Source organism: Cyprinodon tularosa, unplaced genomic scaffold (genome assembly GCF_016077235.1).
Source record: "Cyprinodon tularosa strain WSP-4 unplaced genomic scaffold, ASM1607723v1 ctg796, whole genome shotgun sequence".
Taxonomy (NCBI): Eukaryota; Metazoa; Chordata; class Actinopteri; order Cyprinodontiformes; family Cyprinodontidae; genus Cyprinodon; species Cyprinodon tularosa.
Genome location: NW_024039558.1, coordinates 338,717 through 410,805, shown reverse-complemented (window position 1 = coordinate 410,805; position 72,089 = coordinate 338,717). Strand labels below are relative to the sequence as shown.

Sequence of the window (72,089 nt, the reverse complement as noted above, 5' to 3'; positions counted from 1 at the left end):
CCTGGACTCTCTCTCTGCGGTCCCAGGTCAGTCTTCCAGGATAGAAGTAAAGTTTTATTTTAGAAATAAGGACTCACCCACTCTGGGTTTTAAGTAACTGTTGTTTTTATACTATTTAAAGTTGTAGGGAAAACATATTTAAATGTCAAAATTGTATATAAATTAGGAAATGTCTACTTAAAAAGAAATCGTGTCTTAAAATCTGTGTTTTTTCCCCGTTATCTTCTGCAGGCCGGTTAGTTCTACGTCAGCCTGAACACCTAAATTCAGCCAATCATTTATCAACGGTCATCTGTCAATCACATGTTTCCGGTCATAGCATCTTGATTCATATGTCGCAGCTAATTTACGCAACGGTTGAAATCAGAATCCTTTCCTTTCCCATTGAGTTGCGTCCCAGTGTTCACGGGGATGGACGTCTGTGTCTTCGGCAGGCGTAGAGCTAACAGAGCTGGCAGCGTTGCGAGGCAAGGGCTCAAACATGGACGGCTGGAAGCCTTCTACACCAAACCAAGCTTCTGCCGCCCTGGCGTCCTCTTCCACAACATCTTCGTCCCCGCTTTCCTCCTCTAAATAAAAAATGGATGACGGAGGAGACTCATCCACGACCTCTGACACTAAACTCTCCTCCTCTTGCATGTTTCCGCTGTCCATAGCGTTCCTTGACAGCGTCGTTTCTAAGTCACCAATTTAGTGCTACTTGGTCCCAATGGAATTTCCCATTGGGAACCTGCTAGCACTAAGTTGCTAACTGGTTAGCAAGATGCTTCCCACAAACCGGCTACAACCAAACTGGCTTGCGAACCCTCCACCACAACAATCCCGCCCCCTTGATAAACGACCAATCACATTCACTTTATTCACTCGTGTAAAGTCGGGCATCACTCAGGAGAATTCGTAACCGTTGGAACGGCCGCTTCCCTACGACTTTAATTAAATGCACATGATTAATATTGAACCTGTAGAACTGAGGTCCAAACTCTGCAGGATCTCCAGAAGCAGACAACTTGAGGTCTGCAGCTGAAACTTTTTACCATTCTGGTTTCTGCTGCGTCTCCAGCTGACTCGTTTCTCTGCTTTTAACAGTCAGCCATGTTCAGTCTTTCTTCTGTTTGTCCTGAATTTTTCCTTGAATTGGTTTAATTATCACAGCAGGTTAGTGTCCGACATGTTTCTGTTCGCCTTCATGCTGGAGCAGGTAGAGATTCATCCTGTAACTGGTGGGTTGCTGGTTCAACCCTCTCTCTTGCCCTTTAGCAGGGCTTTTACCCGCTTGCCTGCTGTTGGTGGTCAGAGGAACCGGTGACACTATTTTCCAGCATTCCTGGTGCAGCTGTGGCTACAATGTAGCTCACTGCCATCAGTGTATGAGTGCAGTGTGAAGCACTTTGGGGTTCTTTTTAGACGACTTACTGATTATTTTCAAACACCTGTTGTACCTCTAGGTCAAAGTTGCTCAATTTGTGTCACTGTTTCCTTAGAAACTGCGTGAGGCTGGAATCGAGATACCAGAGGCCGGGAAGAAAGGAGCAGGACTGCAGGAGGAGAACAAGACTCTGAAAGAGGAACTAAAGACGCTGAAGGAGCAGCTGCAGGACACCAAGAAAGGTACGGTGGAGCAGAGCGGAAGGCAGATCAGAACTAATGAAGCTCTGAGAAGTTTTGATCCGATTTGTGACTTTGATCTTCTGATGCAGCTCTACAGAAGTCTGACAGTGACGTGAGTGCAATGAAGAAACAGGCGGAGAACCTGACGGTGGAGTACGACAGACTGCTGGAGGAGCACAGCAAGCTGCTGGTAAAATAGTTCAACCCAATTCGTTAAATCAGTGGCAAACATGAATAGCACCTTAAATCGATTAAAACACGCAGCAAACATGAATACCACCTTAAATCAATTAAAACACACAGCAAACATGAATACCACCTTAAATCAATTAAAACACACAGTAAACATGAATACCACCTTAAATCAATTAAAACACACAGTAAACATGAATACCACCTTAAATCAATTAAAACACACAGTAAACATGAATACCACCTTAAATCAATTAAAACATGCAGCAAACATGAATACCACCTTAAATCAATTAAAACATGCAGCAAACATGACTAGCACCTTAAATCAGTTAAAACACACAACAAACATGAATACCACCTTAAATCAATTAAAACACACAGTAAACATGAATACCACCTTAAATCAATTAAAACACACAGTAAACATGAATACCACCTTTAATCAATTAAAACATGCAGCAAACATGACTAGCACCTTAAATCAGTTAAAACACACAACAAACATGAATACCACCTTAAATCAATTAAAACACACAGTAAACATGAATACCACCTTAAATCAAATAAAACAATTCCCCAAAATCAATTTAAATCAATTTCCCTGATACCCTATTCTTTGACTGCAGGCTGTTTCCCTGATACCCTGTTCTTTGTCTGCAGGCAAGCGGTGACAAGAAATCAGACTGAGAAAGATGAAGCTTGCTTCCAGCTTGTATCGCCATCATCACCGCTCTCTGAAGTTTCAGCTTCATCATCCTGCCCAGTTATCTGATGTCAGCTCACACGCTGTGCTGTGATTGGATGATCAGACTGTAGGAACATTTGTTCTGTCTGTTTACATCAAGATTTCCTTGTTTTCTCTGATTTTTATTTTATTTCTTTAGGTTTGTTTGTGGTGTTTATTTTGGATTATCTGTGTAACTCCAGGACAGGCAATCATCACCTGCATTCTGTCCTTTAAGGAGGAAAGTGACGCCAGCTTTTGTTTCCTGCAGGAAATGAACTTATTCCAAAATTAAAACCCTGCATGTTCAGCTTTAAGATGAACTGAAAAAACGGTCTAAAAATGTTGTTTCTTTGGATGGTTCTGTGACGACTGTTTGTTCTCTGGATCGCTAACGGGACCAAAATCGTCTCGGTTCGGACTTTGAATGTGATTTAAAGACGGGAATTTTGTTTCCGATGGTAAAATATAATAAAATTGTTGATGCTAAAGACCACATGTGTCGTGTTTGATTCTGAGAGTCCAATCTTTGGTTCTGGTTCTGGAATGCTCCTTCATATAACCTACAGAAGGCATCGGTTCCTCATGATAAATTATCAGTTTTTCTTCCACTGGTTTCTTTCTGATCCAGAACATTTTACTATAAGGTTTGATTTTTATTTTTTTCCAATTCTTTTCAAAACTTTCCCCCCAAACTTAAATAAACCAATTAATTCTATTCAGTTTATTTCTATAGCTCCAATTCACATCATGTCATCTCAGGTCACTTTCCAGTTCACCAGATCATCCAGTCAGATTGATTCAAAGTTTTCTATCTAAGGAAAACCAGCTGATTGCATCGACTCATTGACTCTTCAGCAATCCCTCACACTAAGCATGCTTGTAGCGACAGTGGAGAGGAAAAACTCCCTTTTAAAGTTAAAGACTACAGGAGGATAAAATACTTTGGAAGGTGCTAAAGACGAGTCTCCAGGTCTGCCCCAGTGTCTAACTCAGGGTTTGAATGGTCCAGTCTGCTGTCATCCTCTCATCCAAAGATACGTTACAATACGTTTTCACCAGGTTATGAAGCGAATCTTTGGATCATTGTTTGTTTACAGATCTTCCCACACTAGAATAAACCCAACATTCAGCATCTTGGATGAAGCAGAAAAGCTTCAGTTAGAATTTCTCCAGTTGGAAGCGAATCTCACCTGAAGTCTGCTTTTAGGTTTTGATAAAGTTGAAGTATGAAGTGTTTTTAGAATAAACATTTGGTTTTTGATTAAAGCTTTAATTTGCATTTAGAAGTATTTGCATTTTCAGTAAATAATCTTTATGGTGTGTTTAATTATGCAACTAAATGCTGTATTTAATCAAATAACTTTTAAACCGTTTTACCAGGATTTAAGTTTGAATCCTATTTTCTTTGTTCCGACATGCAGCCAGTTTGGATTCTTTTAACAGATGATTTGACAATTATCCAATAAAAAAAGTCACATCAGCATTTAATCGCACAGTAATTTCTGCTGCAGTGCATCGCGGCCCATCTTCCTCCTCCTCTTCCTCCGTGGAGCAGCTGTCGGTGTAGACGTCAGGCTGAAACCGGTTTGAGCTGCTCTGCTGAGCCTCTGCAGCAGCTCGGCTTTCACAACCAACCCGAAAGCCTCGCCTGTGAACCCGCTGACAGGACGACCACAGCCCAGGGGGGGGGAACTCTGAGCTCTGAAGCATTTCAGTCCACAGCTCCTCCAGGTTAACACTACGTACCTTTAACCACCAATTCTGTTAAGAACAGAGGAACCTTTGAAATGCATCGACCTCACATTCAATTCTATTCAGTTTATTTCTATAGCTCCAATTCACATCATGTCATCTCAGGTCACTTTCCAGTTCACCAGATCATCCAGTCAGATTGATTCAAAGTTTTCTATCTAAGGAAAACCAGCTGATTGCATCGACTCATTGACTCTTCAGCAATCCCTCACACTAAGCATGCTTGTAGCGACAGTGGAGAGGAAAAGGTTCAAGGAGACAGAAGCAGACATAGAAGAAGAAGCATAGATACAAAAGGCAACTGTCAACCAGCTCCACAGGCGGCCCCGTCCAGGAAACACACAGCCAGGCAGACGAGCTCCGAGCCAGCTCCCATGTCAGAGGACGAAGAGAGCACATCCAGTTAGTCACAGTCAGAGAAACAGGACTACACTGGAAAACAGGCCAAGCTCCAACATCTAGAAACAAAGGTGTTGATGGCAGCAGCACAGCTGATATTTCTCTCCAGGATGGAGTCACAGCCAAACAGGAACAGACCAGATGAAGCTACTATGAGAAAAAGCAGAGAGAGCAGAACGTTAGAGATTGAACTAACAGATTCTGCAGAGTGGGAGAATAGAGATAGAATGAAGCAGAATGATGAAAAAGGGGTCCCTATGTCCTCCAGCAGTCTAAGCCTATAGCAGCAGAACTATAGAGATAGCTCAGGATAACCTGAGCCACTCTAACTAGAAGCTTTATCAAAAAGGAAAGTTTTAAGCCTAGCCTTAAAAGTAGACAGGGTGTCTGCCTCACGGACTAAAACTGGTAGTTGGTTCCACAGGAGAGGAGCCTGAGAACTAAAAGATCTGCCTCCCATTCTACTTTTAGAAATTCTAGGAACCACTAGTAAACCTGCAGATTGGTGACATTTTTGGATAAATGTGCCAAAATGGCCTCTCTGCCTAAGAAATTTCTCACTAATACCATTCTAAAATAAATATGATTCATCTGATTGAGTCCAGATTTGGTATATTTTTACACAACATTTAGATTTAAAAGTCTGTACTACTTTTTTGTGCTATAAATAATATTTTGGTAGTGTTTTGCAATGTTTATTTCAAAGAAAATTTTGGCGAGGTTCAAAAAATGCAAAATATTTTGTATTTTGTCCCTAATATTTCAGGCAGGGTCAAAGCTACAATGGTGCTGACACCAGAAAACCATTCTATGACATCTTACCTTTACAGACGTACCAAAAGTTTCTTCTTACATCTAATGGCTGTGAGGCTATAAGTGATTTACTTTAGTGTGTTTTTGTCAGGCAGAAATTTATTTATACCCCCTGAGGGTGTAAGAGTTTAATGTGTCGTCAGTCGACTCTCAGCAGATAGAACAGCTTGGAGTCTTCTGGGAAAGCTGTCCACCTGGATTAGGAATATTTATTGGACTTTCTGACCGTTCAGAAGCGCATTTGTGAGATCACACACTGATGTTGGACCAGAAGGCCTGGGTCCCAGTCTGCGCTCTAATCCAGCATAAAGTAAAAAATTATCTAGTTATTAATTTCATTGATTTAATTAATTAATTAATAAAGTCGTAGGGAAAACTGATAGAGTTGAGTCTAAGTCTAAAGGTGAACCATCAGGTTGAGGTGAGGAACTCTGTGAAGGCCAGTCAGGTTCATCCACACCAGGTTCTGTCACCTATGTGTTCTGTGCTCTGGTCATGTTGGAAGAGGAGCAGTTCTGATTCAAACTGTTTCCATAAAGTTGGGATCATGGAATCGTCCAAAAGTTCCTTTCACTGGAGCTAAGGGGGAAACCCAGCTCCTGAAAACAGGCCCGCACCATAATCCCGCCTCCACCATCTTACACTCGGCACGATGCATTCAGAGCCGTCCTCTTGGCCAAACCCAGACTGGTCCATCAGATTTCCAGAGAACGCGCCGTCATCACACTGGACTCCATTTGAGTGTAATGGTGATCTCTACGGTCACTAGTTTGTCCGCTCTGCGCTGCTGTCGTGCAAAGATGTCTGCCTTCATGATACGAGACCCACACTTATGTAATTATATATTTCTAATGCCATAAAAACTTAGGCTTTCATTTGTTGCAGAGCAAAGGATTAGGGCCACTGGAAAATATAAAAAAGTAAATTATTTTTTATTTAAGTTTAATATTCTTTAATCTCAGAATTCTGGCATTTTTCTCAGAATTCAGCCTTTTTTCACTCAAACTTCTGACTTTAATCTCAGAATTTGGAGATTTTTTTTCAGATTTCTTACATTTTTTCTCAGAATTTACTATTTTTCCCCTCAGAATCCTGACTTTAATCTCAGAATTTGGACATTTTTTCTCAGAATTTACATTTTTTCCCTCCGAATCCTGACTTTAATCTCAGAATCCTGATTTAATCTCAGAATTTGGAGATTTTTTCTCAGATTTCTGACATTTTTTCTCAGAATTTACTTTTTTTCCCTCCGAATCCTGACTTTAATCTCAGAATCTTGACTTTAATCTCAGAATTTGGAGATTTTTTCTCAGATTTCAGACATTTTTTTTCTCAGAATTTACTTTTCCCCCCTCAGAATCCTGACTTTAATCTCAGAATTTAGAGATTTTTTCTCAGATTTCGGACATCTTTTCCCTCAGAATCCTAACTTTAATCTCAAAATTCAAAAAAAAAAATTTCTCAGAATCCCTTTTCTCAGAATTTTATAAAAATTTGGACATTGTTTTTCCTTCTGGCTTTAGTCTCAGAACTCTGAGATCGAATTCTTTTTTTTTTCCCATATTAAACTCAAATACTCAAGACTCAGTTAACTTTATTTTTTTCCAGTGGCCCTTATCCTCTTCCATATATAGATGAGAATAATATACTAATGTATAAGAAAACAACATTTCTGTTAGAAAATCACTATAATTAATACAAACTGTAGGTTTAACATCTGATCATTGGTCAGCTAGCTAAGCTATTTCAGTTAGATTAACGTATTTGAAGCTAACTTTTTTAGTTAGCCGTCCCCGGCGGTAATCTGCGTTTCCCCTCCAAACAGCAGCATTTTTTAGTCATTCCTCTCCAAAAACACACAAACACTCCAGTTGTTGTATCACATTAGTTTTATTGCCTCAGTTTTAATCAAACACTTTTTACAAGAAGACCCTCTGGTGGGGGGGTCAACATGGATGGCATCATCAGGGCTAACTTAATTAGTCTTATGTTAATGTTTGGCTGGTGACTCATTAATAGACAGTTTTGCTACATTACAGCTAAAGCTTAAGCTACTTAACCAATGATCTACGCAGCTATGACGACATGAAGCAGGACTCGGGCCGCCGCTCTTTCAGCATCACAGAGACAGTCTCCCTTTAAATATGTGTTACGCTGAATTTGCTAAATTCATACTGACTGCGGTTTACATTACAACCAGGAAGAAGTTATACCTCCAACTTCCTGATTGCTCTTCCTACTGAGGAATGGAAGCACGAGGAACAGGAAGACCTAATAACACATCTGAATATATACTTAGTATTTTCTTAAGATTATTCTGTTTAAAGCACATGAATGAAATGATCATAATTTTAGTTTTAATGTTTTGTCAATTTCGCAACAACAGCAGATGATCTTAAAGTCTGTGTTCAGACTTGAGAGATTTAAGTCTCCAAGATAATATTAAAATGTAATCGCGTTTATTTATCCTTACAGTTTTTTCTGTATTAAGACACAGAGCATTTTTGGCCTAAAATCATCAGCATTAGAAATATGCCGTTAAATCTGCTCAGATATCAGCAGAGAAGCTTCTGGAATCTGGACTCAGAGGCTTGTTGACAGAATCTGTCATTAAAACCCAAAGAGGGCGATTGAACAATGCTTCATTCCCAGTCAGAACCATTTGGCATCCCTTCCTCTTTTGTTTGGATCTGTGTCTTTTTTTTCTTCTTCCAGACTCTCTACTGGATAATAAGGTCCAGCTCAGTTCAGCACCGACCGGATCAGATTCTTTGTTTTGAAATCCAAATGGTTCCTCAGACGGATCAATTAATGGGATTTTTTAACCCCTAAAAAACGTACAAACTGAGATTAGGCCCTTTACATTTCATCAGTCTGACATCATGTGACCTTTGAGATGATTGGCAGGTGCTGGAGGCAGATCAACTTTAGATCTGATTTCAGACGTCAAATAAATATTTGGCTGAATTCGAATTCATGGGATGCGTCCGAAGGCCGATTACATCATAGCGTGGCGCCGAGGTCTGGTCGCATTCGCAGACTCCGCATTATGCGACCTATAAATGCGTCCTTCTTTTTACCCTTTTTGAAGGACGGGTCTAATGTATCCTATGTAGCGTTTGGTATCCCATGATTCATTGCGAGTCGAAGCAAGCCGGCTGCTCATGCTCAGAGGAAAAAGGAAAATGTCGCCAAACAGTGGTGAATATTGGAAGTTCAGTTTAAAATAATCCAAGTATTTTAATAGTTCCGACTGAAGTTAATGCTAATAGTTGTTTTAATGGTTATTGACTCAGATATGTGACGGTAATGTTGGGTTTATCTAAATATTTGTATCTGTTACTGTATAAATGGGTTTGGCTGTAATTTAAGGACAGATTCTAGTATATCTGCTATTTTGCAGAATTTTCTTAAAGTCGTAGGGAAGCGGCTGTTCCAACCATCGCATTTCCGAATTCTCCCGAGTGGTGCCCGACTTTACATGAGTGAATAAAGTGAATGTGATTGGTCGTTTATCAAGGGGGCGGGATTGTTGTGGTGGAGGGTTCGCAAGCAAGTTTGGTTGTGGTCTGTTTGTCGGAAGCATCTTGCAAACCAGTTAGCCACTTAGTGCTAGCAGGTTCCCAATGGGAAATTCCATTGGGACCAAGTAGCACTAAATTGGTGACTTAGAAACGACGCTGTCAAGGAACGCTATGGACAGCGGAAACATGCAAGAGGAGGAGAGTTTAGTGTCGGAGGTCGTGGATGAGTCTCCTCCGTCATCCATTTTTTATTTAGAGGAGGAAAGCGGGGACGAAGATGTTGTGGAAGAGGACGCCAGGGCGGCAGAAGCTTGGTTTGGTGTAGAAGGCTTCCAGCCGTACATGTTTGAGCCCTTGCCTCGCAACGCTGCCAGTTCTGTTAGCTCTACGCCTGCTGAAGACACAGACGTCCATCCCCGTGAACACTGGGACGCAACTCAATGGGAAAGGAAAGGATTCTGATTTCAACCGTTGCGTATATTAGCTGCGACATATGAATCAAGATGCTATGACCGAAAACATTTGATTGACAGATGACCGTTGATATATGATTGGCCGAATTTAGGTGTTCAGGCTGACGTAGAACTAACTGGCCTGCAGAAGATAACAATGAAAACATAGATTTTAAGACAGGATTTAAAAAATATATTTTAATTTTCTAAGTTTTGGACAATATTGTCTGATAAAGAGTACATTTATATAAATGTTTAAGCCAGAATAATTTGACATTCTAAAATGACTTCCCTACGACTTTAAGTATTTTTTCTTGTTGAAAATTTTGCAGATATATATTTTTTTACATACATTCTTTGTATCATTAGATTTACTTTTATTTGTTCCTGCTCCGGGTGATTTTTACCTTTATTTCACTCTCTATTCTCCGGAGTGGAGTCTCTGATCACATTGCAAAAAAAAAAAAAAAAAGATTGAAAAGAAACCGTTTTTAAAGTTCGGTATTCATTCTTTTCCTGCTTTTTGCGTCAACTCTTACTGTTGCTAGGCGACAGAGTGTACAGCGATAAAAGCCGCGAAAGGCTGGACCTGTTTGAATTCACATCCAGAACTCTTCTGGTTTCCTTATTTTCACAGACTTGGAAGATGCAGCCCATAAATAGGAATTCAGCCAATGAGTTTCCAGGAACTTTCCAAAGTTCCTCTAATTTGAAAAAGTTTGTGCGAAATGATTTACAAAATAAAAGTCCAGAGTCTGTCTCCATAACCAGTAGCTTCATTTGATGCCGACCCATTTTTTTTTTTAGCGGTTTGAGCCTCCAGAGACTTTGAATCCCAGCCGATGACGTCCTCTAAGGTCTCCATGACAGATTCTGTCACCTGTTTTTATTTATTTATTTTTTTTTATAACAGAGGACCAAGAAGATAGAAAGACATCGAACATCTACATGTATGAGGAACATTTTCCTCTTTAGTTCAACACGGCTGAAGATTTAAAGTCTTCTAGGCTCACGTCTGGAGAAACAAGCAGAGGAAAAATTAAACAGAATCGACTTTAAACATCTAAATGTTTAAATTTATAACCGACAGTTAAAAAACACACATTACTGTGCAGCAGGTTAGTCGGATCAGTGAAGTATCTCCTGTTCATCTGGGTTTTAATCTGGATCTACATCGAGGCACGAACCGACGCTATAAAAAAAAAAAAATACTACTATTTAAAACTACCAACTTAAACCTTTTCCTCTTGTTGCTATTTTAAGGCTTAATTTGTTTATATTAATTTATGGTTTAAAGATAGCTGAACTCTCAGACGTTCAGAAAACGATCACTGTACTGGATAAAGATACGTCTTTAAAAATATTTTTGCAGTAATTCCTTGGAGGTTTATTCTGGAGGAAACCCTAAAAAATATTGATCCTATTTGAATGTTGAAGAAAAAAATCTGTGTAAATTTGAATTTATTCAGTTCCAAAATAGGTTTTCTATGTTTCTGTGCAGACGACGTCCTACTTTACATGAAAAACAAAGATGAAAATCATTTTTATCCTGAATCACTGAACTAATCTGATTTATGTTTCCTTCAAGCATCAGTGCTGGAAAGGAAAGTGAATTTATGCAGAGACTCGTAGATGTTAGTGGCCGTCCTTAAGAATTCACTAGGGATGCACGATATTGGGATTTTGGCCGATATCAGATATGCCGATATTTTAAAACTCATGTAGCCGATAACCGATATCGATACCGATGTTAAAGCTGGACAAAAATAAGTAGTCATTGAAAATAGCAGTTTTGTTATCCATTTCTGACACTTTGAAAAATAATATACTCAAATATATTTTCATATACTGATATCAAATAGATTTTTAAAAACGCGGTATCGATCTATTTTACTTTCAAAATCTTGTGAAATTTATCGTTCTGTTACAAACTCTCGTGATATTTTGCAAATTCTTGTGAGATTTTGTCAGTAAAATAGATCGATACCGCGTCAATATATCAACATATAAAAATATGGCAACATTTGGTGAAGTTTCGGGGGATTTCGTAGCATAACGATGACATATAGCAATATTTCATTAGTGAAAGAGATTGATATGGTGTTTTTAAATGGCAATATATCAGCATATGAAGATATTGGGATATTTTAATGTATCAATATTTTTTCCCTCGTCTTTAGAAGTTTTTAAGTCTGTAAAAAATAAGTTTTTGAGGAAGAAGAAGAAGTAGTATTTTTTTTTTTTTTAGACTTTAGAAACTCAGAAGCTGAACAAATATCGGGTTAAATATCGGTGGGGTGGCCGATGTCCGATATTCAGTTTTAAGGCTGATACCGATAGGGGGCCGATTATATCGTGCATCCCTAGAATTCACCCTTGATTTAATAATTTTTCTTCTTTTTAAAAAGTACACATCATTTAGAATTTGAATTATAAATGTACTGCCTCAGATCATCTCTGATCTCTCAGGATTTTATCAAATATATTCACATTAAAATAATCTCAATCAGAATTTCCAATCATGTTTACAATGAAAGTATTATTTGGTTGAAGATCAACCATGCTGGAAGCCAAACATCTCCACGTTTCAGTTTATTATTTTGTAATGACTACTTTTAGTAGGATCAGTAAAAACGATGGTTTAATAAACTGATAATCAATTAGTTCACTAATGTTTTTGTCTTCGAAGTAGAGGTCTGTGCTTCATCCATAAACTTTTGTCTTTTTAACTTTGAACAACCATCCAACTTGCATCCAATCTACACTTAAGTATCTCGATGAAGCCAGATTTGGCTTTGGACCGATTATTTTAATTCTTTTACTGCTCCAGGTATCATTCAGAGGAGTTTGAGCCACTTTAAGCAGCTCTGTTAGACTGTTTCTGTCTCTGACTAAATTCTTCCACAAAGTGAAAACTAACGCTGGTGAAGATTCTCAGTCATCCAGGTCATAGTCATTGCAAAAAGGTTGCAAAAATAAAGCCTTGTTTTGGCTTTGCAAACATGTAAATTGAACCGAAAGAACAGCTGGATAAAACCTGGAACTCAATGCTATTTCTGACAATTTGAATTGAAAAATCTTCCTGGATGGAAGAGAAACGTCTTCAAACTTGGAAACAAAGTCCAGTGGATTGTTTTTTAACTTTCTTGGAGTGAAAACTAACCCAACATCATTTTAAGAAGGTGAGCCTTGGGAAGTCGGAGGGAGAAAACACAGAAAATCTTTTGGAAGCTAAAACTCTTAAAAACACTTTAGCACTTGGAACATTCAAATAAAAGGACAAACTGTTTCCCCAAACTTGCATTGCAGCGAACCCGCCAGAATAAAAGCACTGGCCTTTACGATTTGCTCACGCCAGTCGATCGGACAGCGACCAGAAGGCGGGGCAGCATCGGATTAAAGAAATCTGTCAGAACAGAAAAACTGATCCGACAGCTGCCGATAGCGTTTATTATAAAAAGAGATTTGGGGTGTTTTATTTTGAAAATCCAAATGGGAAATGAGGTAGGCCTGAAAGGGTTGGATGAAGCATTGCTGGTGTTTTGCCAAATGAAAGTGAGCAAACATCATCATCATCATCATCATTATCATCACTCCAGTAAAATACTGCATCAAATATAGCTTACCAAAGGTAACCAATATATAGATTTTTTTTATATCTATTAGCAAAATAAAAGCCTGTAGAAAATAAATAAAAAAAAGGATTTCTTCTATTAATTCTTTTGAAAGTGCGAGCGAGATTTTTTCACAGCAATGTGCAAACGGATGTGGTTTCCCTACATTCTAACCCATGTTTTTCCCACTGATGGCGGGATGCTAAGTGGTTGCTAGGAGACAGAGTTGTAGACAGGCTGCCGACTTTGCACAGGACGTCCCGTAGGGTGCTCAGACTTTGGCTAGACGATGGTTTCGGCTCTGAGAGGTTAAGACAGCGACTTAAGGCAACACTTGGCGGCGCATCGAGTCTTCCGGCTCTCATCGGATGTCCCCGCCCATCCGGCTGCAGCTCAGCAACGTTCGGACCTAAACGGTTCTTATTCTGGGGCTGCAGAGGACCTCTGCCTGAAAAGCAGAGAATCGTCATATGAAACGTTTCTGGTTCTGATGAACAGAACCGTTCTCGAAAGGGAACAAAACCTGAGCGGAACCGACAGAGGCGGGGTCGAGGAGAGGACCGGAGGGTCGATGAGGCAGAGTCCGAAAGGATCATTGGCAGCCTGCAACCCTGTTCTCAGATCAGGACGGACATCAACCTTTTGGCACTCCAAATAAACGAGGATAGGCAGTAATACAGTAGAACATCTGACCCGATCGGATCCCAGACCAGAACCTGCTGAGATGATGAATTTCATGCATAATCAACATATTTTTTATGTTTCCTTCAGTCTGTAATTTTCTTTCAGATTTTGTCATTTTGAAATCTCTATAGATCCAAAAAAGAAGACCAGGAAAATAATACAAAACTTCAAACTTAGTGAGTTGTGCTTTTTTCAGAAGACGCTGAGGGCACCATACGTGGCCCCCAGGGGCCCCTTGGTGCCCGTGGGCAGCACCCCTCCTTTAAGCTAATAGAAGATTTTGGATTTTCTGCTTGTTTTCATGTATTTACTATCAAAAATAAATCAATGGAAAAAAATTTGTTGGGTAAAAAATAAATCTAGAAAATATTTTGAAGGACCAACAAGCTTCAAATAAAAACTCCAAAAAAAGTTATCTTTTTAAAAAAAGAGGTTCCTGGACACATCGTTGGTTCTGGTCCGGTATCTGTTCTGGGATCAGCTGTTCGACGGGAAGCGAGCAGCGCTCCTTGACACGCAGGTACGCGTTCAGCCGGTGTGGTGCATTCAGGGACGGTTCAGGAGGTTTCTGCTTCGGTCCTGCAGCCAAACACCAGAAAAAAACTAAAACTTTTCCAAACCCAGTTCTGGTGTCTGAGCTCTGGACTGGACCGCTGACGAACGTTGAGGGGATTCAGTCGAGGCGTTTGTCTAGAACTCTGTCTGTCCCGACAATCAGCAATGATCCAAACTCTGCCCGCTGAAGGATCTGATACCGGAGGATCCCGCAGACAGAGAGTCCATCATGACTGTTTATCGGGTTCTGGTTTGACCCGGCCGACCATGCGACCCAAAACTGAACTGAACCTGTCACCCTCACAGGAAGACGGAGTCCGGACAGAGGCAGAACTTTCAGCAGCGCTCACCAGAGGAATCTGGGAGAGGGGAGTGTAAAGCTATGGTTGCTATGGTGACCAATCAGAGTCCAGCTGATTTAAGATGCCAGGAACAGGAGGCGAAGGTGGAGATGCAGGTCGGCCATCTTGTCTCAGTGGGATGGGCGGAGTCTGGTCTACATGACGCTCTCAAAGATGATGACCTTGTTGTCATCAGAGCCGGGGCTCAGCGAACTCAGGGACTTGATGTCAGGGGCCATGTACTCCAGGTGGTGGGGCCCCCACACAGGGTTGGTCAGGTGGGCCCAGCGCTGAAACACACAGGTGCAACTTCATCAGAACGTTAGAACCCTGGAAACTTCAGACAAACCTCCAAAAACTTCCTGTGCATTTTAATTCATGACAAAGATCAGAACATCTAGATCAGAATATCTAGATCAGAACATCTAGATCGGAATATCTAGATCAGAACATCTAGATAAGAATATCTAGTTAAGAACATCTAGATCAGAATATCTAGATCGGAATATCTAGTGTAGAACATCCAGATCAGAACATCTAGATCAGAGCATCTAGATCAGAACATCTAGATCTGAACATCCAGATCAGAACATCTATATCAGAATATCTAGATCGGAATATCTAGATCAGAACATCCAGATCAGAACATCTAGATCAGAACATCCAGATCAAATCATCTAGATCAGAATATCTAGATTAGAACATCCAGATCAAATCATCTAGATCAGAACATCTAGATCAGAACATCTAGATCGGAACATCCAGATCAGAATATCTAGATCGTAATATCTAGATCGGAACATCTAGATCAGAACATCCAGATCAGAATATCTAGATCGGAATATCTAGATCGGAACATCTAGATCAGAACATCTAGATCAGAATATCTAGATCGGAATATCTAGATCGGAACATCTAGATCAGAACATCCAGATCAAATCATCAAGATCAGAACATCTAGATCAGAATATCTAGATCGGAACATCTAGATTGGAACATCTAGATCAGAATATCTAGATCGGAATATCTAGATCAGAACATCTAGATCGGAACATCTAGATCTAAACATCCAGATCAGAACATCTAGATCTAAACATCCAGATCAGAATATCTAGATCTGAACATCAAGATCAGAATATCTAGATCAGAACATCTAGATAAGAATATCTAGTTAAGAAAATCTAGATCAGAATATCTAGATCGGAATATCTAGTGTAGAACATCCAGATCAGAACATCTAGATCAGAACATCTAGATCTGAACATCCAGATCAGAACATCTATATCAGAATATCTAGATCGGAATATCTAGATCAGAACATCCAGATCAGAACATCTAGATCAGAACATCCAGATCAAATCATCTAGATCAGAATATCTAGATTAGAACATCCAGATCAAATCATCTAGATCAGAACATCTAGATCAGAACATCCAGATCAGAACATCTAGATCAGAATATCTAGATCGGAATATCTAGATCGGAACATCTAGATCAGAACATCCAGATCAGAATATCTAGATCGGAATATCTAGATCGGAACATCTAGATCAGAACATCCAGATCAAATCATCAAGATCAGAACATCTAGATCAGAATATCTAGATTAGAACATCCAGATCAAATCATCAAGAACAGAACATCTAGATCAGAATATCTAGATCGGAACATCTAGATTGGAACATCTAGATCAGAATATCTAGATCGGAATATCTAGATCAGAACATCTAGATCGGAACATCTAGATCGGAACATCTAGATCTGAACATCCAGATCAGAACATCTAGATCTAAACATCCAGATCAGAATATCTAGATCTGAACATCAAGATCAGAATATCTAGATCTGAACATCTAGATCTGAACATCCAGATCAGAACATCTACCTCGGAATATCTAGATCAGAACATCCAGACCGGAAAATCATGAGATCATTGAGTTGTGGAAGATTTCCAATCTGAACAGCCATAAAAACTCAGTTTTTTCAGATGTTTCTGGATCTAGAACCGTCATCAAAGCTAGAATCACTGTGGAGAAACTTCATTCAGGATCTATAACCCAGCTTATGATGATGACATTAAACCTCAATCAGATCAGAAATCTTACCAATTTGGTTTTATTTCGATTCTTTTTCTGTGTAGATTCAGAAGGAAAACATTTTCCATCTTTGTAGATTAACAACAGAAAATCAAACCAACAGATCAACTGAAGCAGAAGAGGTTTTAATCCAGTTCGACAGACTGAATCTGCTGCCAGATTGATCCTAACTTTCTCCAATTGATTCCAGAACAGTTGGCGTTCATGAACACGTGTCCAACAGGACCCAGAGCTGTTAGTGTGGACGGAGGCTGACCTCTCTGAAGGTTCCTTTAGCTCGGAAGAGCTTGTAGAGGAGACTGACGGGGATGCAGAGCATGGAAGACAGAGCCAGACACCAGCCGATGGCCTCGCCCCACCACGGGTACACGTACACGTTGTTGTAGGTTAAAGGCTTGCAGTTCACCAGGTGAAACAGGAAGATGCCCTGGAGTGTCAGAGGACTCAGGTCAGCAGAGCTGTAAAAAGGAACTAAGGAGGGACAGAAAGCTGTGAAGGTCTCACCATGCAGACACACGGAGTTATGAAAGACCAGCACCACTTCATCCAGGGAAACGGGCGGTAGCCAATCATCCGAGCCACATCATCCATGAACCGGTCAGCACCTACAGACACAACAAAACGAAATCATTTTAGCTGCCAAAGTTCCTCTGGATGGTCAGTTTTAAACTTCAGGCACTTGTTGGGTTCCCCCAGACTCTGTTTTCAGCCTTGTTTGACTAAAATGTCTCCATCGTTTTTTATTACACACTGTTACAAGTCCAGAGCAACGAAATGATCTCTCTGCATTGTGCGGCGCCCGCCGTTAAGGTCCATTGCTAGGGACCCAGACTGGCAGGTTCCTCAGAAGCTCAGGATTCCAACCACTAGGCTGCCTCTCCCCGACGCGGCATTAGCATGAAGGGTCCTGCCTAAGGACAGCTGGGATACAAACCCAGGCCTCCCTCATGCAGGACGGTTGACTAATCACTTGAACTAGCCAGCAGCTTGCTAGCCGATATCTACATCTGTTACATCCTTCCTCTGTGGTGCTGCATGTTGGAGCATCTGCAGCTGAGAGAAACTGGATAAATATCATGAAGAAGTCGAGCTCTGTCCCAGATGGTGGAGGACACTGTTTCCCATTCCATGCATGAAGCTGGGGGAGTGGTGGCCTAGTGGTTAAGGCACTGCGCTTGGATCCCAGAGGTTCTGAGTTCAAGCCCCACTCCCACACACTGCCACTCTGGGTCCCTGAGACCCTTAACACCACACTGCTCCCCGGGCGCCGCACAATAGCAGCCCACGGCTCCCCAAAGGGACGAGTTAAATGCAGAGAGTTCATTCCATTGCTTTGTACTTGTAAAGGTGAATTTTATTCTATACCTTCAGTCTGAAGCTGTTGCAGCTTCTGTGCACAAAGCAGCGCCTCTGCAGATCCTTCCTCCCAGCTGCTGTTAGATTTTTATGCTCACTGCTGTTCAAACAGGTCTGGAGTTTGCAATGCTGTCAGCTTTTATCTGTAAATGGGCTGCTGTTCTTTTAAATTTAATCATTTTCTATTAGTTCTCAATATTTCATCTTCTATAAACTGCAGTGTTCTATTCAGAAATGTACTTTTCCTCTGGAGGGAGTACATTGGAAAAATGATCTAAAAATGAGCAAAAATGTCTTAAATTAACTGCATTTACTCTTCATTTGAGCAGATAAATGAGATAATTTGCCAATGGAATGAGTATTTTTACTCTTAAAATTAGATATTTAGATGATATGCACTTGAAATAAGACAATGCAATTGTGTTTTCCTATTTTAAATGTAAATTGTCTTGTTCCATTGGCAAAGTGTCTCACTTACCTCCTCAATTCAAGATAAAAAGCACTTATTTTAAGAAAAAAAAAAATATTTATCTAGATTTAGATTTTTTCCAGTGTAGTACACACCATTGTAGGAAATGTTCTCGCATGGAATAGCCTTCTTTTCTAAGAACAAGAATAGACTGTCGAGTTTCAGATGAAAGTTTTCTTTTTCTGGCCATTTTGAGCGTTTAATTGACCCAACAAATGTGATGCTCCAGAAACTCAATCTGCTCAAAGAAAGGTCAGTTTTGTAGCTTCTGTAACGAGCTAAACTGTTTTCAGATGTGTGAACATGATTGCACAAGGGTTTTCTAATCATCAATTAGCCTTCTGAGCCAATGAGGAAACACATTGTACCATTAGAACACTGGAGTGATAGTTGCTGGAAATGGGCCTCTATACACCTACAGTATGTAGATATTGCACCAAAAACCAGACATTAGCAGCTAGAATAGTCATTTACCACATTAGCAATGTATAGAGTGTATTTCTATAAAGTTAAGACTAGTTTAAAGTTATCTTTACTGAAAAGTACAGTGATATCATCGTGTTCCATTGGCGAAATGTCTCTTTTACCTCCCCAACCACAGAACAAATGCACTTATTTTAAGAAAAAATGACTTACAGTATCTAGATTTGTATTTTTTCCAGTGTTTGCTCTGAAAATGAGGGTATTTCTATTCTACACTGATGACACTCTGAGTTACACCTCTGTCACCAACCTGCCACATTGTCTAGAAGTCACTGCTTGAATGCAGCCCAAACACTGATAACTGAATAGGTCCGTTAACAAGGTCAGAGATAACCACTAGCTGCATTCAGTGACGCTGAAAATAACAGAACCCGCCCCCCCCCAGGATATGAGGACAGGATGTGAATCACTAAACCTGCTCATGTTCAGCTTAGAAATAATCAGCAGTCTGTAGACCTGCTGTGGGTTTATAAGGCAATCGGTGTGTCTGTGAGGCATCAGCAACTTGAACCCCAACTCCCTCACTGCAAAAATGATCTAGAAATAAGTAAAAATGTATTAAATTAAGTGTATTTACCCTTGATTTGAATAGGTAAATTTGATAATATGCCATTGGAATGAGTATTTTTACCCTTAAAAAAAGATAATTAGATGAAATGCACTTGAAATAAGAAGATGCAATTGTGTTTTCTTATTTTAAATCTAAATTGTCTTGTTCCATTGGTAAAATGTCTCTTTCATCTCCTCAATTTAAGAAGAAATGCACTTATTTTAAGAAAAAATGATTTATCTAGATTTTGATTTTTTTCCAGTGGGGTGTGAGACATTTTCATTGCAAAGTAGAAATCTAGATAAGTATTTTTTTCTTAAAATAAATGCATTTTGTCTTGAATTAGGGAGGTAAGTGAGACAATTTGCCGATGGAAAAGAGAATTTACATTTAGAATAAAAGAAAAAAACTATTGCATTGTCTTATTTCAAGTGCATATTATCTAATAATCTTATTTTAAGAGTCTAAAATACTCATTCCAGTGGCAAATCTACTTATTTGCCTTCTCAAATTAAGGGTAAATACACTTAATAATTTTTTTCTCAATGTGCCTGAAGAATTTAAGTCAAAAATAATTCAATGAGGACCCATTTAAAAAAAAAAACACTAAATCTAGAAAAGTCAAGAATTATTGACGAACAAAACCCTGAAGAAAACGGCCAAATTAAAACTGAAGGGTCTGAACTTTGACCTTTACTTGGAGTTCAGATCTGATCTTACATCTTATTTTAGGATCCCTCAGAGCTGCTCCACCCTGCAATATTACACCACAGTGTGTGTGTGTGTGTGTGTGTGTGTGTGTGTGTGTGTGTGTGTGTCATACCATAGACCCAGGCAACCACAATGCATTCCCAGAATGACTGCCACAGCAGCGTCATCCCGCTGGCTGAGTAGTAGTCAAACAACTGGAAGACGTACATTCCTCCCTGCAGAGACAAACAGCTCCGTGTTTATCAGGAGAAATCATACGCTGAAAATAATACCTGGCCTCCTGGTTTGAAAAGTTTTCCTGCTGACCTGTGTCACCATGGAGAGGTCGATAACGAAGCAGAGTAAACAGCAGATCGCCACGGCGATCTCACGTTTGTATCGGTGGTAATAACCGCCGGGAAACAGATCCAGAATCCCCGTGACGAAGCCCTCTACGCCGACAAACTGTGGGGACACAAAAACAGCCCGACCGTTAGAGCCTGAAGGCATCGTCGGGTATCTGCCCTTCAGCATTTCATCAAATATCCTTCTGGGATAATCCCGCTCGGCCATCTACACGGTGCTTTGGGCAGATTAGGAAAGTTCTCAGATTAAGTCTGTCATCATGTGAGGATTGATCCCAGTACCTCGGGATTGGGGAGAAGATTCTGGCTGACATTTCAATTAAGTCCAGCATAATTTTTTGCTCTTTTCGGGTCATTTCTCCAGTTGTGGGAGAATTTTTTGTTTGGGTCAACTTTCAGCCTGATGGTGCATGGTGTAGTATACAGGAAAACATGTTTAAAATTACAATACCAACAATCCCACATAAATAATTAAATAAAAAACTAGAGGCTTTGAGGATGTAGGTTTAGAGATAGGATGCATTGTTTTTGGCTCACCTGACTGTCGAGTCCAAGCAGCAACAACATGAAGAAAAAGAGAGCGGCCCAGAGTGGAGCTACCGGCATCAGACTGACCGCCTTAGGATATGCAATGAAGGCCAGACCTGGACCTGGAAGACAAAGAGGAATGGACTCAGTGTTCTGCAGAAGCTCTGAGTCTTCGCTCATTCATACTGGCTTCATTTACCACATCCTTTAACATCAATTAGCATAAATTAACAGCCTCACAGATTTCCTGTTTCCTTTTTAAATCATAAACATATGAGAGGCCTTCTTTCTCTGTTAAAAAACTAGCTGGTTATAATGCCTAATGCCTCACTACCTCACCCCCCCACCATGGACTGTTCTCCCTGCTGCCCTCTGGGAAGGTAGCCTCGTGAGACCATCCTGATCTCGCGAGCTTTCAAGGTCTAACTCGCTAATCAGTCTGGAGACTCTCCGTTGAAGAAAATTTGGAGCCGTTCACCAAACGAACGTCTAATCAGCGTTGGCTTTGAGGCGGGTTGAGGTGTGACGCAACAAGAAGTGCGACAGTTCAGTCTAAAAAACATGGCGGCTTCAGCCGATGAAACTAGCGTTAGCGTGGCTATCGAGCAAGTTTTATCAGAATTACAGAGTATTTCTTCACTGAAAGAAGAGCAAAACACTGCTCTGGAGGCTTTTCTCAGAGGAAAAGATGTTTTTGCTCTTCTCCCCACTGGTTTCAGCAAGAGTTTGATCTATCAATTGGCTCCTCTTCGTCGTCGCTCTGTTAGTACGTCATATGCTTCGTAGATCTGATTGGTTTATTTGGCCCGTCTATCACCAACATAGGCCAATCAGCTAACCAGTATTTTCGCCCCTTCCCAAAATTACTTCAACGGAAGGTTTCCAGATGGATATGCGGAGCAAATCCATCTGGCGGAGTCAGGTTAGTGGGAAGAGGCTTCACAGCATTCAATGCAGGACCAGCAGGTTCTGCAACAGCTTCTTCCCCACCGCCATCAGACTGATGAACTGCTGAGAAAACTCTAAATCACGTCACAGACTCTGCATCAAACCAACCTTATCAATGCGTTTATTTCACATCATGTTTTTCTCCCACACTGTTTACATTTGATCACTGCTGCACTTTAAGAAATGGAAATGTCATAAAAGCTTTACAAAAAGAAATTTAAGTTTGTATAAACTCTGTCTGGATGGATCAACCTCTATGTACTTATTATAAAATTAATCCAATCCAATCCAATCCACTTTATTTATATAGCACGGTTTAAATAAACACAAGGTTTCCAAAGTGCTGCACAAAAAGATAAAATAACTAAAATAAATAAAAGTAATAAAATAAAATAAAATAAAAGCACTGCCCGCACAGGATAAAAATATGCATGTGTATACATAAAATCAACATGTGTACATAAAATCAACATGTGTACATAAAATCAACACTCTACATGGTGTTAAAAGCCAAAGAAAAGAGGTGGGTTTTAAGAAGAGTTTTAAAATGAGACAGAGAGGTGGCCTGTCTAATGTGCAGCGGCAATGCATTCCAGAGTTTTGGAGCTGCAACAGAAAACGCTCGATCCCCTCTGAGCTTAAGCCTTGCTTTAGGCACTGTCAGGAGCAGCTGATCCATAATTAGTAATAATACCATAATTAGGCCTTATCATGAATAAGCCTGGCGAGCGGGCCTGAGGCAGCTGCTGCTGGGGATTCCCAGGGACAGCGCAGCGCCGGTATGTGGGGGTCTGAGCGGCTCTTTGAAGTCAGGATGGTAATCTGGATGAACTGACTGCACAGACCATGTTTTCAGGAGGACTTTCTCACTTCAACATAGATTCTAACTACTTTCTACCCGCTGATCACAGCTAATATAGCTGCCATTGTTCCAGGCAAAGAAAGGATAGGGTAGCTCCGCCCACCGCGCATCAGACCCACTTATCAACCGTGCAGCTAGAGCAGCAAAGATGCTTCAGCCGTGCGTTTTTGCAGCTTTGGCTGCGTGCGCTCTGAACGTAGCATTATTCTTTTTTTATGTACTTATTCTTCTTATGTTTTTATTTGATCTGGACTACGAATCTGTAATAATATCTATCTATCTATCTATCTATCTATCTATCTATCTATCTATCTATCTATCTATCTATCTATCTATCTATCTATCTATCTATCTATCTATCTATCTATCTATCTATCTATCTACATATTCCAACACAGACTCAGGTTAATACTTTAAACTATCCTTAATTAAATGGATTAACTTTTGTTCTTCTTGCTTTTTAGAAATCAAAGTGCTAGAGGGGTCTGAAAAGTGGCTAAATATAGCGACTAAAGCGCTAAGTTGGCAACACTGCTCTTTGCATGGTTTGTTTTCAAATGGTTTGCTGCTGTCTGTTTGGACCTTTCTGAACATGTGCAGCAAATGGACTGATCCAATATGGTGGACACTGAAGGGGGGGGGGCTGAGACACACTTAATATTATCAGCGTTCTGATGGCATTTTAGCCAAAGGATTTTTATCAAAAACATAATTAATGTGCACAAATAAGGAATAGTTGTATTAACCATACATGGAAACAGAGTTTTATGGGGCCCCCAATTGTAAATCCCCCCATGAGTGTCAGTTAAATAGTGATTCCCTTTGTCTGACAAGAACAATGAACTTTTCTATGTCTGCTTCTGTCTCCTTGAACCCCAGTGGGCCTCAGCAGATGGCCGCTCACACTGAGTCTGGTTCTGCTGGAGGTTTCTTCCTGTTCAAAGGGAGTTTTTCCTCTCCACTGTCGCTACAAGCATGCTTAGTGTGAGGGATTGCGGAAGAGTCAATGAGTCGATGCAATCAGCTGGTTTTCCTTAGACAGAAAACTTTGAATCAATCTGACTGAAAGTGCCTTGAAATGACGTGCTGTTAACTGGCGCTATAGAATTAAACTGAAATTAATTGAAATATTTTCATGTACCCGTTGCAATGCACTGATGTAGGATGCAAAGAACAGAGATCAAGCTCTGATCATTATTGCTGCACGAAAAAAACTTTTATTTTTATCAAGTATGGCGAAACAGTTCATAAACACCAAAATTACCCAGAATGTTAAAACCTGCTGATGAATAATAGTAGTTTTAATAGTGGTAGTTGAAATTCTAGTTTTTATCACAAATCTTAAAAAACTTTATTCCCTTGCTGCTCTTTTGTGTGGAAAACTTTGGTTTAATGATAAAGCTTTAGATGAGCGAGTCGTTACCTGATTCAGCAACCTGTGAGATGTCAACTCCCTGCTCAGCCGCCATGAAGCCCAGAATGGAAAACACCACAAAACCAGCAAAGAAACTGGTCCCACTGTTAATGAGAGCCAGGACGAAGGCGTCCCTGCAGAAGGGGGAGGAGACGGCTGTCAGAATGTAAACCTGAGGCTCATGTCACACCTTGCAGATTTAGCCAGCTTATGCCTGACGTCCCAGAATCTCCTAAAAATCTGGCATACGCTGAACTTTCTATGTATTTTTTAAATTTTAGGCAAATACAGAGTATTCATAACGAGTCCAGAACTTATGTACTTCAGCGTGTTTCAGCGTACTTCAGTATCTTTCAGCGTGTTTCATTGTGTTTTAACATACTTTAGCGTGCTTTAACTTGTTTCAGCATACTTCAGCATGTTTCAGTGTGTTTCAAAAAGTTTCAGTGTTTTTCAGCGTACTTCAGCGTGTTTCAGTTGTTTTCAGTGTGTTTCAGACGTTTTCAGTGTGTTTCAGACGTTTTCAGTGTGTTTCAGCGTTTTTCAGTGTTTTAGCGTGTTTCAGACGTTTTCAGTGTGTTTCAGACGTTTTCAGTGTGTTTCAGCGTTTTTCAGTGTTTCAGTGTGTTTCAGACGTTTTCAGTGTGTTTCAGCGTTTTTCAGTGTTTCAGCGTGTTTCAGACGTTTTCAGTGTGTTTCAGCGTTTTTCAGTGTTTCAGTGTGTTTCAGACGTTTTCAGTGTGTTTCAGCGTTTTTCAGTGTTTCAGTGTGTTTCAGACGTTTTCAGTGTGTTTCAGCGTTTTTCAGTTTTTCCCAAGCTTGTTTCAGCGTTTTAAAGTTTTGTTTCAGCTTTTTTCAGGGTGTTTCAGCTTTTTTTCGTGTTTCAGAGTTTTCAGTGTTTTTAGGGGGGTTTTTTTAAAGTGTTTTCAGCGTTTTTTTCAGGGTGCCCTCAGCATGTTTAAGTGTGTTTCAGAGTTTTCAGGGGGGTTTTTGGGGCGTTTTTAAGTTTTTCCCTTCAGGTGTTTCAGTTGTTTTCATGGGGGTTTTTCCCGCTTTTTTTCAGCTTTTTTATTTCAGGGTTTCAGTTGTTTTTCAGTGGTTTAGACTTTTTTTCAGGGGTTTAGCCGGTTTTTTTCGTTTTGTTTTCAGATTTTTCCCAAAGGTTTTTTTTCGGTTCTTTCGGGGTTTTTCCCAAGGCTTTGGTTTTCAGAGGGTTTTCAGGTTTTTCCCCAGTGTTTTTCAGTGGTTTTAGCTTTGTTTCAGAGTTTTGGGGGTGGTGTTTTCCACCCGTTTTTCGTTTTTTCAGCGTGTTTCAGACCGTTTTCAGTGTTTTTTCCCAGCTTTTTTTTATTTTGTTTTCAGTGTTTTTTCAGACGTTTTCCCGTGTTTTCCCCGGGGGGGGGGGCGTTTTTCAGGGGTTTTCAAAAAGGGTTTTTCAGTGGGGTTTCCGACGTTTTCATTTGGTGTTTAGGCGTTTTTCATTTTTTTCCCGCGTTTTTTTCCAAAGGGTTGTTTGGGAGTGTTTGTTTTTGTTTCCAGGGCCTTTTTTAGTGGGGTTTTGGCTTTTTTTTTTTTTCCCGGGGCTTTTAATTAAAGCGGTTTTTTATTTTTGGTTTTTCAGGGTTTTTCAGCTTTTTTTTCAGCGAAATTTCACCCTTTTTTTTCTTTTGTTTTCAGTGTTTTTTTCAGACTTTTTTCAGTGTTTTTCAGCGTTTTTCGTTTTGTTTAGACGTTTTCGTGTGTTTCAGGTTCTTTCATTTTTTTTCCCAGGTTTTTTAAGCCCGTTTTCGGGTTTTTTTTTCAGGTTTTTCAGTTTTTTTTGCGTTTTTTGGGGGACTTTTTTTCAGTGGGGTTTCACCCGGGTTTTTTCAGGTTTCTAGCGTGTTTCAACTTTTTCAGTTTTTCACCCTTTTTTTTTTTTCATTTTGTTTCAGGGGGGTTTCAGGGGGTTTTTCATTTGTTTTTCAGCTTTTTTTTAAAGGGTTTCAGACTTTTTTCAGGGGTTTTTCCCGACTTTTTTCGGGGTTGTTTCGGGGTTTTTTCCAGTTTTTTTGCGTTTTTTTCAGACTTTTTCAGTGTGTTTCAGCGTTTTAAGTGTTTTCAGTTTTTGTTTTCCGGGACGTTTTCATTTGGGGTTTTCAGCTTTTTTTTCAGTGTTTCCCAGCGTGTTTCCAGAGGGTTTTTCAGTGGTTTAGACTTTTTCCCGTGTGTTTCAGCGTTTTTTCAGTGTTTTTTTTTGTTTCGGACGGTTTTAAAGTTGTTTTTAAGCGTTTTTTCCCAGTTTTTTTTGCGTTTTTTCAGGGTTGGCCTCAGCTTGTTTCAGTTTTTTTCAGCCCTTTTTTCGGGTGGGGTTTCAGTTTTTTTTTCCCATTTTACTTCAGCGTTTGTTTCAGTTTTTTTCAGGGGGTTTTTTCGGGGAGTTTTCCCGTGGGGTTTCAGCTTTTTTTTTTCAGTGTTTCGCTTTTTTCAGGTTTTTTAAGCCCCTTTTAGTGTTTTCCGCGTGTTTCAATTTGTTTTCAGTGTTTCAGCGTTTTTAGGAAATTCAGCGTGTTTTTTGTTTTTTTCAGTTGTTTCGATGTTTTCAGGGTGTTTCAGGTTTTTCGTGTTTCGGGTTTTTCAAAACTTTTTCAGTGTGTTTCGGTTTTTTCATTTGTGTTTTCGGGAGGTTTTCAGTGTTTTCCAGCTTTTTTTTCAGTTTTTTTTAGGGAGTTTCAGACGTTTTCGGTGTGTTTCAGCTTTTTTTCAGTGTTTTTAGCTTTTGTGTTTCGACGTTTTCGGGGTGTGTTTAGGACATTTTTGTTTTTGTTTCCGGGCATTTTTCACTTTTTTTTCAGTGTTTTTTCGACTTTTTTTCAGTGTTTTTTAAAAGGTTTTTTTAGTTTTTTCCCACCCTTTGTTTCGGGGTTTCCCTCAGAAGTTTCAGTGTTGTTTCGGGAATTTTTTCGTTTTTTTTTCCCCATTTTTCGGGGCCGTACTTCAGGGTGTTTCAGTTGTTTTTCAGGGTTTTTTTGGGTTTTTCGCGTACTTCACCCTTTGTTTCAGTTTTTTTTCAGTGTTTTTTTTCAGGTTTTTTAAAGGGGTTTAATTCAGCGGTTTCAGTTTTTTTTCAGTTTTGTTTCAGACGTTTTCATTTGTGTTTGCTTTTTTTTCAGTGTGTTTCGGGAGGGTTTTCAGTTTTGTTTCGGGACATTTTCATTGTGTTTAAAGCTTTTTTTTTCATGTTTTTCAGTGTGTTTAAAGACTTTTTTAAAAGGGGTTTTTTTAAAGCGCTTTTTCAGTGTTTTTCATTTTTGTTTCGGGATTGCCTCAGCTGTTTCTTTTGGTTTTTCAGACTTTTTTATTTTGTTTTAGCATTTTTTCAGCGGTACTTTCGCGTGTTTCAGTTGTTTTCAGTGTTTTTTCCCGCGTTTTTTTTTAAAGGGCGTATTTTCCAGCGATTTTTTCCCTTTTGGTTTTCTGTGTGTTTCAGCGTTTAGAGTGGTTTCAGCCCGTTTTCGTGTGTTTTAGCTTTTTTCAGCTTTACTTTCAGGGTTTTGTTTTTCCAGTTTTTTTCAGTTTTGTTTCAGGGTTTTTCATTTGTTTTTTTCGGGTTTTTTGTGGGGTTTCAGAGTTTTCAGTTTTGTTTCAGGGTTTTTTTCCCAGTTTTTTCCGGGGTTGTTTCAGACTTTTTTCAGTGTGTTTCAGACTTTTTTTTCAGTGTTTTTTCGGGACGTTTTCAGTGGTTTCAGCGTTTTTCAGTGTTTTTAGTGTTTCGACGTTTTCAGTTGGGGTTTAAGTTTTTTTCAGTGTTTCAGCTTTGTTTCAGGGTTTTGGCTCAGATGTTTAAAGTGTTTTGTTTTTGCGTTTTTCAGTGGGTTTCCCGACGTTTTCAGTGGGTTTTTAAAGCTTTTATTTTAAAGGGGTTTTTTCAGTGTTTTTTCAGAACGTTTTCAGTGTGTTTCAGAAATTTTTCGTTTTTTTCCCAGTTTTTAAAGCTTTTTTCAGCTTTTTCAGCAAATTGGGGGTTTCAGCGTTTTCAGTTTTTCAGCGTGTTTCGGGACTTTTTTTCAGTTGGGGGTTTCAGCTTTTTTTCAGTTTTTTTTCAGCGTTTTTTGCCGGTTTTTCAGTGTTTTTTCCAGCGTTTTTTTAGTGTTGTTCCTTGTTTAAAAAGGGGGTTTTTCAGTGTGTTTCATGGTTTCGGGTTTTTTTTCATTTGTTTTTTGTTTTTCAGACGTGTTCAGGGTGTTGGGGCGTTTTTTTCAGTGGGTTTCGTTTTTTTTCGGTGTTTCAGTGTATTTCAGTGTGTTTTTGGCCATATTTTCCGCGTGTTTAAGGCTACTCGCATTTTCCCAGCTTACTTCCAGCGTTTTGTTTCAAAGTCCCCCTCAGCTTTGGTTTTCGGTATTTTTTCGGGACGTTTTCAGGTGTTTTCGTCTTTTTCAGTGGTTTTTCACCCAAAAATCACGTTTTGTTCCGGGACTTTTTTTCCAGTGTGTTTCAGTTTTTTTTTCAGTTGTGTTTCAGATTTTTTTGCGTACTTCAGGTGTTTAAAATTTGGCCCTCAGAAAAGTTTTTTTTTTGTTTTCAAGACGTTTTCAGTGGGGGTTCAGCTTTTTCAGTGTTTTTTTCGGTTTTTTTTTCAGTGTTTTTCAGTTTTGTTTCAGAGTTTTTTTCGGGTGGGGTTTTCAAAAATTTTCAGGGTTTTTCAGTTTTTTAAAGCGGTTTCAGCCCGTTTTTCAGTGGTTTCGCGTTTTTTCAGTGTTTCGGGTGTTTCAAAACGTTTTCAGTGTTTTTTTCAGGGGTTTTTTTCCCAATTTTTGTTTTTTCGGGGTTTTGTTTCGAAGGTTTTCAGTGTGTTTCAGCGTTTTTTTTCAGTGTTTTTTCCGTGTTTTAAAGATTTTTTTCATTTGTTTTTTCAGTGTGTTTCAGCCCGGTTTTCGGGTGTTTTTTCAGCGTTTTTAGTGTTTTTTGTTTTTTTCGGGCCCCTTTGTTCAGGGGTGTTTCAGCGTTTTTCCCAGTTGTGTTTAGCTTTTTTTTTTTCCCAGGGGTTTTCAGGTTTTTTTCAGGGGTTTTTTTAAAGTTTTACTTCGGGCGAAAATTTTTTCAGGCTCCTCGGGAAAGGTTCCAGTTTTATTTCGGGCGCCCTTTTAAAAGGGGCCCCGATGGTTCAGTTTGTTTAAGACTTTTTTCGGGGGTGTTTCAGTCATTTCAGTGTGTTTCGCTTTTCACCCAGCGTGTTCCAGACGTTTTCAGTGTTTTTCAGTTTTTTTTCAGTGTTTTTTGCTTTTTTTTCACGAACTTCAGCGTGTTTTCAAATTTGCTCCCCCATGGTTCAGTTGTTTCGGGAGGGTTTTTCAGTTGTTTGCAGCATGTTTAAAAGAGTTCCCTCAGTTTGTTTAAAAGTCCCCTTTCAGGTGTTTTTCAAAGTCCTCAGCAGGGTTCATTTATGTTTCAGGGACGTTTTCAGTGTTTTTTTGTCATTTCAGGGGGTTTTCAGCAACATCAGTGTTTTGCAGACTTTTTTCAGTGTTTTTTCGTTTTTTCAGTTGTGTTAACCCTGTTTCAAAAGGGGCCTCCGATTGGTTTTCCCGATGGGTTTTTCAGTGTGTTTCGTTTTGGTTTTCAAGTCCCTTCAGTTTTTCAGTGGTTTTTCAAAAGTTTTCAGTTTTTGTTTACCCTTTTTCAGTGTTTTTTTCAGGGGGTTTTTTTCAGCATACTTCAGCGTGTTTTGGAGGGTTTCAGTGTTTTTCAGGTTTTTTTCAGAGTGCCCAGAAGGGTTTCAACAACTTCAGGTGTTTCAGGGCTTAGTCATTTTTCCCAGACGTTTTCCCGGGGTGTTTCGCTTTTTTTCCGCGTATTTTCAGTTTTTTAAAAAGGCGTTTTTTTCCCATTCGGGTTTTAGACACTTAGGTGTTTCAGGTGCCCTCGGTTGTTTTCATGTGTTTTCAGGGTCCCTTAAATTTGTGTTCCTGGAGTGTTTTCAGCTTATTTTCAGCGTTTACTTAGGTTGCCCTAAACTTATCCTTAATTTTTATCCCCGCGTTTTTCCCAGATTTTTCAAATGTCAGGTCAAAAAATCGTCAGGGTTGGTGGGGAAGGGGAATTTGGAGGAAAAAACCCAGGTGGGGTTTAAACATAAATTTTTGAAAGATTATGGACATTGAAAAGGGTTTTTGGGACTGTGTTTTTTTTTTTTGGAACTAGGGCTGATAAATGTTCTTAAAAAATAAAACCCCCCTTCTTTTTTTCTGGCGGGTTTCCCCCCTGGGTATTTTAAAGGTTCTCTAACAAAAAGGTTTAAGATGGGTGGATAGAGATAGATGGGTTTGGCTAAAATAGAGGGGGGTTTTCCCAAATTTTTTAAGCCCTGTGTTTTACTTTTTAGCAGTCATTGTTAAAGGGGTTTGGGTTGGCTTTAAAGCAGTCAGCGCTCCCAGTCCGAGGGCGTGGGAAAAAGAAAAATTGGGGGGGCCGGCATTTCCCCCCTGAAAAGGGTCAGAGGTCACAGGTGAGAAGTTTGCTGAGTTAAAAGCCAATAGTGGATATTGCAGAATTTGTTTGTTTAGGAGTCCATGATGGAGAAATATTTTCTAAAATAGCAGAAATGTTTTCCAAACAGTTTTCTGTTATTTCCTCTCAGATTTGAGATTAATTTAAAGCTGATTATGTGTTAAAAAAATACAAATAAAGATAAGTAAGATGCTTCAAATTTGAAAGCCCAAGGGTTTTCAAGGCGGGACTCATGTTTTGGCAGTTTTTTGGGGGGCCCCAAAGCTGCCAGCAGGGGGGACTAAACTGACCCTTTCTCCCATTTGGCCCCGTTGGTTTTGATGTAGTACATGATGCCACCTTTGGGGCTCCGGGCCCAAGAGTGACTCCTCGGACCGGGAAGGATGATGGGGAACCCACGTATGGAAACGGGGGGCATTGGTAAAACAATCTGAAACACAAAAACATGTTTTCTACAGGGGAAAATCCTCTTTCTGAGCTTCATTGGAAAAAAAACCTCTTTAAAAAAAATGAATTGGCCCCAAACCCTGCTGTTTAAAATGATTAAAATTTGAAACAATTGGGGGGTTTAACAAATGACTCGGGAAATTTTAAAAAACCATAACAAAAAACCTAGATAACTTTCACGCTGAAAGGGCTGGAAAATTCAAATTCGGGAAACCAGAGGGGTCGGAAAAATGAAAACCCCCGGGCGAGTTTGGGGGGGGCCCCCTTTTAGGAAGGCAAAGCCCAGTAGGGTCCCTTTTCCGGGGGCCTTTAAAAACCCATGGCCCGGGGTAAAAATTCGTGTCAATCCCATAATGGACCGGTTTTTTTTACCCTTAAAATACCCGAAAATTTTTTCCCCTTTTAAAAAAATAAGAAAAGGGGAAGCATTTTGTGCTTTGAAATTTGGGGGAGGGTGTCTGGGGCTTTTTTTTGAACGGGGTTTGGGGAAAGAACCCTTAAATTTGTCAGTTTTATTTCTGCCCCCCTACGTTTTGGCTTTAAAAGGGTATTATGGAAGGGGGGGCCCAAACCCCTTTCCCCCCCAAAAAAGCTAAAAAGTTTTTGTATTTTAAACCCCCCTTTCCTTTTAAAGGGGAAAAATGAAAGGGCGGGCCCCCCAAAGGTTGATAAAAAAAAACTAAACCCCAGTTCCAAAATCAATTAAATTTACGGGCCAAGGTTAGCCCTTTTGGGGACGGAAAAAAAAAGTTACCTTCATCCATCCATCCACCCATCATCCCTTAAACCAACCATTCCTTTTCCATCCACCCTTTCCATTCATCCACCCATCCCATACCATCATCATCATCCTTTCCACCCAAATTTAAATCCACCCAAACCCCACCCATCCATCCCCCAAAACCACACCCAAACCCCAACCCATCACCCAAACCCCATCCTTTCTCCATCCAAAAAACCCCCAAAAACCCCACCTCCACCCTCAATCCACCCAAAACACCCCCAAATTTTATCCTTTCCAACATCCCCCATCTTCCACCCTCCACCCAATCCACCCCTAAACCCCAAAATTTTCCCTTCCAAACCACCCACCCTTTCCCCTTTTCATTTTTTCCATCCATTTTCCTTTTCATCCACCCCACCATCCATCATCCAAAACACCCCATCACCCCTTTTCCATCCAATTTCCCAACCAAATCTATCCATCCCATCCACCCATCCTTTAAATCTATCCACCCAAACCCCACCATCTTTTCCATCCAACATCCATAAATCCACCCAAATCACCCATCTTTCCACCCATCTATCTATCCACCCAAACCCCATCCAATCCTTCTCCTTTTTCCATACCCATCACCCAATCCCCTCCAACCCAACCCCCAAATCTACCATCCTTCCACCATCTTTCCCCCCATCCATCATCCCATCCCTATCTTACCCCATCCAAACCCACCATTATCCATCCATCCCCCCTTTTCCCATCCATCCATCCACCCATCATCCAACACCCAAATATTATCCAAAAAACACCCAATTTCATCCACCCAAATCCACCATTTTCCATCCACCTTTCCCTCACCCCACCCTTTCCTTTTCCACACCCCATCCACCCTTTCCAACACCAAATCCATCCACCATCCATCCATCATACATCCCCCATCCCCCATCCATCATCCACCCTTTCACCCCACCAAATCCCAACCTTTCCTTCCATCCATCCACCCAAAGTCAAAATTTCAAAAAGAAAAAAAGTTTTTTGGGCATTATATTCTTTTTGACAAATAAATGAGATTTGGGACTTCCATAACACCCTTCCCCGTGAAAAAAAAAATTAAAATAAAAAATATTTTAAAAAATATTTTTTAGATTTTATTAAAAGGAAAGGAAATGAAAAACAGTTAAAAAAAAATATATAAAAAATATATAAAAGGAAATGAAAAACGGGTAAAAAGGAAAAATGAAAAACAGGGGAAAAAGGAAATTTTAAAAAAAAGTACTGGACAGATTGGGGGGGGGGGGGGATAGTGAAAAAAAGGTTGTAAAGTGCCCGCCCGGGCAGGTCGGAGTTGAGGGGGGGGCAAGGGCCCGGGGGGGGGAAAAAATTGAAAACCCGGGTTTGAAAAGTTTTTCCCGTCAGTCAGGTCGGATTTATTTGGGAAAGGGCGGCAATGGCCGGGGGGAAAAAAAAAACTGTTTTCTTAGTTTTGTTTCTAAACCTCATTTGCCTGTGGGGCCCCTTTCCCCAGAGGGAAAAAACGGGGTTTCAAAAAACAGGGTGGGGGGGGGTGGGAGCTTTTCCTTGGATAGAGGGCCGGATTGGGGAGGGAAAGGGGGGGGGTTTGGGGTTGCTGGGGGGGGGTTTTTCACAAGGGGTTAAAAAATCGCGGGGGCTTTTTTGCAACGACTTTTTCCTTTCTCCCGGAATTCCTTTAATTTTAAATCCCTAAAATAATAATTTACCTTAAAAGTTGAAAATTCCGGGCTTCCACCTTTTTCCCCAAAATCCTTCTGCCCCTTCCATTTTCCAAATTTGACCAAAGCCTTCCAGGCCCCTTTTTTCCCCTTCCTAGCTTGCTTTCCACCCCTGCCAGCACTGCCCCCAGCCTTTATATCCCCTTTTAACCCGCCTTCCTCTTACTCCCCTTCCCTCCACCAGCCTCCTAAAAACTAAATCTCTAATTCCATAATCCCAATTCTTCCTCCCACCCAAAGAACCTCCAAACCCCCTTTTCATAAATTAATAATTTCCCATTTTCCTGAATTAACCTTACGCCTCACCCATAAATCCAAATTTCAATAAATCCCTTCCCATTTTGAACCCTTTCCGGGAAGCCTTCCCACCCTTCCTCATTAAGCCAGAAATTTTCAAACAGCCATCCCTTCCTTTCCCACACCTCTCCATCCCCAAATGAAACCCTTTCATCCCTCCAACCTATCCACCATTCCCACCGCCTTTAACATTAGCCATTTAAATTTTCCATTTTTTAATCCCTTCCACCCTACTGCCTCCCAACCTTCCACCTTCCAGCAACCAACCATCCCACCAAAACCAAACCCTTTAAATCCCAATTCCCCCATCCAGAATCCACCTTTTTCACCACCACCATCATTCCCTTACCTTTCCTAAAAGCCAAAAAATTTTTAAACCATCCACCCAACCACCATCACCAGCCCCCAAATTTTTTAACCCACCCTTTCCAGACCCCAATAAAATTCCATCCTTTCTCGTACCCCTATCCACCTTTCCTCACCATCCACCTTCCTCCTTTCCTAATCCTTTGCCCTCCCCCAAACCCTTTTCAGTTCCAAAACCTTTCTCCTTACCAACCTTTCTCCATCCTGCACAAAAAAACCCCAATTAATAAACATATCCACCTTCCACACCTTAAAATCCATCCTCCCTAACCTTCCTCCCTCCCATGCCACCCAAAACCCCCAAATTTTCCCCCAACCCCGCCCCACCCTTTCCAAAACCTTAAAAATTTTCCCAAACCACCCAAACCCATTCTTCCACCAATAAACCTTTATGTTGCTCCTTCATATAACTCCAAACAACAATCCACAAACCAGGGGGGCCACCTTTGAAAACCCCCCTCTCCCCCAATCCACCATTCCAAACCAAACCTGTCTTCCACCCCCAACCAAAACCTCACCAATCCAAACCTCCTTTCCTTTCCCACCAATCCTTCCTTTCCAACCACCCAAAAATTGCAAAAACTTATCCATCCCCCTTCCCATTTTCCCTTCCCCCTTCTTTCCTCCATACCTTACCTTCCCAAAAATCCTTTCCCTTACTTGGGGGTTGTTTTTTTTATAAACCTTTCCCACCCTCCTTTTTCCATCAGAAATCAAAAATCCTCCACTCCTTCCTCCCCGTCCAACCACATACCCAACAGAAACCCTTGGGCCATAACCCTTAAACCTTACTTTCCACCTTCTCATTCCCACCCAAACCATCCTTTCCCTCCATCCCTAACCAAACCCAAATGCCCTTCAAACTTTCCACCCAAAACCTTCCTCCATCTCCATCCTTTAAACCACCTCCAAAACCCTAAATATCTCCACACCCATCCTCCTTTAAAAATACCCAGCCCCTTTTTCCAAACCACACCCCACCAAACACCTCCCAAAAATCCTGCCATCCCTTACACCTTTAACCATCTTAAATCCACCAGACCCCAGGTTGTAATCCATCCAACAAACTCCCTTTTCCATACTCCTAGTTGCCAGCCCAAATCCAAACCCTTTCCCCACCCCACCCTACTATACCCCATTTTCCTTCCACCCCAACCACTTCCCCAAATTCCTTTTCCTTCTTTCCCAATCCATTCCACCATCCTTCCACCTGCCCACCACCTCCTCCACCTTCCTTAATCACCGGGCCATCCACCCACCATCCTTCCTTCCCCTTCCACCCCTCTTTCCTCCCATCCCTTCCCACGCCCATCCAATAACTTCTCCTTCCTTCCCCAAACCACCACCATTTCCCAACAATAACCTTTCCCACACCATTTTCCCCTTTAAACCCCAACCTCCCCACCACCATCCCCAACATTTTCCCTTCCCACCCTTCCCCACCACTCCCTTTCCAATCCTCCTCCACACCCAACCATCCTCCCCCATCCCCCCAAACCCTCCCAAAATAATCCTCAAAACCTTCCTAATGATCCATCCTTCTTTTAACCTCTTACCTCACCAAATTTTTAAATCTACCCACCAAACCACTCATCCATCCAAACCAACTTACCTCCAGCACCTCCACCACCCCACCTTTCCATCTTCCTTCAGAACAACCTCCCCCTTTCACCCACCCACACCCCACCCACCTTTAAATATTCCTCTACCACAATATCCAAAAATTCCTCCTTCCCAAACCTTAACATCCCCCTCATCCTTACCCACCCTTTCCCACCTCCATCTTTTCTTCCACCTTTCCAGAGCAAACCTTCCATCCCCCAAGCCATTTTCCCTTAATAAAATCCTCCCCCAATCCCCCTTCTCCTCAGACCATCCACTCCTCCTTCCTAACACCACCCACCTTCACCCCAACCTTTCACCCTTAAATAACCAAAACTCAATCTTCCTCTCAACCACTCACCCAAATTTCCACCTTCCTGTCCAACCACCTTTCATCCATCCATCTTTCCCTTTTCCACCCAATCCGCCACCCCACCACCCATAAACCACCCCACCATCCCTTTCACCCCATCATCCACCCCAAACCCATCCCCACCATCCACCCAAACACCACCACCCCACCATATCCATCCATCCACCAACCCATTCATCCATCCACCCAAAACTTTCCACCAACCATCCTTCATCCTTCCATCCATCCACCATCCATCCCCCAAATCCATCTTTCCTTTCCATCCAAATCCCCCCTTCCACCCATCCACCCAAACCCCATCCCATCCCCCCTCCATTCCCCAAATCCATCACCCATCCATTTTCCATCCATCCTTTCCAAAAACATCCACCCCTCCCATCCCCATCCACCCACCACCCATCCCCCATCCATCCCCCAAATCCATCCATCTCCATCCATCCACCCACCCAAATTCCCCCCATCCATCCCATTCCAACCACCCAAATCCTCACCCAACCCATCCAACATCCCCCATCTATCCACCCTCCACCACCCCTTTCACCCAATCCCCCCATCCACCCAACCCTTCATCCCTTCCCCCCAATCCACCCATCCATCTTTTTCCATCCACCATCCACCCAAACCCACCCATCCACCCAAATCATCCATCCCCCATCCATCCACCATCCATCCAAACCCACCATCCTTTCCCATCTTTTTCCTTTCCACCCAAACCTACCCATCCAAAATCCACCTTCCCACCCATCATCCACCCCTTTAAAAATCCCCCAAATCCCTTCCACCCCCTTTCACCCACCCCACCCATCCCATCCACCCATCCATCCAAAACCCTCCTTTCCACCTTTCCACCCAAATTTCCATCCCCTTCCATCCACCATCATCCCCCATCCTCACCCCATCCCCACCCAACCCACCACCCATCAATCCATCCCCCCACCCAAACCCCATTTGCACCATCCATCCCCCAAACCCAAAAAACCAACATCCATCATTTTTTTCCACCCAGGGCCCCAACCCTTCACCCACCCCAATCCATCCCCCAAACCCAAACCCCATCCATCCACCCTTTTTCCTTTCCTTTGCACCACCCAATCCCCCACCATCCAAAATCCATCCATCCCCCCCATCCATAAACCCCCACCAAATCCATTCCCCCACCCCTCCACCCACCCTTTACCATCCATCCCATCCATCCACCCTTTCCCCCCACCACCCCTTTCCATCCATTCATCCTTCCCCAAACCCACCCTTTCATTTTCCATCCTTCCTTTCCAATCCCCCCCACCCCAACCATTTCATCCTTTCCATCCATAAATCCCCACCCATCCATCCATCATCCATCCTTTCCATTAAACCATCCTTTCCCCCTTTCCTTTCCCATTTTCAGTTGGACCAGCCAAATTATCCTTGAAGGTTCAACAGGGGCATTCAGACCATCAGCCCCCCCCCTCCACTCTGCGGCTCAACTAGCCTTTAGTAAACAGACCAATAGTGACCCCCACAGGAGACCTGGGAACTTGTCTCCATTACATTAAATTGTTTTGAGTGATCAACCAGGGATCACCACCATCAGAGAACATCTCATGTTCTCAATATGCTCTGATTGGATCAACCTGCTGTTCTAGATTACTGTTATCAGATGTCATTTCATAGCTGCTGGATGTAGAGCAGATTAAAACCTTCAGTTTATACCAAAGCGAGGAAATTCCCCTAATACTGTGATGTTTTCTCTGGACTCGCCCCTTCAGGGTTCTGGACCGTAACTAAAGCTGGTTACATAAGAGGGGCTAAGGAGGATGGGGGCAGAGACGTTCAGGGCTTCCTGCTGTTTTCTGACCTAAAACAACTCAACAAGGATGAGATCTAAGTGCAGGAGCTGAAACATCCGAGGGGATCAGGTGAAGGAAAATAAACCGGATACGAAGCGGTACGTGTTTCAGGACCACGGAGAGCAGCAAATCCGGGGAGCTGTAGCTGCGTGCAACGATTGAAAATATTGCAGTGTATGCCTGGTGCTGTCAGATGAGCATACCCGGTCAGACCAGCATACCCATAGTCAATACCTGTTTATCGCTTTAGTTTTGTATGAAAAAAATCGAAATAATAACTTTTTGGTGTTTTTAGAAGTGTATGGCGGTCTGACCTTGAATAGTTTTTTTTGTACATGAGTAAAGGGATGCACGCCCGTTGAGGTAGCTTAAAGTCTATTTTTCGTAGAAAACTAAAGGGATAAATGCAAATCTGACATCTTGCGCCAACGTATTGACTATAGGTATGCTGATCTGACAGTTATCTATAATAGACCCTGTGATTGCAGCTGCAGTGTGTGCGTCTGTTTCTATCACATTTGAAAGTCAAACTAACATGAAAATATCTGAGGTCAAAAAGGGGGCATTTGGGCGTGCAGGTGGCGCCGCGGTTAGCACGCATGACCCATGTATGGAGGCTTTAGTCCTTGACGCGGTCGGTCCGGGTTCGAATCCCACCTGTCTCTATCTCATACCCACTTTCCTGTCTGCTTACTGTCAAAAAACGAGCCATTAGTGCCATAAAAACTCAAAGACTCAAGACAAACAACGGTAGAATCTGTGACCATATAAGGACTGTCAGAAATATTAGAATTTTGGTGTAAAAAAAGGCTAATCTTTTTATTCTGTTTGAGGTAAACTTGTAATAAATTTTAATCTCATTACCACGTACACTCCTAGTGAAGTTAGGAGGATTTAAAAGGATTCGTGAAAAGACCCCCCTCCCCCCTCTGTTCCTCATGGTGTGTCAGGTTCTCTCGCCCTGCTGGGCTCAGCTTTAGGTCGCCTGCTGGTAACAGCAGCTCTCACTGCTTGTGTTGGGACTGAGAGTCGTGTGAGCATTGTGTGTAAAATCCTCTCAGTAGTTTTATGTGAATCTGAAAAAACTACATCGGCTAAAGAAAGCACTGGACAAAATCTTAATCTAGATAAGTCATTATTTCATAAAATAAGTGCATTTGTTATTGAATTTAGAAGGTAAAAGACATATTTTGCCAATGAAACAAGATAATTTACATTTAAAATAAGAAAATACAATTACATTGTCTTATTTCAAGTGCATTTTATCTAAATACCTTATTTTAAGAGTAAATATACTCATTCAATTGGCAAATCATCTCATTTATCTACTCAAATTAAGGGTAAATTCACTTAATTTGAGAAATTTTTACTTATTTCTTGATCTTTTTTCCAGTGAGACCCTTAATTTGAGTAGGTAAATAAGACAGTTTGCCAATGGAATGAGTATTTTTACTCTTAAAATAAGATCATTAGATAATATGCACTTGAAATAAGAACAAATTCACTTATTTTAAGAAAAACATGACTTATCTAGATTTAAATTGCTTCCAGTGCATAAATATCATGTGGATAAAATGTAGTCTTTTATGAAATCCTCCTTAATACTACATCAAAGATTTTATCAAAACTTAAGGGGAAAGTCCAAAGAAATGTTTTTAAATTTGCAAACTTAAGGCGTTAATTTAATGCAAAACAGGGTTATTTTAAGATGGTATTGATACAGGTGTAATGTACCGGAGGATTAGGGCCACTGAAAAAAAAAAAAGTTAACTGATTTTTACATTTTATTTCAGTTTAACATGGGAAAAAAGTCAGAATTCTTACTTTAATCTAAGAATTCTGACTTTAATCTCAGAATTCTGACTTTAATCTTAGAATTCTGATATTAAAGTCAGAATTCTGAGATTAAACTGAAATAAAATTTAAAAATCAGTTAACCTTTTTTTTTTTTTTCCAGTGGCCCTAATCCTCTTCCGTAGCAATGGAAGTGTTGCATTGTGCAAAAACAAAAAAATCTATACGTTAAAGCCGTGCATACATGGTAAAAAATGTTTTAAATTTTTTTGTTAAGTTCTTTTTTGTTGGTGTTATCAGTGTGATGCAGAGTCTGTCACTTAAGTTGGGTTTTTTCAACAGTTCAGCTGTCTGATGGTGGTGATGCTCCTGCTACAGTAGCAGACGACTTTCCTCTGTGTTTTTCTACTCTTATATTCTGTTTATATTCAGAACTTTGAAGGATCTCGTTAGTGAAATTTGTTGCATAATTAAACTTTATTTGCATATTATTTGCAAGTATCTATTTGATCTGTATGTATAATTCTGACTCTGTATGAAAACCTGGAAACATTTAGAAGAAATGAAGGGAACTGTGTTTAAGGACACATTTTTACCATCTGCTTTTAGCTCCAGAGGTCCGTCACTGTGACAGAGATTTTATTTACTACACTAAAATTTTTTTTAAATCTAAATAATAATAATTTTTATTAAAATAAGTGCATTTTTTCTTCATTTGAGGAGGTAAGTAAGACACTCTGCCAATGGAACAAGACAATTTACATTTTAAATCAGGAAAAAACAATTGCAATATTTATTTCAAATATATATTATCTAATTATCTTATGATAATTACTGGTAGAGATGCCTCCTTACGCTGCAAAGATGAACTAAAAATGAGTAAAACATTCTTAAATTAAGTAAATTCACCTTTAAATTGAGCGTTTTTACTCTTAAAATAAGTATAAAATAAGATAATTAGATATAATGCACTTGAAATAAGAGACCACAGTTGTTTCTTTTCATTTTAAATGTCAATTGCCTTATTCTATTGGCAAAGTGTATAACTTAACTGCTTCATTCAAGAAAAAATGCTCTTATTAGAAGAAAAATGAACAAATTTTTATGTTTTTAATATTCTTTTTTTTTGTTTCTGCATTTTTTATTTTTTTTATTTATTTATTTTTAATCCTGTAAAGCACTTTGTCTTTGTACTGAATTGTGCTATACAAATAAATTAGACTTGCCTTGCCTTGCCTTATTTAGATTTTATTTCTTTTGCAGTGTAAGAGTTAGTGAAATGTGTTGCATAATTAAACTTTACTTGCATATTTTGTGGAGTTTTCTCTGAATTCAGGATTATTTTAGCAAAGTAACAGATTGTAGCCGTTCACCTCTAACAGTTCTGCTGAGAGCAAAGGACAAACATCCTGCAGGAGCACTGGAAAAAAAAAATCGAAATCAAGATAAGTCATTTTTTTTTTTTTAAGTGCATTTGTTCTTCGATTGAGGAGGTAAAAGAGACATTTTGCCGATGGAACAAGACAATTTAGATTTAAAATAAGAAAACACAACTGCATTGTCTTATTTCAGGTGCATATTATCTAACTGTCTTATTTTATTGGCAAATCATCTTATTTACCTGTTCTTATTAAGGGTAAATACACCTAACTTAAGAAAGGTTTCACTTATTTCTAGATTGTTTTTGCAGTGTAATAGAAAGTTGTGAAGTAGACCCCAGCGGGTGAAACATTCAGCGTTCAGGGTTTCCTCGGCTCATCAGCTGCCATGTACGTGTTCAGGATAATAAGTTTGGTCTCCGTTCTGTTTTCTGAGATGGTTCTGGAACCTGGTGTCCTTGCAGCAGCTCGGCGCCGCTGCAGACGGAGCAGGTGGAGGAAGCGGGCCTCACTGCAGCACATGCACACATCCCAGTCACGTCCCACTGCAGACAAGCTGCCCTCCTATCAGCTGGCCAATCACATCCCGCCACCTCACAGGCCTCCCCGGTACATCACACCACTGACTCCCCCTCTCAGGTCGCTATAGCAACGCTGCACTGGTCATGTGACTGCAGCCTGATGACGCTCTTAGGTCTCTGATCAGGATGAATAGAGAAATGTTGCACAGACTGGAAAATATACAGTTATACCATCTGTTAGACTAATAAGTAAATTAAATAAATATTTGCCATATGAGCATTAATGGCTACAGATGTTAATGAATATTCCCAGTTTTTACCCAATCTTAAAGTGTTGGTTTTATATTCATAGTAGTTTTTGTAATTGTTGGGTTAAAGGATTCATAACCTGGTTATTACATAAACAATCCGTCTGAAAATTTCCTTTAAATTCCTCTTTTATAATTTTTAGAAGAAAAAAGAATTAAACACAGTTTATTTGGACTCATGAAGTTATTCATAGGAATATGTCTCGTATGTAATACTGATCTCTATTTATTCACTGGATTGCTGATTGACCCAAAAAAGTGAAGCCACTGTCCGCCATGTTGGTACTCCCCACTCCCACGGAGAAGCCCAGTAAAAAAACCTCCCTGTGCAGCACCTGGCTGCTAAAACCAGCAGTTTTCTGTCTGCAGGAAGACATTCCACTGGTAATTTCCCAGTCAGTAGATGAACTAAGCAATAAATCCATCTATAGCCGATGGATCCTATAGTTTAGTCTGCAGACTAACTTTAGTCTGGCTGAGTTAGACGTTGACATTGGGTCTAACGTTAGAAAATAGAAAGTAATTCACTGTGAAATGTTAATGTGATCATTCTTTATTAAGTGGATGATGCTGTAGTTTTTGTAGAGTTTATTGTATTTCTTATTTGAAATATTAATATTATCAATATTAATTTTTACAGTGTGAAGTTAAGCAGGACAGGTTTATGTTTAAGATATTTATTTTATTCAGCAAACTTTGTTATTTTGTATTAAAATGAATTGTTTTCCATGTGTTCGTGTCACTCACAAATATACATCTAATTCAAAACAGATTTGAGTCAAATAGTAAAAAAAAAATTTATTTCACACACAAAAGGGTGCTAAAAAAAATAAAATCAGCACACCAGAAGGGGTGAAGACAATCGGGTCAGCTTGAGTTGTCCCTTTTTTTTCAGGGAGTTTGCAACCCTACCAACAATTCCTTTTTAAACATCAATCTTTCGACTAAAATATTCTTTCTGTTATGATTTGTGGACATTAAGATCTAAAGAGAAGCATCATCCCCTGGTCAGACCCTGTAATTCACTTAAAGGGTGAAACGATATGCTAGAGGGGGTCACTGCAGTGGCTGGAAGTTGGAGGGGATTCTGCTGAGAGTTGGAGGGAAGTGGGCGGCCATTTTGAAAGGCTGCTATTGTAAACGCATCATTAAAATAAGTAAATGTAACATTTATTTATCTGTGTATCTGTATCTTTAAATAGATACCTATATGTATTTTTAATGGCAGCCAGTCTGGATCACTGTTATTTTTTGCAAACCCGTTCATCCAGGCTCTAATGTTAATAGACGGGGCCGCCTGTGGAGCTGGTTGACAGTTGCCTTTTGTATCTATGCTTCTTTTTCTATGTCTGCTTCTGTCTCCTTGAACCCCAGTGGGCCTCAGCAGATGGCCGCTCACACTGAGCCTGGTTCTGCTGGAGGTTTCTTCCTGTTAAAAGGGAGTTTTTCCTCTCCACTGTCGCTACAAGCATGCTTAGTGTGATAGGACCACAGCTCTAACTAAGCCTCTCTGAACGTATATCCTGTGGCTGAAACCATGAAAAGTTCAAAGGTCAGTCATTTGGTTTCTTCGCTCCACTGGAGTTAATATTCTAGTTTTAAACAGAATAAAAAACAATCATTAAGCGTATTGACGCTTACCTTTCCGGTGGATTTCACTCCTTTCCAGACGCAGAAATAAACCAGAATCCAGACGGTTATCAGACACAAGATCAGCTCCCAGTTAAACTCCCCGGGTTCATCCAGACCAGACGAGATGTTCAGCACCTTGTTCCTGCACAGTGAGAGGACAGAAGGCAGCTATGGTTTACGGAGACGATGCTAACGCCGACCCAGCCGCACCCAAAAGAGAACTCACTCCCAGAACTCAATGATGGGCGAGCGTGCGTCGGCCAGGTCCGAGCAGGTCAGGTTCCCGCTGCCGACCGTGGTGTTGGCCAGGCTAGAGTTCTTGCAGTCCTGGTGGTGGAAGATCTCCAGGCAGTTACGCGTGTTCCAGTCGTTTTCACAGTTGGACCACGGAAGGGTGGAGGTAAAAGACTTGACCAGGTAGTAGAAGCCCCAGGCCAGGACCATGATGTAGTAGGTGTTACAGAAGAACACGATGACCATGGAGGCGTAGCCGAGACCTGCAGAGAACACAGCGGGTTCAGCAAAGCCGGCTGTGGGGTACGCTGATCTGTTAGTCTATAAATCCTGCATGGCTTTGCTCCAAAATACATTACAGACTGTTTGGCAGTGGATCGACAGCCAGACCTCTCAGGTCTCCTGCTTCAAATCTACTCTGCAGAACCAAATGTGGAGAAGCAGTTTTTATGGCTCATTTATCTGGAATAAAATTCCAGAAAACTGTAAAAGTGCTAAAACTGAAGCTGCTTTAAAGATAAGATTAAAAACACCTTAGTTTATCACCTGTTATGTTATTCTTATACATTTTCCTGCGTCCACGTTTGTTTCTGTAATGTTTTTGCTGCTGTAAACACCAGAATTTCCCCATTGTAGGACAATAAAGGGATTTTCTATTCTATTCTAGAGCCGCCTTTCACCTTGATATATTAGATATATAGTCTATCAGTTAAACTCACAGTCCAAATTTTCTTTAGCTGCCTAAATCACTGCAAAAAAAAGAAGAAAGATTAGGAAGTCATTTTTGCTGATCTAACAGAACACAGATCAGCATACCAGTCAAAACGCATGCACAAGACGTCAGATTTGCATACGTGGATGCTAGTCAAATTTATCCCTTTAGTTTTGTACGAAAAATATACTTTAAACTACCTCAACGGGCGTGAATCCCTTTAGTCAAAGTACAAAACTAAAGGGATAAATGGGTTCGAAACCCAATTTTTTTGTATTAAAATATATATTTTTTTGGTCTGATGTCATTTTCTTATCTAAAACTTCTTGTTTTCATGAAGGCAGAAAATAAAACAAATGGCTATTGGATAAAAAATAAAATCTGTGTAGAACTATTCTGTTTAGTTGATTTAACTGACATTTTTAAAAAATGAAAATGACTTTATACCAATATGATGGGATAACCTGATCTGACCTCTAGGACGACCTGAAGCATTAAGGTACTGGGAAATAAACTGGATCAAACCTCCTGAAACCAGAACCAGCTGCTGCCGTTGTTTAAGGATCGTAAACCCTTTTAATGTTTGACTCCACTAAGCCTGAAAGAACTAGGTTAACTTTGCTCGCTTGTAAATACCATGTTGTCATGGTTACAGTAATAAACCAGCACTTTAGGTTAAAATCCAACTAAGATGATTCCGGAGAAAATATCTTCTTTTACACAAGTTTATTTGAAAAGCAAAGATGCGGTTGGAAACAGACGCTACTTCCTCTCCCAAAAAATGTGCTAAAGCCTCCAAAGAAAAGCTAGAAATCTATCTGGATAAACAGATCATTCTTTTTAATTGATTTAATTTTAGAAAATTAAGAGCAGAAAATTCCAACTTCTGGTTCCGCTAGAAAATCCTCTATGTTAAAAGAAGGTTTTTCCTCTCCACTGTTACCAAATGCATGTTTGGTATAAGGGATTGCTGCAGAGTCAGTGACTTGATGCAGGAGCTGGGTTTCAAGTAGAAAACTTTCCAAGGATGATATGATTAAAATGATTTGATTAGATGTCATTTAAGGCAATAAATTGTGACCTTTGACCCAAATATTAGCTTAGCTTCAGACATTTTAAATTATTCTTCAAGTCAACATTCAGCTCTTGGATTGTAATGATGCTCCATGCAGGTTTCTCTCTCCTAAAACCCGTCAATGTAACATAAGAGGGTCGGACTTGTCACTGAATGGGTCATGTGACCCAGAGCGCCGCTTTACATCAGTCTGAGCTCCACTTAAACACAAGAGCGAACCAGTGGCGTCTGGCCAATAGAGGGCGCCCCCACCCACAAAAATTAAAAATTTACATTTAATATATTTCAAAATATATTAATACATACACATTTCTTAGATGTGCAAGATACATGTTTAATCTTTAATGACTAGTAAAGCATCATTAAATTTTTCATCAAATTGGTGACGTATTTCTGCCCTAGGGAGCAAAAATCTTTGCCCATTTACTCTGGTTAACAGCTCCTCTGCAATACAGAAGGAGAGGTGAGCTCAGGCCGCAGCTCTGGTGCACCCTGAGGTGACAGGAAGTGTATTTGCTCACCATCTCCCGCCACAGCGCAGAAGTTTTGCGGGTGATTGACAGGTTGAGTCGCGGGAGTTGGAGACGCATCAGAGAGAGAGAGAGAGAAATGGTGCAAGAAACGTTCTTTTTCAGGACCTGGTTTAGCAGCAAGGCTAGGTTAACTGCGTGCAGCGAGGCTAACTGCCTTCAGCGAGGCTAACTGCATGCAGCGAGGCTAACTGCGTGCAGCGAGGCTAACTGCGTGCAGCGAGGCTAACTGCGTGCAGCGAGGCTAACTGCATGCAGCGAGGCTAACTGCGTCCAGCGAGGATAACTGCATGCAGCGAGGCTAACTGCGTGCAGCGAGGCTAACTGCCTTCAGCGAGGCTAACTGCGTGCAGCGAGGCTAACTGCGTGCAGCGAGGCTAACTGCCTTCAGCGAGGCTAACTGCCTTCAGCGAGGCTAACTGCCTTCAGCGAGGCTAACTGCGTGCAGCGAGGCTAACTGCCTTCAGCGAGGCTAACTGCGTGCAGCGAGGCTAACTGCATGCAGCGAGGCTAAGACTTTATCCTGCTTTCCCTGCCTCCTTTTTCAAACGTCAGGATCTGATCCAGCGTGGATAAAGGCAGCTAGGACTGATTTAAAGCACTTTGTAGAAAAGGAAAAGAAGAGTGAACAATCAGGGATTCACATGGAAAATAATAGAATCTAGTCTACTTTTTCTAGATGTTTGTTAATTTGCATAGTTGCTCTTAAATAAACACATTCTCAGAAAAGAAATAGTTTTTTTATATAAAAAAAAATATAAAGCTAACTAATAGCTTTTCCAATATTAAACTGGTACATAATTTTTTTTAGGTTTGTGACACAATAGGTTAGGACCATGCAGAAAACGGCCTCAGAAGGGCAAGATTTATGGACAAAAAGTAAACCTGTACATGAAATTATGTTTTGTTTTTATAAAGTGTTTTATAATGTTGTTTTTTTTGTTGTTGGCATTCATATAAATATACTGCTGTGATAACTTAGTATAGGTTTGAATGTTTTTTTGTATATGTCTATTTTGAATTTATAGCCCCTTCTGGGGAAAAACAATCCCACCAGCCGCCACTGGAGCTAACTGAGCTAACAGCTGTTTGCTGTTTCTGGTTCTCTGGTTACAGAATCTAAACCTTTCCATCAAAAATACACATTTTTCCAAACACATCCAGAGAATGTTTATAGTGCCTGAAAAAAGGGTTGATCTTCTGAAAAGACGTATAAAAATAATTGCTTTATAATTTTTAACATGTACAGAATATATATTTACTTCTGGTTATGATGCAAATGTCAACAAGAAAGGCTTCTGCACCAACATGAAATGGAAATGAAGCTAAATGACAGAGCTGAGAAAAGCTTCTGTTTTAGTTTCATTTCTCAGATTAAAGCCAAACAAACAAAAAGAATCAAAACATGGCAGAGCATCGGTCAAGCTTTAGAGCTTTGGTGCCAATTAGCGCATAAAAGGAGCTGAGAAGAAACGCAGAGGTTGCTGCTTCCTGTCTTCCAGAGGACCGTCTACTTCTGCAGCAAAGTTTAGCACAATGTAAAAATCTCCTGATTGGGTCAAAAATCCTGTTTGTTAATCCTGCTATTATTGGAATGGTTAATAAACTCAAGTTAGGAAAGGAGAAAGTTAATTTCCTCTCCACTGTTTTCACATGCATGCTCAGGAGGGGGGATTGCTGTAAAGGCAGTGACTGGACGCAACCTGAGACCTGGAACCTTTTAGCAAAGGGAAAAATAAACAAACACTGGGAAATGATGGGATTGGTTCGGATAAATAAAGTAGATTTGTTTTTTTAAAGCCATGCAGTAAATAAGTCAGAGCTGCAGGTGGCGCTGTGAACCCCTGCTCCCCAAATCTAAACGCATAACGATAGGAAGCATCAATGCTTAAAAGGCGACCATAATGCGTTCATATAACCATGGCAACAATGCTTCAGACACTGCTGGGTTGAAGCCGGCAGACTTGGAGTCAGAAACTTGATGCTATTGTTTCTGTTCCCTGGATTTGGGTCAGATGATTATGGTTTGGCTTCAACTCGCCTCCTCAGAGGTCACACCAAGGTCAGAGTGATAAACAGAGTTATAAGTGTAGCTGTAAACATTCAGAAGTGTCTTTATCAACGAGGAAATGTGTAAAGCTAATAGAGAAAGTGACAGAAGGGGGGGTTGGACGAGATGATTTATTATCTGTGTGTGTGTGTGTGGGGGGGGGGGGGGGGGGGGTAATCTTTCCAGCCGTGTCTTCAGACACGTACAGATCAGATATTATCACCTGCAGATAAACCTTGACTAGAAGGTGAATGTTCTGTTTATTGGCTGAAGTTTCTGCACAGATTCACATAAACTGTTTACTGGGAGGATCTGATCAGGTTGTCCTCAGTCAGGTGAACTTCATGCTGACCTGAAGCAGATAAAAAAAACATTTCATTTCACCTTGAATTCCAGAATTCCTCCTGACCCGCCCCCCCCTCACTGTTTAGAGAAGACGTGAAGATAAGGAGCTCCAAGATACAGAGGCGTCAAGTAACAAAGTACAGACACTTTGTTACCTTACTGAAGTAGAAACGTTGGCTCTCTATACTTTACTGGAGTCAACTTTTTAATTCTGCTCCTTACATTTTAAAAATAGACTCATTAGTTTTGTTTCATTTGAGCTCATTTTCATTACAGCCTGTTGGTTTTTAAGAATAAAAACCATCAAAATTATTAGTTTCATCCAGACATTTTTTTTTTGTAGTTGGACTCGGTGTTGCCCCAACTTATTCTTTTTTTTTTTTTTTTTTGCCCCAACTTATTCACCACAAACCAAAAATAAATATTTTTTTTGAAGGATGATGCAAAGTTAGATGTGAAACCGTTTAATTAGTTATAAAACTAAGAAAAAAACGAAGAAAATGAAGCCAAGAGGAATGCTCTGATCTTTATATTGGAGAAACAGCCTCTCCACAGGCGCATGGCCCAACACAGAAGAGCGCCCTCCTCTGGACAAGACTGTGCGGTTAATATACACCTTTTTTTTTGACAGATTGGCGGAATGAGCGGCTGAGATCTTTAAAATGGCGACATACATGAAGTTCAAATCAAATCCACTCAGGCAAGTACAAGTCAATAATTGTAAATTAAACAAAGTCAGGTTTAAACATTAACAATTGTCTCGAATTTTACGTGGAAACAAACTGGACGAGGAGACCTTGACGAGCCTGGAGAGCTACCTGGACGAGTGTTTTGACATCATAATGGGGAGAACTAGAAATCCCACTTCCACAGGTGCACCATCATTCAAACGCTGCTGGTCTACCTCAACAAGTGCTGCTTCTACTTTGCCTCCAGACAGGAGCAACAGTGACGTCCTGGAAACCATTGACAAAAAGCTAACGAGCCGTGACGCCCGTCTCGCCTCGGTAGAAGTCCCACATAAAGCCCTGAGAGAGTCGCTGTAATACAGCCAAGCGCAGCTAGCCTCCGTTACCGCAGAGAACGAAGCCGCGAAGGTCACAGAGGGGACGATCTAGCTGTCCGGCGAAAATAAGAAGATGAACGAATCTTCTGGACATTCAGTCGCGGACTATTAGAGACATCCTGGAACAGCAGCAGCAGGATCCCAAGGTGACAATCCGTGAGTTCCTTCAGCAGAAGCTAAAACCTGCCAGATCAGGTAAAAAACATCCCATTTCATCGGGTTCACCGGCTTGAAGGTAAGAAGCCTGATAAAGCCTTTCCTCGACCAATTGTGGCTAAGTTTGAACACTATAAACAAAAAGAGCAGGTCAGGAGTCGGGAAAGAGATCTGAGAGGAACGGATTTCAGCGTTAATGAACAGTTTCCAAAGGAAATCCTACATCGTAGGCGTTTGCTATTCCCAATCAGGCAGAAATACATTACTGGAGGCGTTAAAGGACATTCTTTTGAGGACCAGAATGTCCACATTTTGGACAAAGAAGACAGGTGGTTTGAGAGGGGCGTAAAGGAAGCTTTCAAAAACCTACAATGCAGCGATAGAGTTGATTCCTTCCCGCTATCATTGCAGCCCCAACCCCTTTACAGGAGAACAGAAGACCTCACCTATTCAGCCAGGCCAGCAATCCCATTTAACGACCCCCCTTTCAGAGACATAGACAGGTATGGGGCATTGCAGGCTAACAAAGAAGCCAAACGACCGCCATTCCAAAGGGGGGGACCCGTTCATCCGTTTCTATTTGCATGTTTTCTAAACAAAAACCAGGCTTTGTTTTTGGTCCACTCTATAGAGCTATTTCTGACATTTTGAATTGAAAAACCTACCTGGATGGGAAGAGAAACGTCTTCAAACTTGGAAACAAAGTCCAGTGGATTGTTTTTTACTTTTTTTAGAATGACTATGAGCTTGATGACTGAATAATTTCACCAGCAGTAGTATTTAAACTTCTACTGGAGTGATAAACATGAATATTTTTTACATTGTGGGCTTCATGTATTTCGATGGTCGTCCTTTTTTTCAAAGGGTTTTGTTTTAAGCATCACTTTTGATCATATTCTATAAGACCTAGTTCTACGTTCAGGTCAGATATTCAAACTACACAGTTGATGGTCAAAATTCTCAAAAGTTGGAGTAATTTTCACAGCTTCAAACTCAACTTATGGAGGATAAAAAGTGCCAAAATTAAATAAATAAATGCAGCATTAAATAAATAATTAAATGCATCAATAATTAATTCAATGTGGAATTAAATAAATAAATAAATGTGTCATTCATTAATTAAAACCACGTCACTAATATAAAGTGCCACAATTAAATAAATAAATACAGCGATAAACAATTAATTAAATGTGCAATTCATTAAATAAATAAGGAATTAAAAATATAAATATGTCATTAATTTAATAAAATACGTCTTAATTTTATTAAAATATATATATATATAATTATTTCAGTGTGCATTTAATTATTTCATGGTCCTGTGTCGCAGTGCATCGAAACCATTAAAAGAATCTGTCAAACTCACCCATCAAAGTTAGGGGGCGGGGTTATCTAACACCTGATTGGTCACCCTGCACATTAAGGCGGAGCAAATCGATTACAGAGACTCGATTCACGTTAACCCCGCCCCCTAACTTTGATGGGTGAGTTTGACAGATTCTTTTAATGGTTTCGATGCACTGCGACACAGGACCATGAAATAATTAAATGCACACTGAAATAATTATATATGTTTTTAATAAAATGAAGACATATTTTATTAAATTAAAGACACATTTATATATTTAATTCCTTATTTATTTAATGAATTATTAGTGACGTGGTTTTAGTTAATGAATGACACATTTATTTATTTAATTCCATATTTAATTAATTATTGACACATTTAATTATTTATTTAATGCTGTATTTATTTATTTAATTTTGGCACTTTTTATCCTCCATATCAACCAGCCGACTTATATCAATGAAGCTGTTCCAGAACCACTGATATAAATGCATGATACCTGATGTGGCATCAGATATAAGGAATTGCTGCGGTGCAGTGCAGGTGAATGTCTGCTAACTCTGAAGGCTCATCCAGGTGCAGCAATGACTAACTGCAACCAGGTAGTTTTCCTTCTTTTGTTAACCACAATAAAGACTGAAAAGTCAAACGTTTTATGATTTTCTATGGTATTATAATCAGTGCGAAGAGTCAAAAAATGAACTTTTCACATCTCTTTAAACATTGTGAGAATCTTAATATAATGTTACAGGAACCACGCTACCAGTTGCCCCACTGGAAACACTGGTATGGCAGTTCGTCAGAAGTTCTGTTGGGATTTTATTGTCACCTTTGAAGAGCGGAGCGATGTTCCACACATTGATGCTGCCGGCCTTCATGAACTGACCGAGCGCGATCTCCAGGAAGAAGATGGGTATTCCTCCCACGAAGACGATCAGCAGGTACGGGATGAGGAAGACACCTGCAGGAGACCGACAGCCAGAAAGGAATCAGTCTGATGAGCAGTCAGAATAAGACAGTTTATTTCTATGTTAAGGAAGTTTAAATTAGCAGTAGGAGGAGCTCCATGTTCAAGGTTGTTTTTTTTTCCCCCTAGAAAGGTAATAATACTTAAAAACTTAATATCATTAAAAAATATATAAACTTAAATGAATTCTGTATGAACTGGTCTCAGTTATTAGCGCTGCCAGGAATTAGGGGCCCCGTGAAACACATTGATATTGCACCCACCCCACACACACCCACACACACATGTTGTGTCACAATATCCTTGTGGGGACCTTCCATTGACTTCCATTCATTTCCCACTAATTCATATGGCCTAACCGTGACCCTTGCCCTAACCCTAACCATTACCGACACATACCTATCCCTAAACCTAACCTAAACTCAATTCACACTTTAGTCCTAAACCTAACCCCCACCCCAAGAAGAGAAACTTTCCTTATGGGGACCAGTTGTTTGTCCCCACAAGTACCTATGAGTCCCCAAAATGTAGCATATTCCTAGGAAATTGTCCCCACCAGGTATTAAAGACATGGCCACACACACACACACACACAAGTAAATTATGCAATCTTTAAAACTGCTATAAAGATGCACTAAAGAGTATCATTTACATTGTTAATGTGACTATTATTGTAAATTTTCTACAAAGGAAAATGATCATAACCTGAAAAAGTTAAATATACCTATCAGAGGTCGACGTCAAGGATTTTTACCACCTGCCCTTTGGGCAAGTGACTTTCACATTTCATTTGCCCAGAAACAATTTTTACCTGCCCAGTATAATGTTTGATAAATATAGTTCCTAATATTCATTTTTTGTATATATATCAATGAAACATGTTTGTTTTTTAAATGTAGTTTGTAATTCAGTATTTTTTACGTTTCCAGGTTCCTGGTGTGTATCTGCATGCGTCAGATAATGAACTCAAGCCTACATTACCGTGTTAACATGCTTTTCAATCCTTCCTGCACATTCTTTTCAAACTAAACTTTGCTTTAAACTGTTGTGTGCTTGGAAAAATATTAATTGTAATGTTAAAAATCTAAAAAAAAAACTTGACAGGTTAAAAACTTAAGATAAATCACAAGATAGAAGTCAATGTCACAAATGAATAACTTTTATTTTAGAGTCACGGTATGTTTATACAAGATAATACTATTAATATAATGTGACTTTTCTAGAGAATCATTATACATAGTTATTTTATTCAGGGTTTCCACAGTCTGACATCATTTCAGGATTCCCTGACTTTTAACTGACTCAGGATTAGTTTTCCCTGACAAAATAAATGCAGCCGTTTGTAAGGGTGTGCAAAATAATCGTCATGGCGATGCATCGTGATTCTAATTTTTGTGATCTACTGCATCGATTCTTGAAGGCAAGAATCGATTATTTAAAAATAAATAAATAAATAAATAAATAAATAAATAAATAAAATACATGAATGGTTGGCGCACATCAGCCAAACCAAGTGTAATACAACTTCCAGTCCAGCAGATGTCGCTGCAGATGTGTAAACGCCCGCTGCTTTGTGTCACCAATATTTCCGGCTGCGGGATACTGCGACGAGTCATATGAAATAAAACATGGAGGACACTATGAAAATTCGCCCCGCGGCTCCATCACATTTCAAATCAGATGCTTGGATGCATTCTGGCTTTAAAAACAAAGAAGGTAAAAATGAAATTGATATGATGCACGTAATTTGCAAAAGGGGAAATATACATTTGAATGTTTTCGTTTCATTGGTTTAAAGGACCACTGAGGCCATGTAAACGGCACTGATTATCCTTATTTTGTTATTTTAAGTTTGATGAATCCTCAGATCTTTTTGTCAGTGTGTCCACGCCAGTAATAGTAATATTTCTGTCCAGTATTTGTTTTCATGGCAACACCTTTAAAAGTCGTTTAAATAAATACAGCTATGTATGAATTCAGTTGCTTTCAGTTATGTATCGATTGGAAGACACGATCCAGATCACACCCAGCCAGTCAGCCACTGGTAAGGGTGGGATCTTTTTCTTACATTCTTCAGTGAAAATATCGCAATGCATCGCAATATTTCAAGTATCATGATGCATCGTGATAGAATCGCATCGTGGCATGTGAATCGTGATTCGAATCGAATCATGACTTCTTTGCCAATACCCACCCCTAGCCATTTGTCGTTTTGGTAACTATGTCAACATTACCGCTAGGTGGAAAAAAAAACACGCCATCTGGCGGAAAATCACCCGGCTTTTTCAAATCACGCGAGAATGTGTTTAAAACAACAAAAATGGCGCCGGCAGCGCTTCTGGGTCGTTTTCATCGAATGTCGTGATTTTAAAGTAATTTTGAGTGATAAATACATTTTTTTTGCGATCATTGCACTTGCCCGGCGGGCAAAAGCAATAAAGTTTGTACTCTCCCGACAATAAAAGCGACTTGCCCCGGGCGATCGGGCGATGGTTAACATCGAGTTAACATGTTTCACTAAAACGTTATTAAAGGACAGGTTATTTTATGCTGGTCCTGACAACTAATTTATAGATGTCTTTCAATGGTATAAAATGGTATAATATAATATGATGCTGGTGAAGATTTTCAGTCATCCAGGTTATAGTCATTCCAAAAAAGTTAAAAATAATCCAGTGGACTTTGTTTCCAAGTTTGATTGTGATTTAAAATGAGCGCTGAGAGGAAATACGCAAAGAAGAAAAGGTTTAATTTTACCCTGCAAAGGAGAACAACACAAACAGAACATCAAGTCTTCCCAAGAGAAACACTTCAGTTCATCAAAGACATAAATTTAGTCAAATAAACATTTCAGACAAATGTTTTCCATTCACACCAGAACCACGTGGGAACCTTGAACATGATAAATACATGTTTATCTATGTTTCCCCCTTATCTAAACTATGGACACTGGAAAAACGATCTAGAAATATGAAAAAATGTCTTAAATTAAGTGTATTTACCCTTAATTTGAGTAGGTAAATTAAATGATCTGCCAATGGAATGAATATTTTTACTCTTAAAATAAGATAATTACATAAAATGCACTTGAAATAAGACCACACAATTGTATTTTCTTCATTAAAATGTAAATTCTCTTGTTCTATTGGCAAAATGTCATTTTTACCTCCTTGATCCAAGAACAAATGCACTTATTTTAAGAAAAAATTACTTATCTAGATTTTTATTTTTTCCAGTCGAGGAATCTTCTTCTTTTCTCACCTCCTTCCTTTTCCTACATACTAGCGTAACGAATGAAACAAGGCTTCTAAATAATCAGTCAGAAATAGCGTTTAGTTCCAGGTTTTATCCAGCAGCCCAACAAAGCCTGGTTTTAGTTTAGAAAACATGCAAATAGAAACGGATGAACGGGTCCACCCCTTTGGAATGGGGGCCGTTTGGCTTTTTTGTTAGCCTGCAATGCCCCATACCTGTCTATGTCTCTGAAAGGGGGGTCGTTAAAGGGAATTGTTATCCTGGCTGAATAGGCAGGGTCTTCTGTTCCCCTGTAAAGGGGTTGAGGAAGCCAAACAACCCCCATTCCAAAGGGGTGGACCCGTTTGCCGGTTCAATTAGCATGTTTTCTAAACAAAAATAAGGCTTTGTTTTTGGTCCACTCTATAAAACCTGGAAGGAGAAAACAGTTCTGGTTTGTTTAAAACTGCAGGTATATATAGTGGTCTGTATTATAAGGCTTTACCTTCAGTTTAGTTCTGTAGTGTGACCAATGAGGCGACTATTTTTCTAAAAGGATTGAACATAAAAAGCAGTCCTGCCACGTGTGCTAGAATGAAAGCATCCTTAATATAGTGGGAAATACTGCAATAAATCAAAATTTCCATTATTTTCATAACATTTTGAGAAAATTAAACAAGTAAAAAAATCTTTGTAATCAATTTAAAGCAGTTGTCTTTAAATATAGTGCTAATAAACAACATATGATCTCAAGAGACTTTACAGAGTAACTTCAATCCAAGCAAGAAGAACTGACTTGGAAGGGACTGTTGGAGTCATTGACTTTCTATAAGGTCTAATAAAGTTTTAAGTTTATGTTTAATGTGATATTTCTGTTGGATGAATGAAAGTGGAGCAGCAGACGTGAATGAACCATGGAGGGTCTGCAGGAAGTTCCTGCTCTGAGGGATGCGAGCCGCCTGACGGCGACGCAGCAGCAGCTGGTGATGCATGAGCAGCAGGACCTGAACTGCAGCAGCGTCACCTGTGATGTAAGCTGGATGAGGCGGCAGAGGTTAGCGTGCAGCCCCCCCCCCTTCAGACTCAGTGCTGTAATGCTGTTAGCTTGGCGGTAACTTAGCGCTGAGAGGATTACTAAGCTCAGTCAGCTGCTCTGAGGCGAGCTGGGAGCTTCAGAAGTTTCAGTCTCAGCAAGTCTGAGGGATCTTCCCATTATCATCATCATCATCATCTGCTCCTGTGAAAGACAGCTTCTGGCTCCTCGCTTTAAATCCCACCTAGAAGCAGTAAACGCCTGAATGTTTCACACGTTCAACAGCAACATGCATGTTCCCACCTTCAGTGGACATTCAAACGCTTCTGCTGATGAAGCTCCTCAGTCATCCAGGTCATAGAAAAACTGTTAGAAAACAATCCACTGGTCATTTGGCTTCACCAACCCCTTTACAGGGAAACAGGTACGGGGCATTGCAGGCTAACAAAAGAAGCCAAATGACTCCCATTAAAAGGGGGTGGACCCGTCCGTCTGTTTCTATTTGCATGTTTTCTAAACCAAAACAAGGCTTTGTTGGACCACTGTATAAAACCTGGAACTCAACGCTATTTCTGACATTTTGAATTTAAAAAACTTCCTGGATGGGAAACTTGGATGGGACGTCCTCAATTCAATTTAATTCAATTTAATTGAGTTCAGGGCAGATTAAATTCAGTACAGCGCCAAATTCACAACACATCTCATCTCGAGGCACTTTCCAGTTCACCAGGTCATCCAGTCAGATTGATCCAAAGTTTTCTCTGGAAAACCAGCTGATTACATCGACTCATTGACTCTTCAGCAATCCCTCACACTAAGCATGCTTGTAGCGACAGTGGAGAGGAAAAACTCCCTTTGAACAGGAAGAAACCTCCAGCAGAACCAGGCTCAGTGTGAGCGGCCATCTGCTGAGGCCCACTGGGGTTCAAGGAGACAGAAGCAGACATAGAAAAAGAAGCAGATCTCCTTCAAACTTGGAAACAAAGTCCAGATTTTTTTGTACTCTTTTGGAATGATAATCAAAGGCTTCTATGGTTCCAGAACCAAAGATCCAAAAACTGTGAGAACTTCCCAAACAAATGAACTCTACTGACAAGAATATTGACACTTGGGCCAAAATATTTAGAGCCATATCCGGATCATCTAACTGGTTCTGATCCGGTTATCACCTCTGAGCCAAACAGCAAATCCTCAGCGCCAACAAAGCAGCGCTTTATTAATCATCACACAGAAATAGTTGCTTCTGTAAGCTGTTTTTCAGTCTGGGTGAGTGTCAATTTATCATTAGTATAAAAGTTTAGATTAGATAATTAAAGCAGGAAGTAAAACCTGACTGATAAACTCCCCTGGTCACTGAGTACAAACATCATAACTCATATGATGGTGTGCAGAATGAAAGACAGAGCAGTGAGGATGGTTAGGTAAAAAAACTAATGAGGTGTGAGGTCACTGAAAATAAAAGTAGAATATTATTAATGCATAGAATTGTGTCTAAAGTTATAAATAATTACAGCTAGATGGAGCTAAAAACATACATTTAGTCTTAACTTTGCTCATAATCCGTGTAAAAGCAAAAAGTTGCCCTCAGGTCTCTTAAACTAGTTTCTCCTTGTGATTAGCGACTAGCATGTTATGAGGGAGTTTTTCCTCTCCACTGTCGCTACAAGCATGCTTAGTGGGAGGGATTGCTGAAGAGTCAATGAGTCGATGCAATCAGCTGGTTTTCCTTAGATAGAAAACTTTGAATCAATCTGACTGGATGATCTGGTGAACTGGAAAGTGACCTGAGATGACGTGATGGGAATTGGAGCTATAGAAATAAACTGAATAGAATTAAAGGGTTTCGGCTGCATTATTTTTTTAACATCCCTGCAAAAAAAAGCTTCTAATGGCTTATCAAATTAATTTATTTCTATTGTTGTTGCAAGAAATTTGAAATCTGAAAACAAAAAAAATGCAATCCAGAGTTTTTAAAAACTTTGCCAGTATCTCAGATTTAATGTTTTCATTTTTTTCATACGGAATTTCTTTTCAAATTATTTTTTATTCTTTTTTTTCTTTTTTTTTTTTTATAAATTTGTCTTTTAATAATTTCTCTGAAATTGTGTTTTCCAGATCACTTTCCCTTCCCTTCAAGCCCAATACAGTCGCTTCCTGCTGACCAATAAAATATTGTTGCTAACAATCAACAGACCAATAGAAATGTGTCTTTGCTTCTAACTCCGGAAGAAAGCCCCGCCCCCAGAAGTGGAGAGAAAGGCCCTATATAGCGGTTACGCCATTTTAAATGAGCGTTCGGACGTCTAGCGGATGAAAGAGGAGCGGACTCCAAATTTCCCACAATGCACCTTGAAAATTACAGATCATCCATGGTCACTGGATGAGCAGATATATCCTAGACTGCCTTTGGGAGAGCTCTTCTTGCAAAGCATCATGGGATTTGGTTTGGTGATGAGAGAGAACAAAGATGGCGTAGGCACAGAGCAGGGAGGCGGAGTTACGTGACCAAAATGAGAAAAAAAACATTTGATGAAATAACATTTGAAAATTTGAACTTTATTTTAAGGATGTTTCATTTGGAATCACAAAATATAAGAAAGAACTTTCTGATCATTTTTTCTTATTTAATCTTTCGCTATTGTTGGCCTAGTTTTATATCCACAAATATAAAATTATTAGGATTAAACTCTCATCTATCTTTTTTTTTAAAGGAGGCAACTTATTTTTCTACATTATCCTCCTCCAATGACAAAAAGGCTGTTAAAACTTTTTCTTTATGCTCTAAATTGAAAGTATTTTTTTTTACTCGTTTCTATGTGTAGCTTTACTTAATCACTATTATTATTTTTACTTTAATTCAGTTATTTTTTATTTATTATTATTTTGGTTCAAACCCCTGGTGATTGTTTACTGGAAATTGTACTTATTTCTTTTTGTATTATAAAGAATTTCCAAATAAAGTTTATTAAAAAAAACTATCTAAGGGCTGGCCTTAGTAACAAAAAATATTTGTCTTTTCCTTTAAATTTTCATTTAAAAACAAGTTCTTTGCTTTAAACACTGAGGGTAATAATCCCATCGCTGTGTTCTGCTGCTGTGACTCCGGATCAGTCAGGTTGACTCCTTACATCTAATTACGCTCCACAGATTTATGGGCCGCATGGCGCGCTGTTCTGGACGGCGTGTGATATTGGCTGGGTGAATTATTCACAGACCCAGGTGACTGATATCACAGGTCTAAAGTGATGGAAGCCGAATCCTTCGGCCTCTGGACCTTAGCTGCACGTCTTCCTCGTCCCTCTCAGCCCCATTTTCTTCTAGCTGTCGATTTTATTGACTTAAGTTTAAACCATCCAGTTCAGTAAAATATTTAATCCTCCAAAAATGACTTCCTCGATTTATTCTAATGCACATGGATCAGGGGCCAAGCGCCCTCACAGCTCCTCTGAAGCTTTGCCGACGTCACGCTGACTGTCTGCCAAATGCCGAGTTTAGCATCCCATGAGCTGCACTAAACATGACTCTGCAGATCAGCAACAGCCTCCAGCTGCAGGCGTCTAAACCCCGGACGACTCGCCTGCTGCGGTGTGGCTGTCATCACAAAGGGTTTGAATCTAACTGCAGTCCTTCACCCTCCTCCAGGATAAGGAGGCAAGCATCAGCTGAGAGCTGGAGCTTTTTTTTTTTTCTGAACAGAGCTCAGTCAGAAACAGAACTTTTGGTTCTAACCGAGCCAGAATCCGGTTTCTGGAGCGGTTTCCACCAGTGTGAACCCAATCCAAGACTCAGAACTTTCCACCTAGAATGGTTCCGACTGTGGGTTGTGTCAACCTTTTTAAAGGAAAAGTCAGCAAGGAATAATCAATTAGATTGAAACAATAAAGGCTTCCTTACATGTTGCTTGTTACTATCACGATCCGTACCATCGGCTCATTTGCGGAACCAGATTTTACTTTGTTAAAAAAACCTAAATTATATTTTTCGCTCCCTAAAAGTAGTTAGTGTACTATACTAGAATGTGTTAGAGGTTAATAATTTATTTTCTATGAAAATAAATGCATTAAAATCCAATCTGTTTTATTACTTGTTTGTGCTGGAAATGGGATCCTAGGCTACTTCCGGGAACTAACTTTTTCGGCTTTTGAATTTAAATCTTAATCTAGTCTTTTTGATTTTTGTTTTTTTTCCTTTCATGTTAACATTATAGTATATAGTGCGTAATCAAAAGAAAGAAACAACTTAAATGCAGATAAACATGGTTTAATCAGATTTTGCCAGACTGCTCTGAACATGTCCCATCATGACGTCAGAGAGGCAGTTTAACGGAGAAAATGTAAAAAGCATCAAAATTGTCTCAGAAAAGTCACTATTTTTTTTCTAAAAAAGTAGTCTAGCATTCTTTAGTGATTTAAGGATAGAAATTAGTAATTTTAGTGCCATAATTACGTTATGTATGGCGACCTGGATGAATATCTGCTTGCAAATGAGCTGACGGTACGGATCGTGCTTCCAGTACGGATCAGGTAGTAACATTGCTCTCCATTGTTTACTTCCCTGATTTATTAATGCTCACCCAGCGTGATGCCATCTTTAGACATGCAGTGGAGTGAGACAGAGACCAGCTGACAGCAGGGGGTTAGACTTTTCATTCGATTGTTAGAGTGTCAACCCAGTTTTGGTTGGAAAGTCGCTTATTATCATACTTTTTGTCGCTGACTGAATTGTTGCGTTTAATTTTTTTAAAAACTGTTATTTCTATAAATCCTATTGGAGGAGTTTCATAAACAAGGCAAAATTATTCTAGGTTTCTGGACGGTATGGGGTGTGAGAGAGGGGGAGAGACATGCAGGAAAGGACCACAGGCCAGATTCGAACCTGGGTCGCCCGCATCGAGGACTAAGGCCTGCATACATGGGTCATAGGTGCTAATCACTGCGCCACCAAAGCACCCCCCTAACTTAGCGCTTTAGTCGCTATATTTAGCCACTTTTCAGACCCCTCTAGCACTTTTATTTCAAAAAAGCTCCTAGCACCAAATCTAGAGACTTTTTTCTGCTACTGGAGACTTTGGAGACAACATCTAAAAGCAGCGAACTCTGCTCTCCAGAGCGAGTAGATTGGTAACCCCGCCTCCTGCTCTCCTCTATCTTGTCTGCTGTCATGATTCATGCAGCTATTATTTCATCCAAATGAAAAATGGAGAACAGATAAGCAGATCATGGCTTGTCTACAGTGAAAAGAAGGACTGGGTTATTTACTTTGGCCTTTTTGGAAACACAGGAAGGACAAAGGAAAAAATCTTTCATTCCTTTAGAGACAGCATGAAAAGTCAGCGGAGTACAAAACATAGAGAGGAAAACAAGAAGAAAAGGGACAAGAAGAGAGGGACACAACCTGGAACAGATAATGGATGTCTATTCTATTAACATTTCTCTATCTGGAGAATGGGGCTGTTTTATGTGTTGTCTTCTCAATTCAGAGGGGCCCCCTGCCTGTCTTCGCCTAGGGCCCCAAATTTCCTAAATCTGCCCCTGGCTGTGAGCCCAGATGGGTCCATCCTGCAGGTTTTATTTCTGGGTCTGAGTTCTTCATGGTTTCCCTCAGAGCATTTCGGTAGAAATCTGAAATCTTTCGAACTTATCAGAAGTTTGCGGATCTAATCGGAGACACCGGGACTGTTATTGCTCCGTCTGAGTCCGCCCGTCCTGCAGCATGTCTCCATGGTAACGAACCTTTAGTCGGGTCTGCGTTAGTTTTATGAGCGAGTCAGCATGTGGAGCAGAGATTAACAGGAGTGGCCTGTAATCTTTTAATCCTGTTGACAGGCTTCACCTCTCCTCTGCCCTCATCCCTCCTTCTCTGTCCCGGTTTCATCTCCTCTAGTTGATTAAGCTACTTCAGGCTAAACTGGAGATGTTGAGCGGGGTTACTGAGGAGGTCCTACAAGAAGACCTCATGTCCACCACTGCGTCTAAAGAGATGTTCCTGCAGGAGACCAACCTGCCTGAAACTCTAAAGAGCAGCAGAGCGGAGTCACCTGCTGATGTTCATGGGTCTATTTGTGGATCCTCAGATCTCACCACTTCCGTCTTTTATCTTTCTTTTTTGTGTTCTTTTTTTTTTATTTAGAGCCGCTGTTCTCTCCTGAGCAGAAATGTGTTTAAAGTCCAAACGTTTATTAGTTACACTCAGCTGTAATTCCTTCATCAGAAAAACAGGCTCGTTAAGCTCATTCATGCGGCTCCCTGTCTGCGAACCCAGAGCCAGAGGTACTTCCAAGAAGTCGCTCAAGTAACAGTAAATTCATTGTTGGATCGAAGAGAAGACAATTATATCCCAGTTTTAACATTGCAAAAGCTAAAATAAGAAAAGAACCATCAAATAAAACTATTAGAAAATGACAGAAGACTCTTGAATATAAACTTAGAAAACCCAGTCTTTACAATAAATAAACGTTAGGAAGGAATGAGGAGCTTCAAGTGATATCTTTTATTTACTATTTATTCACCTGATCTAGCAACACTGAACTAGCATCAATGTATTTAATATCACCTGTGCTAGCATTACCTGTGCTAGCATTACCTGTGCTAGCATTACCTGTGCTAGCGGCAGTGTGCTAGAATCATCGGTTTTGTTACCACCGGATATAGAATCACCTTAGTAGTAGCACATGTGCTAGCATCCCTTGTTTTAGCTTCATTCGTGCTAGCATTACCTTTTTAGAAGCACCTGTGCTAGCATCCCTTGTTTTAGCTTCATTCGTGCTAGCATAACCTTTTTAGAAGCACCTGTGCTAGCATCCCTTGTTTTAGCTTCATCTGTGCTAGCATAACCTTTTTAGAATCACCTGTGCTAGCATCCCTTGTTTTAGCTTCATTCGTGCTAGCATCACCTTTTTAGAAGCACCTGTGCTAGCATCCCTTGTTTTAGCTTTGTTTGTGCTAGCATCACCTTTTTAGAAGCACCTGTGCTAGCATCCCTTGTTTTAGCTTCATTCTTGCTAGCATCACCTTTTTAAAAGCACCTGTGCTAGCATCCCTTGTTTTAGCTTCATCTGTGCTAGCATAACCTTTTTAGAATCACCTGTGCTAGCATCCCTTGTTTTAGCTTCATTCGTGCTAGCATCACCTTTTTAGAAGCACCTGTGCTAGCATCCCTTGTTTTAGCTTCATTCGTGCTAGCATCACCTTTTTAAAAGCACCTGTGCTAGCATCCCTTGTTTTAGCTTCATTCGTGCTAGCATCACCTTTTTAGAAGCACCTGTGCTAGCATCCCTTGTTTTAGCTTCATTCGTGCCAGCATCACCTTTTTAGAAGCACCTGTGCTAGCATCCCTTGTTTTAGCTTCATTCGTGCTAGCATCACCTTTTTAGAAGCACCTGTGCTAGCATCCCTTGTTTTAGCATTGTTTGTGCAAGTATCACCTTTTCTAGTAGCATCTGAGCTATCATTACCCATCATTACCCTGGGTTGTGTACTGCACAGGGGGTAACGAGGGGCGATCAGCCTCTCGTGGCCACCTCCCGATCAGGAATCGTAAGGTCAGGAGAAAATCAAACATGTTTAAAATTCATTCGGCCGCTGTGAAGTTTTCGTTGATAAATCTTGCTGTTGAAGCAGAGCTACGAGTCGATTTACCGGAACCTCGAGCACTTTGCTACACAAACAACAGAGTTCTTCTTTTTCTTCTTGCAGATTTACGAGTCCGACCAGCGACATCTCTCGCCGCTGAGTCCGACAGTTTTTAGATGTACAGTTTGAGCAGGTAGGTCCCATCAGTGCGCCAGGTCGAACAGTTTGAGAACATACATTCTGAGCTGGGGACTTTTGAAACTATCGCGGGGTGTACTTCCGGCTTTTTTAGATCGCCAATGAAATGTAAAATAATAGCAAATATGAGTAATATGTTGAGACTCCAAAAGAGATTCGATCCTTAAGTAACGGGTGCAACACAGTTTGTCCGAATGGAGTTGCCATATGATGATGTCATGAGAAGGGGCAGGGTCCAGAGCTGGTACCTACGACGGTTTTATTTAGTAGCATTTGTGCTAGCATCTACAGCATATAGCATCTTACTCATGAGGGTTAGAGCAGTGATACGCAATACTAAATATTATTAAAGTCGCAAAAGTTTTGTTTGATTAGACTTTTTTTATATTCCCCCCTGCAATTTTTTCCAGTAATTGAAATGTCTTTAAATCCACATTAACATGAATTCAACAGACTGTAGTAAACAGATAAATGGAGGCAGAAGATGTCTTTCAGTAACCTGACTCCGCATATCCATCTGGAAACCTTCCGTTGAAGTAATTTTGGGAAGGGGCGAAAATACTGGTTAGCTGATTGGCCTATGTTGGTGATAGACGGGCCAAATAAACCAATCAGATCAACGAAACATATGCCGTACTAACAGAGCGACGACGAAGAGGAGCCAATTGATAGATCAAACTCTTGCTGAAACCAGTCGGGAGAAGAGCAAAAACATCTTTTCCTCTGAGAAAAGCCTCCAGAGCAGTGTTTTGCTCTTCTTTCAGTGAAGAAATACTCTGTAATTCCGATAAAACTTGCTCGATAGCCACGCTAATGCTAGTTTCATCGGCTGAAGCCGCCATGTTCTTTAGACTGAACTGTGGCGCTTCTCGTTGCGTCACACCTCAACCCGCCTCAAAGCCAACGCTGATTGGACGTTCGTTTGGTGAACGGCTCCAAGTTTTCTTTAACGGAGAGTCTCCAGACTGATCTGCGAGTGAAACCTTGAAAGCTCGCGAGATCAGGATGGTCTCACGAGGCTAGTCTTTCAGTCATCAATGCACACATTAAGCGACACACAGGAGCTCTTTCAAGCTGGGCACCGTTTCATTCACAACACCTGTCCCATCAACCAGGAATCAGAAATACTTTAATAATCGCATGGAGGGATTACTTTAGTTACATTACTCCATCTGTAATAGAGTGACTATAGGAACAATATATATAATACGGGGGTCCCCGCTCCATCTCGCCATCAGTTTGAGGGTCCTTGGCCTGGAAAATGTTGAAGACCCCTGATTAAAGTAATGAAAGAGTACTCTAGAATGCAACTTCTCCTGAAGTTTGTTTTCTTTCAAAGTTTCTCTAGTAGGTGTAACTGGTTCCCACCCACCTCTGCCATAAGCATCTATTTATCATTAAAATAACTGAATCTAAGCTCAGAATCAATGAGGGGTTCTCCTGAGAGGTGAACGTCTCCGATCATCATGCAGATGATGCAGGAAAATCACCGGTGCCGGTCCTCACAAAGATACCAGCTCCCTGCCTCACACAGACGCCGGTGTCCTTCACAGACTTACTGCAGCGCCGACACACTCTGCAGGATAATAAATCAAAGTCGCTCCGATTTATTAGAGGACACGGAGAAAAAAGGACAAAACAAATGAATGAGGCTGGGACAGAACTAAGCAAAGAGAAGCGCTGCAGGGATAAAGGAGAAGGAAAGCAAAGGTTCAGAGGTTTGGACCAGAGACGGGAGCGGGACAATGCGGCAAAATGACACCAGAAAGTTTCTTCAGGTTTAACCAATCAGTCAAGAGAAGGGTGACCTTTACAGGAAGTCTGACAGTAATGTGAGAACTGGACCTTTTCACTGGACCCCCCCCCCGCCCCTTTCTCAGACCTTTCCTTTGGCAGCTCAGGGCGCCGCCGGTGAGAACCAGACCTTTCCAGAGGAGCAGGCGGTTTGATTCACAGAGACGTGATGAGACCTCCTGCTGGCGTCGCCTCCATCGTTCTCCATCAACCAGTTCAGGAATGATTCTGAGAAGAGCGACCCAGCAGGAGGCCAGAAGCTACTGGCAGACTGGAGCACGGTGCTGAGATGATCCGGTTCTGGCCGGATTCAGTAAAAAGATGGATGATGAAGAATGGGGTCTACGCTGCAGCACTCTGTCCGAGCAGCAGGAGGCGCTGTGGCTTTCTGCTCTGGGAGAAATGACTCATTTATTGGTTCAGTTCTTCACCAGTTCTCCTGGCTTTCTGAAGCTTTGTCCGCTGCTTTCATATAATCACAGCTTAGGCAGCATTTTATGCAGAAATATATTTTTGGGTCAGCTAGGGTCACATCTTTAATTCAATTCAATTCAGTTTATTTCTATAGCTCCAATTCACATCATGTCATCTCAGGTCACTTTCCAGTTCAACCAGATCATCCAGTCAAATTGATACAAAGTTTTCTATCTAAGGAAAACCAGTTGATTGCATCGACTCATTGACTCAAATACAATCCCTCACACTAATCATGCTTGTAGCGACAGTGGAGAGGAAAAACTCCCTTTTAACAGGAAGAAACCCTTAGTGTGAAACTGTGCTTTAATTGAACGAACTGATCACTTTTAAACACCGAAAAGCCATTTAAAAAAACTTCGACAGACACCAAGGGGGTTTATTTCGAATCCGATTCTTTTGTTTAAGCTTTTTTTATTGGAGCGTTTGACGCATTCTTTAAACCAATTTGGCCTTTTTCTGTCAAAGTGTATTGAAATTACCCAAAAGAAGACTCACTTCATATGACAAATATGACATTTAAAAACTCCCTCTTCACCATTGCTAAGAATGAAAAAGACAGAACGTCTGCTTCTGTCTCCTTGAACCCCAGTCGGCCTCAGCAGATGGCCGCTCACACTGAGCCTGGTCCTACTGGAGGTTTCTTCCAGCTAAAAGGGAGCTTTTCCTCCCCACTGTTGCTGCATACTTGCTGGGAGGGATTGCTACAAGAAGAATATGTACGAGGTAAAAATGCTCATTCAGGAGGAGCCAGTGACTAGATGCAATCAGCTGGTTTTCCTCATTTAGAAAACTTTCAGCCTCTAATCTGACTGGAATATCTGAGTGAACTAGATCTGTAAAGTAACCCAAGACGAGGTGTTGTGACTTAGAGCTATAGAAATAAACTGAATAGCATGACCTGTCTGATTAAGCTTATTGTTATTATTAGCTGGTTTCGTCTCTTATGAATGAAAATTGTTTAGTAACCGACCTACAGTGCAGCCCAAACCCATTACACTCCATACTCCTGACAGTATGACCCTAACCATGGCTCTGCTGACCCCCCCGCCCCCAGTGACCGCTGCAGACATGGCAGCTCCTCACAACCCGTCTCATGTTCATCTTCATCTAGGATCAGATCAGATTACATCTCTGCTGGGAGTCAGTGAGAGCAATTAAAACAGCTCAGATCTAAACAGACAAAGTGTCCATTTATCAAAGTCAAAAATAGTTTGAAGCTCAACATCTGTTATAACTGCTGTATTAAAGGAAAAGTCAGCAGTTCTATTCAGAATTCAAATATTAAATCTGAAATGAATCCATCATGTTCAATAAATGATCAGTGTTTTTAATTCAGAGTAATTTTCCATGTGAATGTGCTTTACTGGAGGCATCCATGTTTGTCAAAGAACACTACTGCCACCTACTGGTTTGTGACGTCACGGTGCGGTATCGGCTGTTGATCAAGTCCCAGTGCTGTATCTGGTGTTTGTCACAACGCGCTATTATCCAAGTCATCTTGAAAACATTCTTCTTCCAAATGTTGGCTACATATTACGGGTTTTTTCTCTGGCCAGAAGTTCGATGGCAAATCCTCCCTCTTCAAGTTGGCGATCCAACGACCAACCCGTCCAGGTAGGATCAGGAATCAGAAAGGTGGAATAACTCTTTTTTTTCACTTTTCCCCGATGTATTCCAGCATCCAGCTGCCATGCACGTGGGCATTGTCAGTTTCACTATAGCTCTGGTGAATTTCAATGGTGAAGTCCTCTGGAAATCTTCAATAATTGTTGTTGATTGCAGATGTGTCTAGTGGTTCCCATTGAAGAAAAGTTAAAAGGAATCAATCATTTTTAAGATCTGTATCATGATCATGGGCGGTTCTAAAAACCTTTGTTTCTAGATGTTGGAGCTTGGCCTGTTTTCCAGTGTAGTCCTGTTTCTCTGACTGTGACTAACTGGATGTGCTCTCTTCATCCTCTGACATGGGAGCTGGCTCGGAGCTCGTCTGCCTGGCTGTGTGTTTCCTGGACGGGGCCGCCTGTGGAGCTGGTTGACAGTTGCCTTTTGTATCTATGCTTCTTTTTCTATGTCTGCTTCTGTCTCCTTGAACCCCAGTGGGCCTCAGCAGATGGCCGCTCACACTGAGCCTGGTTCTGCTGGAGGTTTCTTCCTGTTCAAAGGGAGTTTTTCCTCTCCACTGTCGCTACAAGCATGCTTAGTGTGAGGGATTGCTGAAGAGTCAATGAGTCGATGCAATCAGCTGATTTTCCTTAGATAGAAAACTTTGAATCAATCTGACTGGATGATCTGGTTGAACTGGAAAGTGACCTGAGATGACATGATGTGAATTGGAGCTATAGAAATAAACTGAATAGAATTGAATTGAATTCTAGACAGGGGCCAATGGGGGCCAGTGCCCCTGTTATGGCCCCTGTACTGAAGACATAATACTCAAAGATGAACTCAATGATGAACAGACGTGGTTACTGATAGGTCCTTCAGATCTATTTCATTTTTTTTTCTTTAAAAATTCTGTTTTACTAATTATTTTTAAAAAAATAAGATGATAGATTCGGTGGGATTGCGATAGGATCCAGGTTTTTCATCCGCTCAATGCTTTTTTTTTAAACAAATAAAAACAATTGCTCAAATATTTACAGCTGAATTTATCAGTTTTTTATTTCTAATTCTGGTTTTATATAAAAACGCAATTTTACTTAAATTAAGTCACATATGTAAAATTTGTAAATCCTGAATGTATATTGACCCAATAAGACAGAATTTTAATTAAACCTAATTGAATAGAAATTTCCCTTCATGCAGCTCTCTTAATATATTTGAATACCTTGAACTGGTTTTTATTTCATGCTTTTCTGGGCCCCCATGAAAACACGCTGGCCCCCTTCTCGTCCCCTGGTACATTTGGTCTAGAACCGCCACTGATCATGCTCACACACCCACCCACCGCCGTCCTGCTTGTGAGTAATTATAGTGAAACACTTGAGGCGCCACTCTGAGCACGTTGGGCTCGGCTTCCTCTGCAGCAGGTGATCAGATAAACCTGCTGCTGCCACTCAGGTCAGTGACAACCATCGCTTCCTAACAGGATCACAATCTGTACCCACGCCCATTATTTTAGCCACGCCCCACAGTAAGGCCACTTCCTCTGGGCTTTACGCCTGAACATTTTTAGAAACAGTCTGAATATCTGAGCTGATCCCGTCCGGCTGCATCCTCCATGCTTTGGAACATCTGAGGCTTTAACAGCCTGCTGCAACCATGTTTATAAGTGTGAATTACTGAAGGGGGCGGGGCCTGTTCATGTAGCCCCGCCCAGTGTGTGTGTGTGTGTGTGTGTGTGTGAAGCTCACCTCCTCCGTTCTTGTAGCACAAGTAGGGGAATCTCCACACGTTTCCGAGTCCAACAGCGAAGCCCACACAGGACATGATGAAGTCCATCTGCCGGGTCCACGTCTCACGCTCCTGGTACCCGGGGCCCACCCCGCTGACGGGGCCCCCTCTCTTATCCGGTGCAGGACCGCCTGCTGCACCTGGACCAGCCGCCGGGACCAGGCTGCCATTAGCAGCTGCAGGAGGGTAGCCACTGCCGTTGGACAGGAGGAGCGAGTTCTTCTTGGTGTCCTCCAGATGAACCACTGAGCAGGGGGAGGCGGGCAGAGCCTGTTTCTCCATCGCTGGCAGGACTGGAACCAGTACAGACCCAGTCAGGAATCAGGCGTCAGTCCAGAACCAGTAAAAGTTCTACTGTCCAGTCTCAGTCACCCCTAAACGGCTGTTTTCTTCTTCTCAGATTTCAGATTCTTTCCCAAACTAAGGTTACCAGTCAGACACCAGTAACCAATCAGAACCAGTCAGAGATACCAGTAAGAAACACTATACTGGTTTTATGGGTTTCCCTTGTTACCTCAGATTTGATCCCCTTTCCCTTTCAATCTAAACTATTTCTAGAACCAGTAAGAATCAAGTTAGAACCAGTCAGAACATTTCAGAACCAGTCAGTTTAAATATTCCCTTTGATCAAACTTTGCAGCTTTCTAACTTTCCACAGCTGCTCCAAGTCTCTCCCAGTCAGTCTCTGTCTGCTTCTCCTCTCACACCAGTTCAGAACCAGTAACCTTCCAGTAATCCCAGTCCACCTCCAGGTAGAACCAGTCAGACCCAGCAGGTCCAGTTCAGTCCCCTGTGGACCCTCTCCTCTCTGGGAAACACTTTATTTTTTATTTTTTATAGATGTGTTCAGTTTATTTTTAAACAATTGGTTAAAAATAGACCAAAAACAGAAACTGAGAAATATTCTTAAAATAATTTTTTTTTTTCTGTCAAACTGAAATCAAAAGGAAAAATGGGAGCCGACTTTGGGTCGCGACCTTCAGAAACAATCCACGAAGCACTTGAATGTGAGTCTGAAGAATCGCATGGGAACTGGAGTCACGGAGGAGACGGAGGCCTGCTGGGAGACGGAGCGGGCGGAGCGGGCGGCCGAACCGAACTTATAGTTCCGTTAGAATCAAACCAAAGCGGCTCCGGAGCGCTGCAGGCTGTGGAGGAATCCCCGCGGCTCCATGCGGGGCGGCGGCGTCACTGAGGCGGTCACTGAGCGGCAGAGGTCCCGCAGGCAGAGACCGATCCAAGGTTCGGAGGTTCGGCCGGTCTGTGGGTCCGTCCGTGCGGCAGCGGCGGCTTTAAATCAGAGGAGGCGCTCACCGTGACGTCACTATAACAATCACACCCCTTCCCCGTCACTAATACTTCTGACGTCACTGGGATCCCTGCATGCAGATCCGCTTTATGTGACTGGATCAGAACTAAAAACCCAGTTTGGATCTGAATCTTTTTTATTTTGATTAAATTCATTTCTGTTTGATGTGATAAAATTAGGATACAATTTTCCTTCCTATAAACTTTACATTTTAAATACTAGAAAGTCCAGCTGAGTGATGAGAAGCTCACATTTTATGGTTTATTTGACTGATTTAATTTTTTGGAGTAGATTATTAAATAAATGTGGAGACATTGAATAGATTTGAAAGCTAAAAAGGAAAAGAATATTTGAAGAAAAATCTAAAAATGGAATTTAATGTTTATGCAAAAGTCAAACAATATTTTTTACAGTTTGTTCATATTAAATTTTCCATATATAAAAAAGCAAATATAGATTTTAGATATTATTGATTTTTTTCCTCCTATTTTCTTTCCTAGATTTTCTCTTTTTTTCAGTTTACACCTAAAATAGAAATATTTTTTCAACTTCAGCTTTTGTTTTACAAAGTACATTATTTATTTTTATTTGTGTGTGTAGGGGATTAACATTTTCAAACAAGATAAAAATACTAAAATAAATAATCAATTTTTTTTTAAATCA

The 72,089-nt window shown here is 40.6% G+C and overlaps 2 protein-coding genes across 2 annotated transcripts in view; one reads left to right on the top strand and one right to left on the bottom strand.

Annotated features, from left to right (window-relative positions):
* The window catches only part of bcap31 (B cell receptor associated protein 31), a 20,917-nt gene extending 17,894 nt beyond the window's left edge, over window positions 1–3,023 (top strand). The window contains exons 6-8 of the mRNA XM_038271246.1: window positions 1,482–1,608; window positions 1,698–1,798; window positions 2,464–3,023. Of these exons, the coding sequence (XP_038127174.1) occupies window positions 1,482–1,608; window positions 1,698–1,798; window positions 2,464–2,490 (255 nt within the window). The 3' untranslated portion in view covers window positions 2,491–3,023. The remainder of the gene's footprint in view (window positions 1–1,481; window positions 1,609–1,697; window positions 1,799–2,463) is intronic.
* An 11,004-nt stretch (window positions 3,024–14,027) lies between these two features.
* Window positions 14,028–71,414, bottom strand: slc6a8 (solute carrier family 6 member 8). The gene is given in 16 exon segments (XM_038271243.1): window positions 14,028–14,954; window positions 17,017–17,187; window positions 17,265–17,365; window positions 20,442–20,544; window positions 20,636–20,773; window positions 21,211–21,323; window positions 24,435–24,562; window positions 30,787–30,818; window positions 30,821–30,888; window positions 31,197–31,253; window positions 36,075–36,117; window positions 38,454–38,480; window positions 43,938–44,076; window positions 44,161–44,431; window positions 52,280–52,411; window positions 70,078–71,414. Coding segments are annotated over 16 exon segments (1,980 nt in total). The 5' UTR covers window positions 70,400–71,414; the 3' UTR covers window positions 14,028–14,819.
* Between the last annotated feature and the right edge of the window lie 675 nt (window positions 71,415–72,089).